Source organism: Cryptomeria japonica, chromosome 4 (genome assembly GCF_030272615.1).
Source record: "Cryptomeria japonica chromosome 4, Sugi_1.0, whole genome shotgun sequence".
Classification (NCBI taxonomy): domain Eukaryota; kingdom Viridiplantae; phylum Streptophyta; class Pinopsida; order Cupressales; family Cupressaceae; genus Cryptomeria; species Cryptomeria japonica.
The window spans coordinates 233,298,972-233,371,060 of NC_081408.1; positions in this window are offsets into that span (position 1 = coordinate 233,298,972).

The following is a 72,089-nucleotide window of genomic DNA, read 5'->3' on the forward strand; positions in this document are numbered from 1 at the left end:
GTGACAAGGTTCAGTGCAACGGGTGAAGCATTAACCCTAAGAATGATTTCATCAAATGAAGTCATCCAGTTAACCAAATCCTAGCGTGACAGTAGAGCAATGAAAATCACCCATATTGAGGATGTTAAAGTAAGATTTGCCTCTGCAGTGTTGGGTTATAGGGTTTATTAATCAAGTCAGATGAATACTGTGCCAAGCAGTACCATCCATGCTGGATATCGAATTATCAAAGAAGATGCAACCTATGATATATGTGAGATGATTCAAAGTCAATTTATGGTGAACATGGAAAGAATAAAGAAGGACAAGAAGAAATATTTCAAATATGGCTCGCTACTGGTATGTATATTTTTCTGTGCAAAACTTTTTCCTCAGTAAGGGTAATGTAGTATGGTCGGAGGAGAAACCTATCATAGTTCAAATAGGTGAAATGACTAGGGATCTAGGAAATAATTTTGGTGAAACAATATGGGGATACTTTAAGGAATTCCAAATTAGGATGCACAAGAGGGAAAGAACTCCGACCGGAATAGTACAGAAATACAAAGACAACATTTTTTTCCTTGTAGATACATATTAATGTATCATTCAAGCAATTAAACTAGGAAAAATTTTGGGTTCCACCTATGGGATATGAGGTTGCAGCAGATCTTGTTAAAATTCATGTTAATATGCTCTTGTCTAAACCGGTAGACTCGAAGGCAAAGAGATTTGGAACATGTGAGGAGGCAAGCTCCAAAATAAAATAGGAACTTCAGGTGCCAATCATAAAAAGAAAAGTAAGAAAAATGATTGATACCCTTGACAAGAACTATGGAAGTGTAGCATTTGGTGCCACCACCTCCACCGGTGTTACTAAGAAAACAAGGATCACACCTGGTAAAGATGAAGAATTAACAAGTGGAAAGAAAAAAGTGTCAAAGACAAAACCTAAGGGGGCTGCAGTAACTAAGCTTGCAACATACTCAAAGGAAAAGGATCTAGGTACTTCTGTGTCTTCACCAAGTAAAGATAGACCGGTAGGAGTGACTTACATCAGAAAGGAAAAGAGTGATTCAAAGTTTAATAAGGATGAGAAAGAAGGTGATGTCACTGACACCCCATCAAATGTGGAAATAAAGGAGGTTAGAAGAAGTGGAATGAACATAGCCCCAATAGTTGATGAGTTGGTGCATGGGATAAAATAATTTGGAGGTATGGTCAGTGTTGGAAGGAGATATTCCCTCAGTAATGAAGAAGACAAAAGGAAAATTGAGGAAGCCCTGATCTGGAACCTGCACAATTTTTGTAGGACTCCTAGTGAATTATATGGCATAATCCCATCAGATTTGCAAGATCAAATTGAAGGGAGATGGAAGACAACTCTAGCTACTGAAAAGGAACTCAGAATAAAAGCACTCATGGAAGTGCAACATGGCTTAGACCTTGATCAAGCTTCACTAGTGGTTGAAGCATGCATTAAACATTTCAAAATAAGGAATAGAACTAAGAGAGTAGCAGTAGGTGAAGTTGAAGCAGTGCATGCTAAAGGTGTTGCCTTGTGGAAGAAAATTATGGAACAACAAAAGGAAGCTAAAGAAGAAATTGAAAAGGAAACAAAATAGGACCAAGGTGCAACTGTCCCTGAGAAAGGAAAAGCTAAGGAAAAAGACTCCATTGAAGACTTTGATACTTTCATAGTTGAAGACATCATAGGAAATATTGTGTCAGACATCCCCAATCTGACAAAGGAAATTGAACAATCGATTCACACTACACTGGTGAAGGAAGCTGATCAAACTAAGCTTCCCGGTCCAGATAAAGTGATAGTTGAAGACATTCCTTATGAGGATACACCTCACAAAAACTTATTGACACCAAATCCTATTCTCTGAAGAAAGAAAAGAGGAAGAGAAGGAAACAAAAGAAGGAAAAGAGGAAGAGAAGAAAGAAAAGGAATGAAAAAAGGAAGAGAAGAAAGTAGAGGAAGGAAAAGAGGAATAGAAGAAAGTAGAGGATAAGAAAGCAATGATGGATACTCCTCCTACCTAGAGGAAGTTAGATTTGGAAATTGAAAGTGAGAAGAAGAAGGGAAGAATAATTACAGCAACTAGATCAGAAGTTGAGCCTGCAGAAAAGGAAGAAGGAATAAAGGAGGAAGAAGAAGGTGACTTAGTCATTGATATAAAGAAAATGACCCCCAAGCAATTGATGAAAGTCTCAGAAAAACTGAGAATCCAAGCTGAAAAGGCTAAACTGAGAGGAAAAAAAAAGAAGGCAAGAATCCTCACTTCTGCCAAGATAATTCTCTCTGACGTCATCCTGGACATTATAGTTGATGATACTACACCCATTATTGACTAGTTGGATACTCTTGTTAAAGCAATCAGTTTAGAAGCAACCAATCTGGAGAAGGTTGCAGTAAGGCAACATGAAACAAAGCGAGGAGATAACTTAATGGAGCAAATAATAGTTGGAAAAGTTGCTCTTTCCACTAGAACAGAAGAAGTGGGAAATATATTGCAGCAAGTTGGTCAATTACTGGTGAAATCTTTAAGTTTTTCTGCTTTAATCAAACACTTAGAAGATAAAAAAAATAAGACTCAAAAAGAAATTTAAGATCTAGCAAGCTCTTTTGATCCTCTTATCAGTTCAGCATCAACCTTTACTGAAAAAGTCAAAATGCTAAATCATGAAATCCGAAGGTTGAAAGATGAAGAAGACAAAAGAAGTCTTAGTTTGTTAGAGCTTCGGTGCTATTTAGCACCAATTGTTGATTTCATGCAACTAAACATTAAAGAAGTAGACCGCCTAATAAATGAACCTGACTATAAGATAGTGGATGATATGGAGGTCTTCATTGCAGTCTTGAATGGCCACTTCACCACCATGAAACAGGTTCAATATTCATGGGAATCTTCCTTGAAAGTGGATCAATAAAACTTCAAAGAGATTTTTTCTTTATTTTGATAAATCTTTTTGGGTAGTCTTTACCATTGATGGCAAAAGGGGGAATTTTGGAAATTCTGGAATCTTGTCTGCAACAGGGTCCAGAATCAGCATAGTTTTGTAACGGTTTGTAGTATTTACCATCAATGCCAAAGGGGGAGTTTGTTGGCATTTTGATACTATTTTGTATGACCGGTAAATGATATGGTTGTCATTGTTGGCAACATCATCTCCTTAGTCTTCATAGTCCATCGATAGTAAGTAGACTAGGTTACTGAGGTCAACCGACTGAGCAATAAGTAAATAGGATAAGTAGTGAGTAGACCAGCAAGAAGTGACTTGATCAGAAAGCAATGAGTAGATTGGCAAGATGCAAGTAGATGAGGTAGTGGTAATTAGATCAGCACAAAAGAGGTCCATCGGCTAAACAAAGAATAGGTCAGTATTCAGGAGGAAACTGGCTACACAGATTTTGATTGGTTCATCGGAAGAGTCTGTAACTGATAGACTGGTAACATTCAGTTACATTTAGCTAAATTAGGAGTCTTCTCCAGTCAACCAGCAGACTTATCAGCATGTTGGACTGTATTGATAGAGATTCCTGCAATGTTTTCAGAGATGTCATTTAAGGCATGATAATGGAATTTTGAAAGGAATGTTTTGGAGGGGAAGATAGCGACGGACTAAAGGGTCTATAAATACACATCTCATTCTTGAGATGGTTGTTATCAAGGTGAATGAAGATAATGTGAAAGTGGGCACCTGGGGAGTTTAAGAGATTGTAGAGCCGAATGACAGAGGACAGGTAGAGTGGTGACTCAAGTGATAGAGGACCGGAAGTATGATATCCAAGCATCAGCAAATTGGGAGAAGGCAGAGTTGAAAGTGCATTCAAGAAATCAGAGTTGTGTAGAACAGACACAACCAATGCAAACCTAGTGTGATTCTTCAATGTGATCTGATCAGGCTAGTAGCAATTTTAGCAAATCATCCATCTGTTTCTTTCTAACTACTACAACATAAATCCCTTAACTGGGTGGAATTTAACAGGTCCCACTGTAAAATACCCTTAACTAGGTGACATCTTAATTAATGTTCTTAAGTCCTTTAACCAGGCTACTCTTAATAGGGTAAAGGCACTAACCGGCCTTGAACAAAATCCCTTAATTGGGTGGCACCTAACAGTGTCTTTGTAATCTCCTAACAAGGATGGCTCTTAACTGGGTGTACTTTAGAAGAGTAAAAATTTTGTGAGTTTCTACCCACACCGTGGTTTTCTCCCTATTGGGTTTCCACGAGATAAATTTGTGTGTCATTGTGTATCTTTTCGTGTATGCGTAATCTTCTATAGTAAATGTTTAATTTGATGAATGGTAAATCAATTCAAACTTAAAGTAAAAGTTTCAATTGGTTAAAACATGTCAAGTGTCGATTCACCCCTCCCCTCTCAGCACTAGTTGGGCCTAACATAATATACATATCTTCTATAGCCACATTCATTGAATAACAAAATACAACAATTTAATTCAACATACAAGGTAATGAATAATGAACATGAACACAATTAAATATATAAGATCAATATATCCACTCATCAATATAAAAACCTATCAACTATACTCATTTCACTTGCAACAAGGTTACATCATGGATACATCATAATATCATCATGATTATATCCTTTGCCATGTAGGCATGTACATACATATTTACAATTGTTTAAAGTACAAAAACAACTTGATAGATATAATAAATCTGAATCTGACTCATTGAGCTAACCAAATCCAAGAGTAGCAATCTGGAACACGAATGAAGACAAACCATGCATAGACAGGTTCAAAATCCCCGATGGAAGAAGGAAACCACCACCTGACAATGTGGATCCCAAAGGTCCACCCCTCGTGCTAGGAGATAGACATAAGGACCTCAAGCATACAAACAAAGGATAAACAATACATGATCTGAACACACTTCCACTGGGTAAGATCATAATCAAGTTACACAAAGATATAACTCCGAACAGGAATACTTCAAAGGCTACAAACACAAAGACATGGCTCTAGTGCAGACAAGGGGAGAGTGTCATCACATAGCCTGATATGGGTTATCCTGGCAGGTCTCCATAGGCCCCAACCCCATCCTAGGTTATCCTGGCAGCCTCTCTCAACCCCTGACCCCCATTCAAGTCTCATGCAAAACCAACATACCTTTCAAGAGGACAAGGTAGTTGATAATGCCATTCCAGGCCTTCCCCCGTAATCTTGAGCCTAAACGATCACTCAAGCCATGAGCAGAGCACATTAATCTTGTTTAATATGTTTAACACCCAACCCCATAATACATTAATTAGGATATCACTTATTAAGCACCTCTCCCAATGGGTTATCCTAGAGATCACTTTAGGATCTTGGCCCCCATGGAGAGCCACTCCTCCTTATGACACTAAGCCTACTCAAAAGGGATACACAATAAGACATAAAGTGAACATTGGCCAATAACAACATAATGATATCCAACACAAAAGTATTAATGCACTAGGCCACAAAACCCTCTACATAGGAAAAACTCACAAGAGGTATTACAGATAACACATACAAGTCAACTCACTAACACATAACTATTGACGGACAAAAAACATAAATTGATCAACGAGCACTGACAAGTATGTAGGCATCATTAACTAAAGCATCCTCAAAAAGAAATTAATTAAACTTTATTTTCATTAAAGCCATAAACTTATTTTAATAAAACATTTAAAACACATATAACATGCACATTTCCATTTAAAAATATTATTCCAAAATAATCCTTCAAACAGATACTTTGACCAAAAATACCTAATAACCCAATACTTGAAAATTTCTATTATATTATTCTACAAAAGATATATATATGTGTGTGTGTATATGTATATGTATATGTATATGTATATATGCATATGTATATGTGTATGTGTATATATGTGTGTGTGTGTATACATATATATATGTATGTATGTATATATATATGTGTATGTATGTATATATATATGTATGTATATATGTATATGTATACATATACATACATATACATATATATACATATACATATATATGTATACATATACATATATACACATATACATATACATATATAAATACATATACATATGTGTATATATATATATGTGTGTATATGTGTATATATACATATGTATATGTATGTGTGTATGTATATTTACATATGTATATGTATATATACATATGTATGTGTGTATGTGTATGTGTATGTGTATACACACACACACATATATATATAAACATTTTAAAAAAATCAAATTAAAAATTAAATGGGAAAGGGGAGAAATAATTTCTAGCAACCATTATAACCTTAATGCTCTTTTAAAGAAATAAATAAATAATATTTATTTTGTTTTAAATTAAATTGGGGGTGGGGTGAGCTCCCCATGGTTGTGGAGGAGGCTCCCCTCCCCATAGTCGTGGAGAGAGACCCCACAGCTATAGGAAGGGCTCCCCATAGCTCATGGAGAGAGCCCCAACGATAGTGGGAAGGACTCCCCACAGCTGTGGATAAAGTCCTTCCACACATGGGTGAGGCTCCCCATGCTGTGGGTTGAGCCCCCACACCGTGGGTAATAAGCCCCACCAAAAAAATTAAATAACACCCCAAAATTTAAATACACAGAAAAATTAAATTTTCTCATAACATTATAAATTTAAAACTTCCAAATTTATTGAAAGAACGGAAATCAATTTCTTAATAGAACATTATAAATTTAATAAAATTTAGAAATAAAATAATTAATCTAAATCTTACAATCAATTAAACATTAACCAAAATTTACAAATTAAAATATTGCAAATACAAAGGCGGGATTAAAAATTCTCCAAATAACAGACAACAATTCCATAACAAGAATTAAATTTTTAAAGAAAATCTCCAGAATCCAATTTAGACACAGACAACGAAATACCAATGAAATCACAAAATAATTGATCTATAATTCCAGATCATAATTACAAACAAACACATAATCAAAGATTCCAAATACACACACAAAAATTATCAATCCAAAATTTCTAGAAAGGCATAAACCTCTAAAAGAATTTACACAAACAAATTGGGATTTAATCCGTACCTCTTTTCGCAATCCTGGAAGACAAATGCAAGGCAAGCTTTGACTCGCAAAATCCATAGCTTCATAATCCAAAATCTGGCAAATCACAAGCCAACACGAACCCCCAAAACTCCAAAATTTCTTCAAAACCCTTCTCTGTAAATTTTCCAAAACTTTTCCCCAAAAAGCCAGAGAAATAAGAACCCCTCTTTTGGAATTTTTCTAGAATTATAAATTATTTCATCCGAACTTCTTCACGAGGAATGGAAACTTCCCCAAAAAATCATAACTTCACAATCATTCCAAAATAACATTTCTAAAATTTTAATAAGTTAAACTTAAATTTCATTAAATTTATTTTATAATTAAATTTATTCCATCAAATAAATAACAACTTAATTAATAAAACAATAAAACTTTTATTTTAATTAAATAAAGTACTAATATTAATTAATTTATTAAAAGTATTAATATTTATTTATTTATTTATTATAAAGATATTAATACTTTATATATATATATAGTTTCCGGTGTGCCCAGCCAGTGCCAAAAAGCCAGTCCGAATGTCCGGGTGCAGGAGATAGCATTCCATATAACCCCATTCAATTATAGAAAACCATATATATACATATATACATACATACATACATATACATATATATATGTATATGTATATATATATATATATATGTATATGTATATATATGTATATGTATATATATATACATATACATATAGATATATACATATATGTTTATATATGTATATATATACATACACATATATATGTATATATACATATATACATATAGATATATGCATATATATATATATATATATATATACATATGTATGTATATATGTATATATACATACATATGTATGTATGTATATATATATATGTATATATGTATATATACATACATATGTATATATGTATACATATGTATATATATATACATATGTATGTATATATATGTATATATACATACATACATATATGTATATATATATACATATATACATATGTATATATATGTATGTATATATACATATATGTATGTATGTATATATATACATATGTATGTATATATATATGCTCACACATATATACATACATATATATATTTTATTTATTACTTACAAGTAATTAAATAAACTAACCAATACGAATAAAACTTTATAGAAAATAATAATTAAAATCTATCAACACAATAAAACTATAAACCCACAAGAACACAAACGATGACACATACACAACATACCAAGGACATCGGATTTTTTCTCAAGTGGCAATCTGATTAGGTTGTGTATATATGTATATATATATACATATATGTATGTATGTATATATATACATATGTATGTATATATATATGCTCACACATATATACATACATATATATATTTTATTTATTACTTACAAGTAATTAAATAAACTAACCAATACGAATAAAACTTTATAGAAAATAATAATTAAAATCTATCAACACAATAAAACTATAAACCCACAAGAACACAAACGATGACACATACACAACATACCAAGGACATCGGATTTTTTCTCAAGTGGCAATCTGATTAGGTTGACACTAAACACAAGACATTGCTCTATTATCGAGCAAAGCTAAGGGTTTTAAGTAACAAACCTTATTCTATCTCCCACAACTTCCATCAGGATTAAGTAGGCACACTCAAACCTGAGAACCAGGTGGAGTAGATGCCTTATACCTACAACCCTGCATCACCAAGACAAGCATATATATAAATGACATACATATACTCGCAATTACATGTACACTAGTGAAGAGGGATCGTGACATCCTGTGTCTCTTCGAATAGAGTGACAGAATACCATCCCCTCACACCCCATACAAAATCAAACACATAACATGGAATCTAACACATAATGCATCACATAAACCAAACAAATATGTTAGTACATGGATCAGAACACATAAATAAAATCTAACATCTAATCATACATAAAGATAAAGTGCATAACCAACAAATATCAAAACAAAACATCATAATATAGTATCATAATAAGAGTCATCACAACATAGAGTATCATCAAAACCATAAGTGAAATAGAAAGAGTCAACAAAACTCCAACCAGATAAAGAAATAGTGTTTGAACAAGGGAGGGGTATTACACATCACATATCTTTAAAAAGCCATAATCTCATCTGCTACATCATGTCCTATTGCATATTAATACAAGGCATAAGAGTACATAATCTCTTTTACATTTACAATGTCATCATGATACAATATGATATCTTAATACATATAAATCAGTTCCCTAAGCCATCCACATAATGAAGAATCATAGAATTCATATCCACGCATGCTAGCATCCAATGATGAACATCCCAATGGAAGAAGGCATCAAAGCACCTATCCATGTGGCACCAATAAGGAACCAGCCCCCATGCTAGGATATGACATGGGGTTCCAACTCACACTCAAAACCTAGGCTGACACCTAACATCCAAGGGACTCAACATGACATCCATAGAGTTAACACCAGAAATAATAATCAAATCACATCCTGAGGCTAAAACAAAAGCAATAATCTCCCAGAGGCATAAACAACAACCAAGGCATAAGTGTTGGTATTTTGGTATGGTTTTGTCATTGATGTCAACACCTACTGAAAACAACCACTTTGGTGATCCAGCAACATTCACCGACAAGCAAGTAACTATTGCACAGTTACTGGTATATGGTTCACCGGTACCGGGAATGATATGGAAGACACTTGGTAATGTCGAAGACATTGTGTGGACACTTTGTTTTGAAGAATTGATCATTGGTATATTCATATTTGCATATTTGCTTTTACCGGCAAATAGGTCCAGGGTTATCTAGGGTTACACTGGCAGGTTTATCTTTTCTAGATCAGCATGGCACGCTATGGAGATGATTTATTATTGATGTAAATGCATTAAGCTAACATGTTTAATCAGTTAATTGCATCGGATATTATATTGTATGTAAAATGTTTATTGTAATATCTTGTAGAGCCGACCTTAAAAAATTGGTCTTAGGTTATGGTATCAATGTAAGATCTTATTTGTAAGATCAAGTGTGGAATATGAAAAAGAATTGAGTGAAGGTATATGTGAGATTAAGTAGAGGTATACATGAAGACATCATTTGAAGGTGAAGCTAGGTTTTTGTATAAGCATATCAGCATTACATCGGTACTAAAACCAGCATATGAAGATGCTATTTTGTGCAGTACATTCTTATTGGATTTAACCATCCAACTATAGTCAATGTGACTCCCATTTCATGATTGAGCAGTGAGCTCTAGGTTGTTGGCCTTTCTGCATGTGCAGACCCCATTTATGTACACTTACTATTTGCAGTAGTATCATCTGATTGTGGGTAAGGTTTCCCACCGTGGTTTTTCCCCTTACAGGGTTTCCACATACAAATATTGGTGTTATGTGTTGTGGATGACTTTATGCTTATGTTTCATGCATTAATCTTTACCGATATAGCAATTTACTGTTAACACTGTCTACCGGCATACTTAACTAGTTTACCGGTATTAAGCATCAAGTTAGTTAATTGGTTTTTGGTTTGAATTTATTAGACAACTGATTCACCCCCCCCCCCCCCCCTCTCAGTTGTCTCTGGGACCTAACAATTGGTATCAGAGCTTAGTCCTCTTTTGCAGAAGTTTAACAACTTGAGGAGATCCAATGTCTACTAATTACTTTCGGAAGGATAGTCCTAAACTTGATGGAACCAACTATGCGATATGGAAGATCAAGATGGAGACACATCTAAATTGCATTGGTAAAGACATCTGGGAAGTTACAAAGAATGGTTATACTACTACTGTAGCTAGTCAAACTGCTCCAACTACCTTAGCTAAAGATGAAGAGAATGATTGCAAAGCAAGAGAAGCACTTTTGAGTGCATTATCATATCAACAAATCATGGGATTATCAGATAGGTCTACTGCTAAAGCTATTTGGGATCATTTGGAAACACTAAATGAAGGAGATTCTATAGTTAAGATTGCAAAACTTGAAAGCTTCTGAGTCAGGTATGAACATCTGAAAATGAAAGAAGATGAAAGGATTTCTGCTTTTATGGAAAGAGTAAATGAAATTGTTTTGGGTATTAAATGTTGTGGAGGAACCCTGAGTGAGGATGAAATTGTTTCCAAAATCTTAAGAGGATTGCCACTGGCATACAAAATGAAGGTTACTACTGTAAATGAGTTAAGAACAATGCCTAATACATTAGTAACTAGGGATACATTGATTGGAAAACTTTCAGCCTTTGACATTGAGGAATTTGGTCCTGTTGCTACTATAAAAACTGATTTGGTCTTTAAAGCATCAACATCATCTGCTCCATCATTTGACAAATCAGACTGGAGAGCCTTTTATGCAAGAGAACTTGAAGAAACTAGGAAGGAGAATGAAGAGCTTGAAGAAATTGAAGCCCTATTTGCAAGAAAAATGCCAAAAGGTCCAATTGGAAGTAAGTATGAAGGTAAAGAACCCTTTAAATGTTTTAACTGCAATAAGATTGGTCATATGGCTTCAAGATGCCCTGATAGACATGCTAGACTAAGAGAAGAAGCTAGAAGAACATACATATTTAAGAAGAACAAAGACAAATCCTGTTACATTGCTAATGAAGGTGTGACTGATGATTTTGATGAGGATCCAATAGACAATGGATGGGTTTTTGTTGCTATAACAGAGGATCAACTGGCACCTATTGCTCAATCGGTAGAACAAGCCCTAGCAGCTAAAGTTGAAGAAAAGGACGAATGGATCATTGACTCAGGATGCTCACATCACATGACTGGAGACAAAGGTAAATTCTTGAACTTTCAAGAATTCAATGGAGGTTTAGTAATATTTGGAGATGACAAAGCCTGTTCAATCAAAGGTAAGGGTTCAATATCTCTTGATGGTAAGCATAAAACTGACAATGTCTACTATGTTGAAGGATTAAAGCATAATCTTTTAAGTGGTGGTCAATTAGTTGAGAAAGGATTTCAGTTACAATTTAAAAATGGAAAATACAAAATCATGAATAGAACTAGTTTGGAAATTGCAACCGGTAATCAGACTAGAGGCAATATCTTTCATTTGAATAATAGTGAAAAGGCATGCTTAATTGCACATATAGATGCAAGTTAGTTATGGCATAAGAGACTATGTCATGTAAACTTTGATTGCATCGTAAAAATTAGTACTTCTAAGGCAGTTAGAGATCTACCTAAAATTGTAAAACCTCATAATACAATTTGTAAGGAATGTCAATTTGGAAAACAAGTTAGAGCTACTTTCAAAAGTATTCCAAAAAAATCCAATAATGCTCTTGATTTAATTCACACTAATTTATGTGGTCCAGCTAGAACTAAAAGCTTACAAGGTGATAGATATTTCATGCTAATTATTGATGATTATTCTAGAATGTGATGGGTTACTTTTCTCAGAGAAAAATCAGAAGCACTTGGGAAGTTCAAACTATTCAAAGCAATGGTTGAGAATGAAACTGGTAAGAAAATCAAATGTTTAAGATCAGATCAAGGAGGAGAATTCACATCTAAGGAATCTAATACATTCTATGAAGTGAATGGAATCAGAAGACAGTTATCAGCACCCTGGACACCACAACAGAATGGAGTTGTTGAAAGGAAAAATAGAACTATCTTGGATGTAGCAAGAAGTATGTTATCAGAAGAAAATCTACCACATGTGTATTGGAGAGAGGCAGTTAGCACTACTGTCTATACATTTAATAAAGTTCACATCAAAGGTGAAACCGGTAAGACCCCTCATGAACTATGGTTTGGTAATACTCCTACTCTTAAGTATTTCAGAATTTTTGGAAGTAAATGTTATATTAGAAGAGATGAGTATATTGGCAAATTTGATCCTAGAAGTGATGAAGGAATATTTCTTGGTTATTCATCTAAGAGAAAGGCATATAGATGTTTTAATAACAGATTGCAGAAAATTGTTGAGAGTACAAATGTAAAGATTGATGAACAATTCAGAGGAACTTCAAGGTATATAGACTCTGAACTGGCAACAAAAATTATGACAAATGAATCTACACTGAATCCACCGGTACATAATGAAGATCTAGTTACCTCGGTATCATCAGAGGATTCCACAGTAATTGAAGAACAACAACAAACTAAGACACCTCAGTATGTAAGATTGAATCATTTTGAAGATTAGATAATTAGAAAAAAAATTTAAAGGAGTTATGACAAGAGGAATATTGGCAAATGAAGAGGTATGTCTTATTTCTCAAATTGAACCATCATCTATCAATGAGGCATGTGAAGATAAATTTTGGATTAAAGTTATGGAAGAAGAATTAGGACAAATTGAGAAAAATAATACTTGGACATTAGTTCCCCGGCCTAAAGATAAAAATGTAATTGGAACCAAATGGGTATTTAGAAACAAACTTAATGAAGATGGTAAAGTTGTCAGAAATAAAACAAGACTAGTGTGTAAGGGATATTCTCAGAAAGAAGGAGTTGATTACAATGAAACCTTTGCATCGGTAGCCAGAATTGAGGCAGTCAAATTATTCTTGGCTTTTGCAGCTCACAAGGACTACAAAGTTTATCAAATGGATATTAAATGTGCATTTTTGAATGGAGATCTTGAAGAGGAAGTATATATTGAACAACTTGATGGATTTTCCTTGACAGATGACAATGATATGGTTTGTAGGTTAAGAAAAGCCCTGTATGGATTAAAACAAGCCCCAAGAGCTTGGTATGCAAGATTGGATAAGTATCTTTTAAAGATTGATTTTACTAAAGGAAATGCAGATAGCAATTTATATTACAAAATAACTAATGATGACATCTTGATTATTGAAGTATTTGTTGATGATATAATCTTTGGAGGAGAAGATGGATTATGTAAGGAATTTTCTATTAAAATGCAGCAAGAATTTGAAATGTCTATGATTGGAGAAATAAAATTCTTTTTAGGATTGCAGATTTTATAGACTGATAAAGGTATATTTTTGAGTCAATCCAAATACTTGAAAGAATTACTAAAGAAATTTGGAATGGAGAACTCTAAACCGGTAAGCACACCTATGACTACAAATGACAAATTATCTCAAAGGAATGAATCTACACCTGTTAATCCGACTAGATACAAATCTATGATAGGAGATTTACTATATTTGACACAAACCAGACCTGATATTATGAATGCAGTATGTATTGTTTCTAGATTTTAGAGTAATCCTAGGGAAAATCATGAATCAGCAGTAAAAAGGATTTTCTGGTACTTACAAGGCACAGCAAATCTTGGATTATGGTATCCTAGAGATGAAAATTTTGATCTATGTGCATACATAGATGCAAATTGGGCAGGAGATGTGGATGATAGAAAAAGCACCACTGGAGGAGCATTCTTTCTTGGAAAGAGATTAGTTTCTTGGTTGAGTAAGAAACAAAGTTGTACATCTTTATCAACAGCAGAATCAGAATATGTTGCAGCAACAACTAATTGTACACAGGTACTATGGCTTAAACAAATGTTGAAAGACATAAAGGTAAAATGCAAGGAACCCATTACTATATTTTGTGATAACACTACAACAATTGGTATATCTAAAAATCCGGTATTACATTCTAAAACAAAACATGTTGTAAGATTTGAGAAATACAAATCCACATAACCCAAAAGAAACCTGCATGCAAGAAACCTGTCACAGAGAAAGAGAGAGAACGAATACAAGGGTTTTGGCTCTGACAAAGAGAAAAGATGTATTATCAGAGAAAAATGAATCAAGAATATAATACAAGAGATCAATCCTTATAAAGGAGATCAACACCAAAAGGAAAACCTAACCCTAAGGTGTGAGCATTTAATAATTAAATATTAATTATTAAATGACTAATGTATGCATAAAGAGAAATCTTAAGAGGAGAGCAAAGTTAATTAATTACTTTACTCTAACACCCCCCCTTAAGATGAGCTACAATGCAGCTACAAACAATGCAGAAGAAAGCAAAGGAACTACAATGCAAAAGAGGGTCCCGGCAACAAGGCCTGATGAGGTACCCGAATACAAGAAAATCTCTATAAAGCGGAGTAAAGGAGAAAACCCAATGGGAAAAAACTCCTCTCCAAAAAGAGATAAAGAATCATGCTGAAAAGAAATCATGAAGGAAGGAAGGCCTCACTGAGACCCCCCAAGGACAACTTCCTTCACCCCAAGCATTGAGCGCAACTGAAGATAGTGCGGAGATGTCAAAGGTTTAGTGAAGATGTCAGCAACCTACTCCTCTGTAGGAATATACTCCAAGATGAGAGAACCATCCTGAATCAACTGTTTGATGAAGTGCATGTGGATTTCAATGTGCTTTGTCCGCTGAGGCTCCACTGGGTTGCGTGAAATGTGAATGGCACTCTGGTTGTCACACCAAAGAATAGTGGGACAATCTGGAGGAAACCCAAACTCTGTCATCGACTGCCGAAGCCATAAAACCTCCTGACTGGCTAACACTGCTGCTCGGTACTCAGCCTCTGTAGATGATAATGCAATAGCAGACTGCTTCTTGCAAGACCATGTAATAGGACCAGAACCAAGGCAAAAAACGAAGCCAGAAGTAGACTTCCGATCATTGACATCACCAGCCCAATCTGAGTCAGTGAAGCCAATGATGTGAGGGGATCCTGAAGAGTAGTGAATGCCATAATGTGTGGTGCCCCGAATATATCTCAAAATACGTTTGGCTGCTTGCCAATGGCTCTCATGAGGATCATGGGAGAACCGAGAGACAAGGCCAACTGCAAAGGAAAGATCAGGACAAGAATGTGTCAGGTACAACAGACTGCCAACCAACTGCCTGTATAAAGTGGGGTCTACTGAAGGAGTAGAGCAAGTGGAAGACAAAACAACACCTGACTGAAATGGTGTGGGGGCAGACTTGCAATCAAGCATGCCAAATCGCTGAAGCATATCAAGAGCATACTTCTCCTGAAAAATGGAAATCCCATCCGAAGACTGAATAACCTGTAGACCCAGAAAGAAGTGCAAGAGACCAAGATCTGTCATCTCAAACTACTCCATCAAAGCTCTCTGAACACTCTGAATCATGGAGGATGAGCTACCTGTAATGATGAGATCATCTACATATAGCACTAGAATCAAAAGATCACCCTCTTGACGCTGAATATAGACTGTGTGATCGGAATGACAGCGTGTGAAGTGCGAGGAAAGCAAGAAGGAGTCCATCTTCTCATACCAAGCCCTGGGGGCTTGTTTGAGACCATACAATGAACGTCGAAGTCTGCAAACCAAAGAAGTGTCTTGCACAAAACCCTGAGGCTTCTCCATATAGATCTCCTCATGTAGGTCTCCATGCAAGAAGGCACTCTTCACATCCATCTGAAACACTGTCCATCCCTGTGAAGCTACAAGTGAAAGTACCAGGCATATAGAATTCATCTTGGCGACAGGAGCAAAGGTCTCAGAGTAGTCAATACCCTCTACCTGAGAAAACCCCTTCGCAACAAGACGGGCCTTATACTTATCAATAGAACCATCTGCAGCATACTTGGTACGATACACCCACTTGCACCGAACCAACTTTCTTCCCTTAGGAAGAGGACAAAGATCCCAAGTATGATTCTTCATCAAAGAAGAATACTCCTCATCCATGGCCCTATCCCACTTTGGGTGTCCTGTCACCTTTGAAAACTTTTGAGGATCATCTGAAAGGGTATGACTCAAAAGACTAGAACCAGATGTTTGAGCACGAGTGCGATGAGTATCTAAAGGATCACCTGCCAAAGAACCAGCTGCATCAACAGTATCACGGGCCCACTTCGGCAAAGACGGAGCAACTGGTGGTGGTGGAGATGGTGGATCATGATCTAGATCATCCTCAAGAGATAAGTAATCCTCAAGAGATGAAGAGGAAGGAGTAGGCAATGAGGGAGAAGCTGGTGATGGAGAATCCATCTGAGGATAGCACTCATCAAACTGGACATCCCACCGAAACAAGACCTCTCTGGAATCAGGATCAAACAACCTGTATGCCTTAACATCCTCACAGTAGCCAACAAATATGAGTGGTCGGCTCTTCCTCTCCATGGCTATCCACTGAGCATCAGGAATAAATGCCCAAGCCTCACTACCAAAAACTCGGAATGTAGAAACATCAGGCTTGACATGGGTCCAAGCCTCCTCAGGAGTTATATGTCGTAATGCCTTATGGGGCATCCGGTTCTGAATATAATTGGCACAATTGACTGCCTCAGCCCAAAATGAAGAACTCATAGCTCGAGACTGTATCATACAATTTGCCATCTCCCGTAAGGTTCTGTTCTTTCTCTCAGCAACACCATTCTGTTGAGGGGTATAAGGAACTGTAAACTGATGCTGTAAACCATGCTCAGTGCAAAAATCTCTGAAAGCTTGATTTACATACTCCCCCCCATTATCTGTGCGTATCCTCCTGATAGAAAGTCCAGATTGCTTCTCCACAAATGTCTTAAACTTCCTGAAAGAGTCAAAGACATCAGACTTGTACTTAAGAAAGTACACCCATGTACGTCTGGAGAAGTCATCAATAAAAGTGAGTACATAACGGGCCCCTGAAAAAGGAGTCAGAAAGGACATAAGATCACTGTGTACCAACTCTAGGGCTGCCCTAGCACGAGAGGCTCGACCCTTAGGAAAAGGATCTTGATGATGTTTGCCAAGGACACAACCACGACATACACCATCTATACAAGAAATCTGTGGAAGCCCAATCACAAGTGCCTGTGTACTCATCTGCTGTAGATATCTGTAATTGACATGACCAAAACGCTCATGCCAAAGCCTGCTCACTGAATCTGCATGTGCTATAAGAGAGGAACCAACAGTGTCTGAACTCTCAAAGCCATCAAAACTATATAAGTGAGATGTAGAATCCACACTCCCAGTAGCCACAACCAAGTCAGGATCATGAAGATCTCGAATAACCACATCATGTGGAGAGAACTCAACTGTCTTACCAGAGCCAGAGTGGCAAATCTGATAAACAGATAGAAGGTTTGTCGAAATGTCAGGAACCAAAAGCACATCCTGAAGACAACCACCATCCAATGAAACAGTACCAGAACCCTGAACGGAAAGTTGTGCTGAGTCACCAACTGCAATATGTCGAGTGCCTGTAGGAGCAAGAGCGGTGACCAAATCCTGTGTGTGTGTCATATGGTGAGAGGCACCAGAATCTAGAATCCAAGTGGACACTGAGGACAATGCTCGTGCAGAAAGAGCATGACCTTTCCCTGTGGGCTGTGAAGGAGGTTGTGGTGCACTGATATTATGCTGCTGCATGGCTTCCTCCAAAGCCTCTAAACGTTTCCAACACCTGGAAATGGGATGTCCTTCCTTGCCACAAAAACTGCAAGGATCACCTGATTTCTTCTTAGTCTTGGAGGAAGACTCACTAGACTTTGAAGATTTGCCCTGTTTAGAATTGAATTGTGGTTTTGAATCAGACTTAGGTGGTGGCTTGGAGGGATTCTCACTAGCCTCTGAATCTTTCTTAGGCTTTAGTTTCTGCTTCTGTTTTCCTTTGGAGGACTGGGCTACCAATGCTTGGTTCTGTGAACCTGAAAGTGAATCCAACTGCTTAAGCTTAGCTTGCTCATGAGTCAGACGATCACAAAAGACCTTAAAAGAAGGCATGACATGTCGAGCACCCAAGGCATCCATGGTGGAATAGAAGGTCGAAGAGAAGATCTGAAATGGACCCCGAAGCTTGGAGAGAATCAGGAAAATGCACTCTGTATCAGTCTTAGTCTTACCACAACCCTGCAAGATAGATCTTTGCTGTTTGAACTTCATCAGAAAGTCCTCAATAGAAGGAAATGAATCAGGTACCAAGGAAGTTAACTCTGCCTCAAGCTGCAAAGCTCTGAACTCGTTGACAGTACCAAAAAGTCCCTCAAACTTGGTCCAAATGGCTCGAGGAGTGATACAACCTTCAAGATGAAACTGGAGACTGTCAGAAATGTGTAAGGCCATCAATCCCATAGCCTGATCCATATTGTTCCTGTGCTGCATAATCTCAAAAGGACGTGTCAACTGAGGCTGAACCTCATCCAAACAGGACCATAATCCTTTTGACTGGAGAAGAGTCATCGTGCGACCCTTCCAAGTGTGGTAATTATGTGGTGTGAGAGATTCAATAGGTCTGTCTGCCATCCTGTGAACTGTGCCTCAACTGCTCTGAATTTTTAATTATTATTAAGTGGTCTTTCAGAACTAGACAGAAGATGCAGAAGGGGGTTTGATTTTTTTTGTATTGGTGTTTGTAAATTCTGGTTTTCTGATGTAAATAACAGAAAATAAGAGAAAACACCCCCCCACAATGCAAAAAACTAATCCCCAGTACAAACTGAAAGCCAGAAAATGATAGAAAACAATAATGGGTTGAGACAAAATTTGGAGCACCTGAATATTTTTCTGATGAAATAGACTGTAGATCTAGAAAGAGCACAGAACCACCTTTCCGATGCCTATTCGCTTTCAAAAAACGGAGTCCGTATGCAAAAGATATGGCTCCTGGAGTGCAAAAAACTTGTTCTGACTTTGACTGGCAAAAAACACTACAAAACGGCAAAATCAGAAAAAAAAGTCCTGCATTAATTAGATCGGGCTCGGAACCAGCTTTCCAACGCCTATTCGTTTTCGAAAAACGGAGATCAGACGCCCAAGTTATGCCCGATTTTGTAAAACTGCTCCTAAAGGGACCCAGATGGGCCTTTAAGCCCTCAAGGGCTTAAAAAAAAATAAGCCCCTGGTCCTCTAGGCGACCAGGGGCGGGCGCAGGGGGCGGCGGCATGGGAGCAGCGCTGCTGGCGGCGGGTGGCGCGCAGGTGGCGCCCGGGCGGCGGGGTCTCGGCGGGCGGCGCGGCGGGCGGCGGCTGAGCGCGGGGCTGCGCGTGGGCGGGTTACCGCCAGCGGCGGTGGCCGCCGGGGTGGCCGCCGGGCTGGGCGGTGGCTGCGCCCAAAAAATTTTTAAAAACTGCATTTTTTTGATTTTTTTTAATTTTTTCGCCTCGGTTTTTGTGCCCTAGGGCCGTACGGCCTTGGGGCCAAAAAAAATTTGCCTCCTGGAGCAACTGTGTCCAAAGCAGACGAATTTTATATGGAAATAGGGGTTTTTGGGCGCTACGAGCTCAATGGTGAGGTCCGTTTGGGCTCAAAGTGCACCGAAAAAAAAAATACCCCCTATTCCAAAATAAAAAACAGAAGACAAACACAGATCTGATGCAACCAAAACCTGGATCTCAAAATCTTTCAAAAGTCTGAACAAGCTGCAGCAGATCCAGCTCTGATACCATGTAGGATTTGAGAAATACAAATCCACAGAACCCAAAAGAAACCTGCATGCAAGAAACCTGTCACAGAGAAAGAGAGAGAACGAATACAAGGGTTTTGGCTCTGACAAAGAGAAAAGATGTATTATCAGAGAAAAATGAATCAAGAATATAATACAAGAGATCAATCCTTATAAAGGAGATCAACACCAAAAGGAAAACCTAACCCTAAGGTGTGAGCATTTAATAATTAAATATTAATTATTAAATGACTAATGTATGCATAAAGAGAAATCTTAAGAGGAGAGCAAAGTTAATTAATTACTTTACTCTAACACATGTTTCTATCAAACTAAATTTTCTAAGGGAAAAAGTTGAAGAAAAAGAGATAAAACTAGTTTATATGAATACTAAAGAACAGCTTGCAGATATTTTCACAAAACCTTTGCCTAAGGAGACTTTTGAATATCTTAGAGATCAGCTTGGAGTCATACCACCACCGGTAGAAACTTAGACAGTTGATGATTATCATCAACCGACAGAATTAAAAGACAAATCTTTTATTCCGGTCTTTGATGAGAAAGCTACTTCTCAAGGGGAGTAGTTGGTATTTTGTATGAACTTGATTTTTGTAACTTTGGCATTTGATGTCAAAGGGGGAGAGATATCTATGGAAAAACACATTATCTTTTAAGGAGAGATTGGTATTGAAAATAAATCTTTGGATAAACACATGTTGCTCCCAGGAGGAGAAATTGAGATTGTTATTTTTTGGTATTTGGCATTTCTGTTTTGGCACTTTGATGGTTTTTCCATCTTGTGTTGCCATCAATGCAAAAGGGGGAGATTGTTGGTATTTTGGTATGGTTTTGTCATTGATGTCAACGCCTACTGAAAATAAGCACTTTGGAGATCCAGCAACATTCACCAGCAAGCAACTATTGCACAGTTACTGGTATATGGTTCACTGGCAGGATATAATGTTCACCAGTACCTGGAATGATATGGAAGACACTTGGTAATGTCGAAGACATTGTGTGGACACTTTGTTTTGAAGAATTGATCATTGGTATATTCATATTTTCATATTTGCTTTTACCGGCAAATAGGTCCAGGGTTATCTAGGGTTACACCGGCAGGTTTATCTTTTCCAGATCAGCATGGCACGCTATGGAGATGATTTATTATTGATGTAAATGCATTAAGTCGACATGTTTAATTGGTTAATTGCATCGGATATTATATTGTATGTAAAATGTTTATTGTAATATCTTATAGAGCCGACCTACTAAAATTGGTCCTAGGTTATGGTATAAATGTAAGATCTTATTTGTAAGATCAAGTGTGGAATGCGAAAAATAATTGAGTGAAGGTATATGTGAGATTAAGCAGAGATATACATGAAGACATCATTTGAAGGTGAAGCTAGGTTTTTGTATAAGCATATCAGCATTACATCGATACTGAATCCAGCATATGAAGATGCTATTTTGTGCAGTACATTCTTATTGGATTTAACCATCCAACTATAGTCAGTGTGACTCCCATTTCATGATTGAGTAATGAGCTCTAGGTTGTTGGCCTTTCTACATGTGCAGACCCCATTTATGTACACTTACTATCTGCAGTAGTATCATCTGATTGTGGGTAAGGTTTCCCACCATGGTTTTTCCCCTTACAGGGTTTCCACATACAAATATTGGTGTTATGTGTTGTGGATGACTTTATGTTTATGTTTCATGCATTAATCTTTACCGATATAGCAATTTACTGTTAACACTGTCTACCGGCATACTTAACTGGTTTACCAGTATTAAGCATCAAGTTAGTTAATTGGTTTTTGGTTTGAATTTATTAGACAACTAATTCACCCCCCCCCCCCTCTCAGTTGTCTCTGGGACCTAACAATAAGTAATCATGGACATATTATGTAGGGAAAGAGTGTCATCACATGCTATCCTCAAAATAGAAGGGGCCAAGCCACACCCTGATAGACATGTGGGACCATCTAAACCTTGGAGCCAATCAATGGAGTTCGGTTTGCCGCCCCAATGATATTCCCAAGATCATCTCGATTCAAAACTCCAGAGCTATGAGGTGGGATACCAAAAACCAATTCTTATCTTGCTTAAGATAATTTATGATTACCCAAACCCACTAATCAATTATTAAGGTTATCACTTGCAATTGCAAACTAAAACTCTTCATGTGGTTCCTCGGCAGGTCTATAACCTAAGAATCCTTACAAGGAACCTCTCAAAAGTATATTGCTCATGACCTCATTCCACATATGAAAGATGCCACTCCCCCTAACCATGGACCAAGACCTTATGGTGAAACATAAATCACAATGACATCATAAAAGCATCATGAAGGCTCAACTTGAAATGAATCCATAATCACAACATCACTGATACAATTGAGCACAATATGAACCATAAAACCAACATATAAAGAAAGATCCTTCACCATAAAAAGCATAACAAGAGAGATGAGTAAGGCATGCATTCCTCTTACTCAAACATAGCCAAATACATCCTTAATAGTGAGGCACAATCCTCACTAGAGCTCACATAATTTCATCCCTCAACAACAAGGCATCTTCACCTTGCTAGAGATAAACAACGCATATGCAAAACCCTCAACAGTAAGGCACAAACCATCTTACCAGAGCTCAAATAAAACATGAAATTATCAATATCAAATCAAAGACACCTCTGAGACCATCATGAAATCCATCAAATATATGCACCTCCTTCACATAGAAATACTCATAACTGCACAAAACTCAAAGGAACAACTCTATATGATATAATAAGGTTGAGGAGAGGGTTCAAACATCAAATAAAGATGGATTTAAGGACTCATCAAGTCCACAAGACAAGCAAAACAAAAGACAACATACAAAGGATACAAAAATTGCATTCACAGGAACATCTCTTTCTCCCAAATTCACCAATAATGCACACACACACAAAAAAAAAACCATTTCCCAACCATTATTTCAATTCTTTAAAGCACTATAATTTCCCCCTTTCAATCAATCTTTCAACAATCACAAGACAATTTTTTCAAATCGAAATGCAGAAATAGAGTTGAAGCTCCAACCTGGAAAAGTAGAGTAATGACAAAGACATTTGAAGTAGAGCAATCCAAAACCAGCAAATCCAATCACAAAAAATCAATAATCCAAGCTCCAACAAAATTATACTCCAAAAGCAAGCAAAATACTCCCTGAAGCTAGCTCGACAACATTCTCAGAAAACTGAATAAATAGAAAATTTTAGTCCAAACTATAGAAAAACGTCGCTTAATCAAAATATTCCTAGAAACTATACTATTTATCTACCTTGCATAGTTCCAAATAAATAGAATTAAATAGTATTATTTACATACCCCACACAAAATCAACCAATAGAAATAAAGGTTAGGTACAAGCTATATAATAAATTTGGCTATCCAAATAATAACGAGATAGTAATATTATAAACATTAGCAAATTAATAATAAATCAAACCTAATAAATAAATCAAATAATTAAAATCCAAAAATAAATGAAATCTACAATTAAATATAAAATCAAACCACCATAGGAAAAATAAAATTAAACAATAAATAAATAATAAATAGCCAATTAAACATTAATCAAGCCAACATAATTAGATAATAAAATTATCAAATAATCAACTATAATATTTGATGCACTACAAAAAGGATGTTAGAAACACAAGACAAGTAAAACGTGGGTGTTAGTAGTATCAATCATAAACAAAATAGAAATGAAACTACAATTCTAAGCATGCATATCAAGAGAGATATCAAACATGTTATAGAAAACACACAAAAACAAAGGAAAGACACTAAAGCCTCCCAAATGCTCTCCAAAATGCTCATAGCTTCTCCTCCCTTGTTCCTCTCCTCTCCAAGTTCCACATGAGTGTAGCCCTCATCTTTTTGCACTATTATGGATGTCTTATGGAGATTCAAGATTATGAATAATGATTAATTATGCAAATGCAAGCTAAAAATGAGAAAGTATCTAATTAATCTATGTTAATTTTTATCCAAAATAACAAACTAGATATGATTTGCTCATAAATTCTCTCTTAATTTATCTTTAGGTTAGATGTATACAAGATTTATGGATCTAGATTAAGAAAGAATGGGCTCTATTTATAGGAAAAACAGGGCAGTGGATGGTTGAGATTGAGTAATCTCAACAACGTCCAGGATTGATGGGTTTATGATCCATGTGAGGGCTTTCAACCCAATCCAAGGATGACAAATGTCAACATGAGATGGCTTGAGAGGAGAGGGAAGAAGCATTAAATGCTTGAGATGATATGAAGGTTACCTTAGGAGGTAAGGTTAGGCTTGAGTTGAATGAATAAAGCTTTTATCCAATGAATAATGCCTTTATCCAATGGACAAACTCTTGTACAAGAGTTAGTGGGAATAACCATGGTCAAAGCAATGAATGCTTGAAGAGACACATGAGTTAGATTGGGGTTAAGTTAGAGGGAAAGTCTCTAACCATGTGGGTGAGTTGATATTAACCATTAATGGTCATGTAAGAGCCATAAATGGTTATCTAAGAACCATTAATGGTTTGGAAGACTTTAGGGTTAGCTTGTTGGAGACATAAAGCCTTTAATGTTTTTCAAAGACTTTGAGGCTTTGAGAAGTGACTTCAAGTTGCTTAGGAATGTGACAATAATTAGGGGATGGGATTAGGCTAATTAGAAATGGTTTAGAAGAATCTAGAATGGGTTAGAAGAGTCTAGAATGGGTTAGAAGAGTCTAGTGGGTTTGGTGGGTGAGAGAAAATAGGATTTTAATTAAAATAAAATTCATTATTTCAACTAAATAGGTGCAACTTGCATTTGTAAGAGAATACAAGTGGGGGGGTAGTTTAGGGATTTAAATAAATATTTATTTATTTATTTAAAGGAGGAAAGGGGTTAAATTAAATAAATATGTTTTATTCATTTAATTGATTGTCAGAGTGTGGCTTAATGAATTAATTTAAATAAATTGAATAGTTTATTTAGTTAATAGAAGAAGAGGTTGAGGATGAAATTAATTAAATATTAATTTAATTAACTGATTATTGATGGTTAAATAATCAAATAAATACTAAATATTCATTTAATTAAGTGGACAGATTTATGTGACTACATTTGCCCCTCTTTGAGATGGTGCGGTTTATCACGTCATTTCAAAGAAAGAAAAATAGGTACGAGGGGTATGCCCCAGAAATGTTAATTTAGTGGGTGGTATGCCCCCTCGAGAGATGGGCCAAACAATTTCAAAAAATCAAGCAATTTCTCAAAAAAGAGAAAGAAGTTGGGGGGAGGTAGAATAGAAGAAATTAGAAATAATGGGGAAAGAATGGCTGAAAATAGAGAAAGTGCAAGCCAGTGAGTACCCTTAGGTCATGCAAGAGATACAGTGCAACTGTAGTGTTTTGTGCTTTTGATTGATACTATATAATTGATCAAAATTGGTTGGACAATCTGGTGCAATCGGTTTAATTGCCCCGGTTGAGTCAGAGCATGATAGTCGATGTCAGTTGTTTGCTTGGATAGGATAAAGTCTAAGTAAGTGAATCAAAGTGACCTATTGAGACTTAGACAATTGATGTAATTTCTTGATAAATTCAAGGTATCTAAAGCGAAATACTCATTGAGACTTAGACAATTGATGTAATTGTCTATGTTTATTGTGTTTGATTGGTTGATCAATTGATAGTGTTTGCATTGTAGGTTGTTTGCGGTGAATCATAGGAGCCCCGTTGAGACTAGGTCGTTGTAATAAATGTATGTTGTAGTCTAGGTCGTTGTAATGTATGTATGTTGTATGTTGTAATCGATTACCTGTTGAGACCCGAAGATACTTGATTGAAAAAGTATATGTTGATAGTCTAGGTGTGTGTGATTCGATGTGCCTGTGTATACAGAGTAACTGGCTTGATTGGGTTGATGGCAACTGATGAAGGGATTATTATGATGACCTAGATGGGGAGGGTGAGGGGGGAATTCAATGTTAGATAGAAGGTATAGAGGACCTAGGACTCATTCCTATGGAACAAGATAGAAAAAGGAGAGATTATCCATTGTCATTACTATGTATGAATGATATGCAGCAATATGGATGTATGGATGGATGGAATGCAATGGAATGCAAAATAAACAAATGAGATGAAATGATGATCTATAGATTATTCATAGTGCTTTATTTTCATCATTGAGCATGGTAGTATCATTCTTGGCCGAGGTAGCAAGAACCAAGTTTGAGCATTTCTCCTGTAAGCAAGTATTATAGACAAGGTAAAGTTACCCTCCATTCTGGTTCATGTGCAAATGGTCAAGGTATACGTTGTAGTCAGTAAGCCATAGTGATCCATGACTGTATTTTTGCATATGATCACATAGCTTAGTGAACTTCTCATGTAGACACCATTAGTACATGCCCCAGAACTTCATTGGAACAATCCATAGACAGCAAACAAAGAAAAGGATATCAAGAGAGATCTCGACTACTCTAATCACTTGTGTATATCTTTAAGTAGCATAGGAACCTAATATAAATAAATAATTGTCCAAGTGCTTATTAGCTAAATAGAATTTTCTTGTCAAATAAAAAGGTTACCATGTCTTGTCTGTGAGGAAGGATGCATCTTTGTGAAGATAGTTGTGTTGGCTTGATGATGATTGTAATGTATTCATCACTTGTTGTCATTGATTAAACACTCTCACACACACATATGATTATATTGACTACCGGTGTAACTTCAATTGTTTACACTATTAACCGGTATGTTAGAGGTTTAACTTTAACAGGTACTTTCTGTCAACCGGTATGTGCATAAGAGACAACCTATGGTTATACTAAGTTGACATCAAGATGAAGATCAAGATGGAGATCAAGCGAAGATTCAAGGACAATGGTTCATATATTTTATTCAAATTGGTATTGATTGTTCCAACTGGTATTTGGTTATTTTTGTCATGAGTTACCAGCACCAAATACTTGGCGGTAATCTTTGTGATGAGTTATGATCACTTGTCTAGACACACTGCACCTAGGAAATTGTGTTTTGATTTCCTTGGACCGACATAATATTTGAATGTCTATTTAAAGACATCTTAGTGAATCATTTGAGAGAGATGTTATGTTAATGATGGTATGCATCAAGAGTGAAAGTTTTTGTTGAAAAGCGATAAGTGTTAAGATGAAGAGTGTGTTGAAGAGCAGTGTTGAATGTACTTAGAAAGATCTGATCAAGAAAGTATTGTGATACTCAGAATAGATCAAACCATTCTTGTTGTTTTCTAACCATTACAACATAATCAAATCCCTTAACCGGGTAAGCTCTAACAAGCTTCAATGTAAAAATCCTCTAACAAGGTGATCCATTAGTTTGGATTCTTAAATCCTCCAGCAAGCTTACTCCTAATAGGGTACTACTCTTAACAAGGTATAAGCTTCTAATCAAGCTTTGGGATCTCTAACAAGATTCGCTCATAGCAGAGCACTTTGTAGACCTTAACTCGTCAGTTATCTATTACTGCAGATAGTTAACTTATGAGTTCCATCTCAAAGTGGTTTTTACCTATTTGGGTTTTCCACATATAAACACTTGTGTTATGGTGGATGATTTACTTTTTGTGGATGTTGTTATATCTTTTTGGATTGCATGCATTGTGTTTAAAAGATTTGTTAAGTTCATCTACCAGTTAGTGTTTTAAGTAGTGTTTTATTTGGTGTCACTTATTCACCCGCTCGTCTTAGTGCTTTTCAAGTCCATCAAGTTATGTGTAGATGATTTGATTGGTTGGTTGATTTGATAAGTGATCATCATTTGAGTAGCTCAAAAAATGTTTTGTTTGGTGTCTATTGCAATGCATATGTACAAGGAATAATATGTTTTGCAATGTTTTTGATTGATTTTTGATGTTTTATCATGTTTTTGGATTTTGTGAATATTTTTGAATGTTTTTGGTATTTTCTAAGTTTTTATAAATTTGTTTTGGTATTATGTCAAGATTGTTTTGAATGAGCGACTTAATGAGTCACAACTAATGTAGAATCCACTTCCATTAGTAGGTTAAGAGCATTGCCCCAAGTTAGATGTCGGTATGAAAGTGTGACGCAGGATACATGAAGTAACAACCCTGATTGCATGTCAATAAAAATCCATGGTATAAATGATGGGTGAATGGATTCAATGGATGTGATTACAACAAGTCTGATAGACAATGGAGTCGTAGCCCTTTACAAATGGCGCCTATATAAGATGAAGATGATCAAAGTGTCTGGTTTCAGGAATGACATCGCATGTATAAGACAAAGATGATCAAAGCGTCTGGTTTCAAGAACGATGTATCCTGTATAAGACTTGATCAGAACGTCGAGTTTCAGGAACGATATATCCTGTATAAGACTAAGATGATCAAAGCCTCTGGTTTCATAAATGATATATCCTGTATAAGACTGATCTATCTAGTTTTAGGAAAGATACATCCTGTATAAGACTTGATAGATGATAGTTGGAAGAATGATGATGATATGAAAATGAAGAAAGATTCCATGATGATGTGATAGATATGCATGCGGGGGATTTAATGATGAATGTGACTAGATGATGATAATGAGATGTATCTTGAAAATGAGATGTATGATAATGATAATGATGTGATACTAATGCAAGATTAAAATGATATGCAACTAAATGATCACTTTAATTCTATTGTTGTCTTGCTACGTGTTTGGTCCAATGTTGAAAAACCCTAAAGGTGAAATGCCCCCAGCGAGGTTAGGATTTTTCCCCTTGTTGTTGATACTACTTTGATATGGATATGTACACTGATCACCAAGCCATGGTGGGATACGATTTGGATAATTGATTCAGATAAACCAAGGATAGTGACTACACTAAGTATGTCCAAGATTGATAAGCATTTGTGAATTTATGGTGATGGTTCAGATGGGTGGATATGATATGTATAATATGATCTATGAAACATGTACTACCATCAATTGATAAAGATAAGGCTAACTTAGAACAAAATATAGTAGTCATATTGATCTATGTCATTTTTTTTATTTGTTCGATGATTCATAAGAATGTCTAGTTTCAAAGATTGAGTACCCTATATAAGACCAATCTATCTAGTTTTGAGTGTACCTATCCCTATTTAAGACATGTTGATGTTGATGTTGATAGATGGATTGATTATCAAGACTTGATGATTTATAGGAATGTCTAGTTTCAAAGAGTGAGTACCCCGTATAAGGCTGATCTATTTGGTTTCGATTGTACCTATCCCTGTATAAGACATGTTTGATGTTGATGTTGATTTTGAGTGATGACTTGATTAACAAGACATGTGATTAGTTTTATTGCATACTTTGAGAGTTTTCATGTTGTTGAATTAATTGATGGGCCATGTGTTCATGCTTTGAATTGATGTGATAAGGGATATGGATTAGAGGATATGGATGACGTGAAGCAAGATTGTAGATAGAACTAGATGATAGAATCTATGAATAGATAGGATAGATGGTATGGATTAGAGGATATGGATGAGGTGAAGCAAGATCGTAGATAATGATGAATTTAGAAAGGGTAATGGATATTGGAGGAAGGATAATGGGAGATATGGTAGAAAGAATAAACTGGATGAAATTTTCGCCCAAGCATAGAGGTTTCCATTTGAAAAAAGGCAATATGTAAGATTGTCACAACATTTCGCACTACCCAAATAAGTGTTCTTAAACTTTTCAAAGATAGAGACCCAACGCACACTTAGAACCTCCAGAAAATTCAACTAAACATTTCTAGCAAAAAGGATGTTAGAAACACAAGACAAGTCAAATGCTAGTGTTAGTAGTATCAATCATAAATGAAATAGAAATGAAACTACAATCCTAAGCATGCATATCAAGAGAGATATCAAACATGTTATAAAAAACACACAAAAAAGGAGGAAAGACACTAAACCCTCCCAAATGCTCTCCAAAATGCTCATAGTTGCTCCTCCCTTGTTCCTCTCCTCTCCAAGTTCCACGTGAGTGTAGCCCTCAGCTTTTTGCACTACTATGGATGTCTTATGGACATTCAATATTATGAATAATGAATAATTATGCAAATGCAAGCTAAATATGAGAAAGTGTCTAATTAATCTATGTTAATTTTTATCCAAAATAACAAACTAGATATGATTTGCTCATAAATGCTCTCTCAATTTTACTATAGGTTAGATGTATACAATATTTATGGATCTGGATTAAGAAGGAATGGGCTCTATTTATAGGAAAAATAGGGAAATAGATGGTTGAGATTGAGTAATATCAATAACAGCCAGGATTGATTGGTTTATGATCCATGTGAGGGCTTTCAACCCAGTCCCAGGATGACAAATGTCAACATGAGATGGCTTGAGAGGAGAGTGAAGAAGCATTAAATGCTTGAGATGACATGAAGGTTATCTTAGGAGGTAAGGTTAGGCTTGAGTTTAATGAATAAATCTTTTATCTAATGAATAATGCCTTTATCCAATGGACAAACTTTTGTGCAAGAGTTAGTGGGGATAACCATGGTCAAAGAAATGAATGCTTGAAGAGACACATGATTTAGATGGGGGTTAAGTTAGAGGGAAATTCTCTAACCATGTGGGTGAGTTGAGTCTAACCATTAATGGTCATCTAAGAGCCATAAATGGTTATCTAAGAACCATTAATGGTTTGGAAGATTTTAGGGGTTAGCTTGTTGGAGACATAAAGTCTTTAATGTTTTTCAAATACTTTGAGGCTTTGAGAAGGGACTTCAAGTTGCTTAGGAATGTGACAATAATTAGGGGATGGGATTAGGCTAATTAGGAATGGTTAAGAAGAATCTAGAATGGGTTAGAAGAGTCTAGAATGGGTTAGAAGAGTCTAGTGGGTTTGGTGGGTGAGAGAAAATAAGATTTTAATTAAAATAAAATTCATTATTTCAACTAAATAGGTGGAACTTGCATTTGTAAGAGATAACAAGTGGGGAGGGGGTAGTTTAGGGATTTAAATAAATATTTATTTATTTATTTAAAGGAGGAAAGGGGTTAAATTAAATAAATATGTTTTATTCATTTAATTGATTATTAGAGTGTGGCTTAATGAATTAATTTAAATAAATTAAATAATTTATTTAGTTAATAAAAGAAGCGTTTGAGGATGAAATTAAATTAATATTAATTTAATTAACTGATTGTTGATTGTTAAATAATCAAATAAATACTAAATATTTATTCAACTAAGTGGGCATATTTATGTGACTACAATATTAATACCTTATTAAGCCAATATTAATTAAATAATAATCATATACTCACATCACCTCAAACAATCCGACATGGGGTCGAATAACAACACAAGACTCTAGCCACCAACTTGCACTATGACACAAAACTGACAATATAAACAACTTAAGCCTAGAATGAAAAAGGGAAACATATGCCATCTCCAACAACTTGCCATTGGGATAAGACACGCTCAAACCTATGAGACTAGGTGGATTCAATGTCTGGTACCTACAATCCTACATTGACCACTAAACACAATACAACACTTGCATAGCATATATATACATCATAAATGATCAGGCAAGTGAAAAGAGAATCACAACACCTTATCATGCTCATAGTGAGTGATAGGGTATCATCCCTTTCACAAAAAATAGTATCAACTCATCTCAAGTTATCATAACCATGAAATAGGGGTTAGTACCATCATAACATCATAAGTCATATAGCCCACATATCAATGTCAACTACATATAATCCATCCATCAAGGTAATCCAGCATGTATCATCAACCATATAAATCATCAAGTACCATGAGTCATACCAAATACCCGACATCATCCATAAGTACTGATCAAAAAACCATAAATAAGTCTAAAAAGGTCTATCAAAGCATAAACAAAAGATAGATCAAGGAGGGATACTACACCCCCCTTCTTTGATTTGTCTACATATTTTATCCCAAGCTATTAGAGAAAGCTTCTTCTTCTCTGTCGCTCTATTCCAAAAGAAGTTTCTCAGTTTCTTGTTCAGTTTATCATTAATTCCTTTGGGTAGGGGGAGACAAGACATTTGATAAATTGGAACCGCTCATAGTATTTTTTTTAATATTGTAACTTTCCCTATAGAAGAGAGTCATTTACTCTTCCAAGAATCTAGTTTCTTGTCTATCTTGGTTAATATATGATGCCATAAGTTCTTCTTTCTTTGCACCTTGTCTAGGGGTAGTCCAAGGTATTTACTGGGTAATGCACCTTTCCTATACCCAAGATATTGCAAATTTCTAACTCTATTCTGGGAGTGGAATTAAAGAAAAAGATTTATGATTTCCTTTAGTTAACCGATTGCCTTGAATCTTTAGAGTAACTCGATATTTGCATAAAAAAAATTGGCTTCTTGTTTGTTAGCTTCTCCCACAAGCATGGTATCATTAGCAAATTGTTGATGAGTAATAGGTTCTATGCCATTAGTTACTTTAATGCCTTTAATGTGGTGATTGTCATGAGCTTTAGAGATGGTTCTCCCTAGGGCTTCTACCATAATGATGAATAGGAAAGGAGAGATAAGGTCTCCTTGTTTGAGGCCTCTAGAAATTTCAAATAATCCTTCTGGGGTCCCATTAATAAGTAATGAAATTCTAGGGTTGGAAATGCATTCATAGATTATGTTGATACATTGTTTAGAGACACCAAAAGCTTCCAAACATTTGCATATGAACCTCTAGTCTACTTTGTCATAGGCTTTCTTAATGTCCAATTTGATTAACATACTAGTATTTAGGTTTTGTTGAATGGAGTATTGGGAAAATGGTGTCTCACCCTTGCATTTACATGACGTTACTATTTATAGTAAGTTTTTCTTTCAACACGAAATAGTGCAAAATTTGCCCCAAAGATTTGGATTGGCTAGATAAGAATGCCAGTAAATTTTCATCGCAAGATCATAAGTATTTTTGAAGATATTAAAGAATCTATTTTGGAAGGGTTCGATGAAAGGTTTAAATTTAATTTTGAGGGCTTTATACCTTCTGAAATGCCCTAAAAAGTGGGTGTAAATGGTATAGTAGTTTACGAGGTGATAGAAAACTTCACGAGCTTTTTGACGCTTCAAACAATTTGTCAATCAAACACAGTTCACAATTTATGGCCTACGGAAGTTTGGACTCCTGAAATAGGAAATATAAAAATGCATTAGTCACATAAATGAGTTGTAAAGAGGAGAGATGCATGTTTTGACACATCATAGGCCATCTAGATTGGAGATAAGGTCAGATACACTTTGTTGGGTGGTTTTAGCTCATGGTTTTGTAATACTGTTTGATGGTTTCTTATATTGTATCTCCTATGTATGAGGTGCATGAGATAGAGGTTTTGTGTGAGATTATTATGGCTACTAAGTTACATCTAAATCTCTAATTAGTGGTACTCATGTGATGAGCTTACTTTGCAAGTATATCGTAATCTATTTTTGATTGTTGAATAATATATTGAGCTACTTTTGGAGTGTGGGGTTTTTCTCCTGAAAGGGTTTTCCCCATGTAAATCACTATGTTGTGGTATGCATGTTATTATTTCTATTTTGGGTAAGTGCACAAATATGGTGGTCAAAAGGGGGGGTATAAGTGGACACTTTTTTTCTGAAATTAGGTGAATCTGAACTTGGAGGCAATTTTTGAAAGTCATCCACTCAAGATATGAAGATAATCAAGGAACAAATATTGTAGTACTCTGAATCTAGTTTCCAAACTAATAAAAAATTTCAAAATTTTATAAGATTAAGGGGGTCAAATACTTTGCATACGAAAAACAAACCCTGATTTTGTCTGAAAAAAATAACGCATTGTCTGACATGCGCATCAAAAAAGTCATAGTTAGATTTAGTATTTTGAAAAATCCTTTGGCAGAAAGATAGTTAAGAGTGAGCACTAGAATATGTGTATTTTTTTGTAATTTTTTGTTGAGTATTTTTTTCTTTATGATTTTTGCAATCAAGCACATCCTGAAAATTAGGTACCTATTCGTGCGCAAAGCATAAGTTGCACTTAAAAAATCAAAAATACAAAAAAGAAATTAAATTGTAAAGAATCAAGTGCACTACAATAATATATAAAGTTTTTTAAATTTGGGTAAGTAGATCAAAAGTTATTAAAAAAATGGTACACATATGTCTGTGAGAACTATGGAGACACTGGTAAAAGAAATTCAATAACAATATATTATTATTGTTCAAATTTATAAAACAAAATATGGTTAGAAAGCTCAGAAGATGGGTGAAAATATGGTGGCAACTTTAGAAATACCCACTTGATGAACTGTAAATCTGATGATGACAAAGTTGAGAAACCAAGCTGATAAAATAAAACACATTAAAAAGGAGGGAAATGGAGGGAAATCAAACTTCCAAACTATAGATTTGTCATCCAGTCCTATTTCCAAGCCTAAACAATCAAAAGTGCATACGGGGTACCTATGGTATAAAAAGAACATACCGGGTACTTATGGTGTAAGAAGCGTGTACGGTCTATCTTTACTATAAACAACACATATGCACTACTTTTTTAAAAAAATTGGGAGTGTGTATAATATGATATTGTATATATAATGTGTATATACATATAATATATAATTTATATATAATATTTATATACATATATGTACATAATAATATATAATATATTAAGTTTATATAAACACATTTGTGTGTATGTATGTGTATTGTCTCCTTATCTCCCCCTCTCAAGCGCATACAAGGTGCCTCTCTTTCTCTCCCTCTCACTCTCTCTCTCTTTCTCTCTCTCTCCCTCCCTCTCCTTCTCCCTTCCTTCATACCCCATCTCTCTCTCTCTCTCTCTCTCTCTCTCTCTCTCTCTCTCTCTCTCTCTCTCTCTTGCTATCTCTCTCTCCCTCTCTCCCCTTCTCCCTTCCTCCATACCCCATCTCTCTCTCTCTCTCTCTCTCTCTCTCTCTCTCTCTCTCTCTCTCTCTCTCTCTCTCCCTCTCCCTCCCTCCCTCTCCCTCTCCCTCTCTCCCTCTCTCCCTTTTCCTTCACATTTTCTTTACTGTATACAAATAGCACATACCGGGTACTAATCGTATTAGTTTGTTGCCCTTCCATAACATTTTTAAGGCTTAGGAGTGTGTACATGCTAATTATGCATTCTAAGTAGGTATAGGGTGAAAAAAAATACCGTTGGGCTTGCCAACATTTTAGGGACTAACAACGCGCACGCAGTTATTAATATACTGCGCATGGGGTACTTAGACATAGTTTTATTTGCCCAAGAGCCTCAACGGCCTCAAAGGAAGTTTTTGAGGTCATTGAAGGCCCCACTGCAACTGTGTATGCACTTCTATCACTATTTTATACATAGACATAAGTGAATTTTTTGTTTTTGCATGATTTCAAATGATTGAATTGTTGTTCTTATTAGTTTTGTCAATATTATGATTGTTTAATAGTTTTGATTCAAAAAAATAATGATAAGATGCATATTTATGGTTATTTGTTTGTTTATGAACTTTTGTTTACATATATATGTAATTTGATTCTATTTAGGACAAGCGATATCAACCGTGGGAAAGAACAAACAAGGGACGATGGAACAACGAGAGGCTGAAAAGGAAAGACAAAGGCAGTGTATGAAGAAATTGCATGACATAAGAATAATGGGAGAAGAAGGTATGTCATCCTCAACATCTCAATGTGATTTACCAAATGAACATAATACACCTAATGCAATTGAAGAAGAGACATTTGATTTACCATATGAACTTAATGCAATTGAAGAAGATACCACATTGAATAATCAATTAAATGATGAACATACATCTGCTCTATTTGATGAATTGAATGTACACAATGCACTGATGTTAACACCTCCTAGAATCATTCGTAGGAAACCAAAGTATCTAATTGACATTGATGAGAATATATTGAAGCCAATGACTAATAAAATGAATAAACAAACTTGTAGGAGAATGGTTAAAAGAATATGGCAAAATTATTTTGAAAACCTAAATCAAACTGCAAGATGTCAATTAATTGTTCAATTGATTAAAATTTTGAATTTTAGAGAGACAATGAAAATTCTAGGCCTAAGATCATTTGAAAGTAATAGCGAAAGAACTATTGTGAGGAATCTATTTGATGCATATCAAGCTATTGGTTCAAAATCAAGTATTATAGATTCTAATGCTACTTGACGTGTCATTACATCAACCATAATGAGCAAGAAAATAAAAAAAGATCGTTTGATAAGTAAAACAAGTAAGTCATTAAGCGTTAGTAGAACAACATTAAGTAAAGAATTGCAGAGGCAAGAAAAAATAGAGGAACCTAACAATAATTCTCTTTGGACATTCTCGAGTAGACTACCATGCAAAGACAAGGTTGTTGTTGATGCACTAAGAACATTAATTGAATATTTTTGACACAACAACACAAGAGTTTTTCCCAACAAAAGAGATGTTGTTAGAAGGTGAATCGGGTCTGCAAATCATGAGCCACATGCCAAACACTATTTGGATATCACTCAAACAAAATTTTATGAAAGATTCCTTGAAAATTTTCCTCAAATAAATTTCTCAATGATGTTTTGAAATGGAAAAACCTTTTTATATTAAGATTAATCATGTACGCACCACGTGTTGTTGTGGGATGCATATTGAATTTTCCAGCACTATGATATTTTTCATCATTTTTGTTCTACTTTGCACACTAATGATGTTTTGCAGGAATGCAATATACAAGCACCTCCTAAGTCGGTAAGAGAATTTATTTCAAGTGTGCTATGTAATAGACATGATGATTGCATTTATTATAAGATGCCTTGTTTGGAAGGTTCTTGTGCTATATGTGGTGGTTTGCAACATTTACCAAGATGTGTACATTTGGAGAGCACAAATGAAATTGGTAGGAAACTAGTATCTTTTGGAAAATACAAGATGGTCACATATGGATTTAAAGATGGAAAAGATTTGAAGAGATGTGAGCTAGTGAAAAATGACATATGTGTAGCTGAATTTACGAAAATGTTTCAAGAGAAACTAGTTTATGAGTACATAATGCAGACACATAGAGCTTGATGGTTAGATGAGCAATTAAAGTTATGTAAGGACACATTTCCTCTTGGCACCATTGTCTCTATCATTGATTTTTCTGAAAATTATACATGACAACCTCAAAATGAAGTGCAATCTATGTATTATCATTCTACACAAGTTTCTATTTTTGTACACATAACATCCATGCATGCAGATGATAGCATAGAGGAGGATAGAGAGGTTGTAAGAGAGTATCACTTCTACATAAGTGATGATCGTACTCATTCATCGGAGTTTGTGCAAGGATGCTTTAAAGTTTTCTATGATAATTTATAGGAAAGAAACATACAATACAACCGACACTTAATATGGTCAGATAATTGCACCGCATAATTCAAGAATGCAAGGATGTTTTATTAGTTGACAAGGATGCATATCACAAGCAGTGTACAACATTTTTGGAATTTCACTGAGGTTGGACATGGTAAGGGAGAGAACGATGATGCAAGAGCATGTGTAAAAAGAGCCCTAGCTAGAGAAGAATTGAAGTACAAAGGTGGTGTTGATTTGATAGATGCAGAAACAATTATGCAATGGTGTAAGTCTATGATGGGTCTAGGTAATCCAGGTGCGTCAATGGTTTGTAGATATTTTTGGTTGATCACTGAATCTAACATTAAAAACTATCTAGATTGTTGTACAGTTGCAAGATCAAGTGACATGCACTCATTATGAGATCAAATGCAAGTTCACTAGTAATTTATACGAGACAGATGGTATGTGTTTTCTCTTCATGCATGTATTGTTTGTGGAAAGAATGTGAATCACAAGAGTGGTTTGACAAATGGTCTTGTAGACCATTGGTTCCTATTGGTACATATCAAATTCCTAAAGCACTACAATTGAACCAGATGGAGACATTAGTGGATTTTGAGCATGTATTCGACCTAGTGGATTCAGGTGATTTTTTGAGTTAATTTTTTTGCTAGTATTTTTTTTGGTTCATTTTGTTGTACATCACACTTTATTTTTGGTATTAATTATCACTTTATAAAATGCAGGTCATGTGTATGCAATTGTTGCAAAAGTGAAACAATGAAGAAGGAATGGATTACTATTTGTGTCGTTGTGTTGAGCCTAAAAGAAAATTGACAACCACAATCATTGACGGAGAGGGTATTTAGTACCCAATAGGGTCTGGTGTCGTGACATGAACATGGTTTAGGAGATACCCTATCAAGAATTATGATTTTTGGTTGTTCGAGGACTTTGAAACACATAGACATATTCTTCATTTCTCTAATCTTGTTGTTGCAACAAATATTCATTTGATGAAGTATCGTGGTAGACCTCATAACAAGATTTTATGAAAAGCTCATGAATCTAACCACGAGGCAATACTTGACACAATATGGGTTAGATTCCATCCTAAAGGCTCACTTGATTGATTATATGGTTCAGAGTAGAATTATTTTGATAATTTTGTATATATCATCAACAAATTGTTCTATATTCATTTTTTGTATATATAAATGCCCATGAGCTGATTTTTACATGTTTAGGGGCATAATTTTGTATATTTAAATTGAAATGAGATGATTTGTACATATTTAGATGCCAAATTTTGTATATTAAAATGGCGATGAGATTAATCGCACATTTGTCATGCCAACTTTTGTATAAAATCCCATGAGATGATTTGTAAGAAATTTTTTTGTATATTCAAATAGCTAAGAGTTGATTTGACCATATTTAAAGGCAAATTTTTGAATAATATGTGACAATGTTTTATGACTATTTTTTGTGTATGTTTTGTGACTATGTTTTGAGTTTATGTGATGTGATAAGGTCAATCATGAGAATTATTGATTCTTGTATAATCAAGGATAATTATTTGAGTCATTATCGGGTCATAAGAGTCATAGATTGAGTCTAGATACAATTTGAGAAAAAATTGTCAAAAATGTTGTCAAGCAACTTGTACATTGCACCGGTAGGGTATGACTCTCAACATTCTGGTGCTTTGGGATGTGACTCATGACGTTGGTATGTGTACATGACGAACCAAATCAATTCTAGCCTATCTTGCAACTTTGCATTGCATGCAACTGACGGTTTTTGCAGAGGCAAAAAAATGCTACCAATTGAAAATAGCTCCGATTCGTCAAAAATCAAGATAGGATATTGTAGAAGAGCCTCAAGTGACCCCACAGGTTCAAACAGATTATTCATATCTATCCTGGATTGGATGAAATAATCTATCAAATTTTGATAATTTTTTGGACTCAGGGCACTTGAGAGATCGCGTCGATAGGGTATGACTCTCGACGTTCCAATTCTTTGGGATGCATGAGAGGAGAATGCCTAGTATAAACCTTCCCACTTGGATGCACTCGTGATGTTGGTTTGTGCACACGATGAACCAAATCAATTCTAGCCTATCTTACAACTTTTCATTGCATGCAACTGATAATTTTTGCAGCAAGCAAAAAATGCTACCAATTGAAAATGGCTCCGATTCTTCAAAAACCAAGATATGCAATTGTAGAGGAGCCTCATGCAACCCCATGGGTTCAAACAGATCGATCATATTTGTCCTAGATTGGAAGAAACGGTATGTCAAAGTTTAATAATTGTTTGGACTCAGGGCACTTGAGAGATCGCATCGATAGGGTATGACTCTCGATGTTCTGGCACTTTGGGATGCATGAGAGGAGAATTCCTAGCATAAACCTTCCCACCCAGATGCACTTGTGATGTCGTTTTGTGCACGACAAACCAAATCAATTCTAGCCTATCTTGCAACTTTGTATTGCATGCAACTGACAGTTTTTGTAGCAGGCAAAAAATGATACCAATTGAAAATGGCTCTGAATCATCAAAAACCAAGATAGGCCATTGTAGAGGAGCCTCATGTGACCCCAAAGGTTCAAACGGATTGATCATATGTGTCCTAGATTGGAAGAAATAGTCTATCAAAGTTTAACATTTTTTGGACTCAAGGCACTTGAGAGATCATGTCGGTAGGGTATGACTCTCAATGTTCCAAGGATGCATAAGAGGAGCATGCCTAACATAAACCAAACCACCCAGATGCATTCATGAAATTGGTTTGTGTACACGATGAACCGAATCAATTCTAGCCTATCTTACAACTTTGCATTGCATGCAACTGACAGTTTTTGCAACAAGCAAAAAAATGCTACCAATTGAAAATATCTCCAAGTCATCAAAATAGAGAGGCCATTGTAGAGGAGTCTCATGCAACCCCACTGGTTCAAACGGATTGATCATATGTGTCCTGGATTGGAAGAAATAGTCTGTCAAAGTTTGACAATTTTTTGGACACAGGGCACTTGAGAGATCGCGTCGGTAGGGTATGACTCTCAATGTTTTGACGCTTTGGGATGCATGAGAGGAGAATGTCTAGCATAAACTTCCCACCCAAATGCGCTCATGACGTTAGTTTATGCACATGACAAACTGAATCAATTCTAACCTATCTTGCAACTTTGCATTGCATGCAACTGATGATTTTTGAAGCAGGGAAAAAAAAGCTACCAATAGAAAATGGCTTCAATTCGTCAAAAACCAAGATAGAGAATTGTAGAGGAGCCTCACGTGACCCCATAGGTTCAAATGGATTAGTCATATGTGTCTTGGATTGGAAGAAACAGTCCGTCAAAGTTTGAAAAAAAATTGGACTCAGGGCACTTGAGAGATCGAGCCAATAGGTATGACTCTCGACGTTCTGACGCTTTGGGATGCATGAGAGGAGCATGCCTAGCATAAACCTACCCACTTGGAAATGCTCATGATATTGGTTTGTTCACATGAGAACCAAAATTTGACCATTGCAAGTGTGATGGTGCTCTCGCACCACACACATATTGTTGTTTATATTCATATTGCCGATTACATAGGCAACTATACATTTTGATGCTCTACAAAAAGGATTAAAAAATTTGTTTGATGGCAACATACACAAGAGCACAAGAAACAAACATTAGTGTTAGCAACAAAAGATTATCCTAAACAAGCATATCAAGAGAGATATTAAGCATGAAATAGAAAGCATACAAACATAGAATAGATAAACTATAATCCTCCAAATGCTAATCAAGATGCTCATAGTTGCTCCTCCCTTGTTCCTCTCCTCTCCAAGTTCCACATGAGTGTAGCTCTTAGCTTTTAGCACTAGCCATGGATGTCATATGGAGATTCAAGATGGTTGAATATGATAAGCAAATGGTATGCAAGTGTAGATAGTGATGCTATGAAAAAGCTCTATGCTAATACCAGTATAACAACAATACTCTAATGTTTCCTTCTTTGTTTGAGGAGAAGGGTTCTATTTATAGAAAAAATGGGGAAATGAAGGGTTAAGATTCAGAAATATTAACAAGGGTTATGATTGAAAGATATTCAATCCATGTGAGACTTTCAACCCAATCCCATGTTGACAAGTGTCACCATGAGAAGGCTTGAGAGGAGATATAAGGAGCATTAAATGCTTGAGGAGACATGATGGTTACCCTAGGGGGTTGGGCTATGGTTAGGTCAATGGATATTCCTTTTATCCAAGGGATAAATGAATGTGCAAGGGTTAAATGGTTACCTTAGTCAAATAAATAAATGCTTTGAAGAGACCCATGAGTCAAAAGGATGGTTAAGTTAGAGGAAAGTCTCTAACCAAAGGTAAAAGGTGAGTTAACCATAAATGGTTATGTAAGAGTCTTTAATGGTTTGGAAGACTTTAGAGGTTAACCATTTGAAGACATAAAGCCTTTAATGGTTATTGAAGACTTTGGAGGTTTTTGAGAAGTGACTTCCTTTTATTTAGGAATGTGACAATGATTAGGATAGGATTAGGCTAATTAGAAGGAGTTAGAAGAATCTAGAATGGATTTAGGCATGCAAGTGGATTTTGTAGGAGAATGCAAGTGGGAGGAATTTTGGGATTTTCAATTAAAATAAAATCATTTATTTCAATTAAATGGTGTAATTTGCATTTGGGTAGATATTCAAATAAATATTAATTTATTTAAATGTGAATGTGAATTTTGGATTTTATTTAAATAAATCTTAATTTATTTACATAAAAAAAAGGAAGATAAAGCATTTAAATGCTTGAAGACTTTAAGGGAAACCATTAAAGGCTAAAGAAGACTCTAGAAAGAAGCCATTAAGTTTGAAGACTTTAAGGGAAACCATTAAAGGCTTAAGAAGACTCTAGAAGGAAGCCATTGAGTTTGAAGACTTTAAGGGAAGCCATTAAAGGTTTCAAGTGGGTGAAGATAAATAGGTTTTTAAATAAATTATTTATTTATTTAAAATATTTGTGCAACTTTCATTTGCAGGAAATACAAGTGGGTGGAGGATAAAGGTGATTTAAATAAATATAAATGTTAATTTATTTAAATGTGAGAGATGGGATTTTGGGGGATTTAAATAAATATTAATTTATTTAAATGTGAGAGAATATTTAATTAAATAAATATTATTTATTTATTTAATTAATGGTCTGAATTTGGTTAAGTAAATTAAATCAAATAAATTAAATAATTTATTTAATTAATAGGAGAAGAGGGTTAAGATGAATTAATCAAATATTAATTTAATTAATTATTGATTGATGGTTAAATAATCAAATAAATACTAAATATTCATTTAATTAAGTGGACATATTTATGTGACTACATTTGCCCCTCTTTGAGATAGTGCAGTTTCATCGTGTCGTTTCAAAGAAAGAAAAATAGGTGTGAAGAACTATGCCCCATAAATGTTAATTTGGTGGGTGGTATGCCCCCTCGAGAGATGGGCCGATTTTTTTTGAAAAATTGGGCGATCTCTCGAAAAAGAACGAGAAGTGGAGGGGAGGTAGACTAGAAGAAATTAGCAATAACGGTGAAAGAATGGAAGAAAATATAGTGAATACGGAGAAATGGCAAGCCAGTGAGCACCCATAGGTTATACAGGAGATATGGTGCAAATGTGGCATTGTGCTTTTGATTGATGCTATATAATTGATCAAAATGGCTGGACAATCTAGTGCAATTGGTTAAATTGCTCCAGTCGAGTCAAAGCGTGACAGTTGATGTCAGTTGTTCGCTTGGACAGGATAAAGTTTGAGTAAGTGAATCAAAGTGACCTGTTGGTGACTTAGACAATTGATGTAATTGTCCGATGAAGTCAAGGTATCTAAAGCAAAATACTTGTTGAGACTTAGACAATTGATGTAATTATCGGTTGGATTGTGTTGGATTGATTGAGCAATTGATAGTGTGTGTGTGGGATGGATGATTGTGGTGAATCATAGCAGCCCCGTTGAGACTGGGTCATTATGATAAATGTCTGATGTAGTCTAGGATTACCATGATCGATTACCTGTTGAGACTCAAAGATACTTGATCAGAGTATCTGTTGATAGTCTAGGTGTGCGTGAGTCGATGTACCTGTGCATATAGAGTAACTTGCTTGATTGGGTTGATGGGAAATGATGTAGGGTATGTGATGTTGATTATCAAGATGGGGAGGGTGAGGGGGGGTTTGATGTTAGATAGAAGAAATGGAGGACCTATAACTCATTCCTATGGAAGAAGAGGAAAATAGAGTATCCATTGTCATTACTATGTATGCATGATATGCATCTATTATGAATGTATGGATGGATGGAATGTAATGGAATGCAATATATACAGATGAGATAGAATGGTGATCCATAGTGCTTTTATTTTTCATCATTGAGCTTTAAAATGTTGTAAGAAAATGCAAGAAACTTGACATAATGATTCAAGATGACTTGAGTATTCCTTACATAGATTTTGATATAGCAAGTTAATACAAGCAACTTGATATAATGGATCAAGTTGAGCTGAGTATTGCTTGTAGAACAGACAAGGATTATCTCCTTTCATGCATGACTTGGAACGTCCTCCTTGATCTTTTGTCTATCATATCCTGAGACAAGTTCATACCCTAGTAAGATAAACCATTATTGAGCTTGGATGAGGAAGTAGGAACCAAAGATGGATCATTGTACCTACAAGCAAACAACATATACAAAGAATAAAGAATATGGATCCTTGGCAATGGTTCATGCTCATATGGTCGAGGTATATGTTGTAGTCAGCAAGCCATAGTGATCTATGACTGTATTTTGCGTATGATCATGTAACTTAGTGAACTTCACATGTAGACACCATTAGTACATGCCCCAGAACTTCATCGAAATAATTCGTAGAAGACATATAAACAAAAAATGATACTTAGGAACCATCCTGGCCACTCTAATCACTTGTGGATATCCCGGAGTAGTGTAGGAACCTGATATATATATATATATATATATATATATATGAATGAATGACCTACAAATCAACCAAGTATTTGATAGCTTAAATATAATTTTCTTGTCAAAGAAAACAGTACCATGTCTTTGTTTTGGTAAGGAAGGATGCATCCTTGTTAAGACAGTTTGTGTGTTGATGTTGATTGTTTGGTCGATTTGATAAGTGATCATCGTGTGAGTATTTTTCAATGTTTGTTTGGTATCTGCACAGATGAGTATGTACAAGGTGTTGCCATGTTTTTGATTGATTTTTTATGCATTCTTATGTTTTTAGATTTTGTGATTTTGAATGTTTTTGGTATTTTTGATGATTGTTTTGAATGTTTTTGAATTTTGTGAGACAATTTTGAATGAAAAACCCAATGAATCACAAGTAATGCAGAATCCACTTCCATCAATAGGTTAACGGTGTTGCCCCTAGTGTAGGCATGACTATAAAAAGCAGGATGCAAGATGCATGAAGTACTATCTTTGATTGCAGATCAATAAAAAGCCATGGTTTTGGGATTGATGGATGTGTGTGTGTAATGAATGTGATCGCAACAAGTCTGAAAGACAATGGAGCCATAGCCATTATGAGTGGCACCTATTTGCCAGGTTTTCACCATTGCAATTACCCAAGGTGCCATCGAAGTGGTTGTTCACCGTTTGGATGCATGATTTTTCTTTACTATTTTTTGATGATTTTGTATTTTCTTCAGGACATTTTTCTGAATGTTTTTGGTGTTTTTCTGGTATGTATGGGAGCTTGATGCTCTATACATCTTTTAGGTATAAAACCTTTTGAGGTGCATGTTATTGATCAGATCTGCTAGCGGTTCTCCTTCTGAAGTAGCCAACTGATATGCCCCGAACCCAAATATAGCAGTGATAACATATGGACCCAGCCAATTTGATTCAAACTTTCTCTGATGTTCTCTGTTTGGTTGGTTACAAGGATTCTATCAGAGAACAAGATCACCTACCTCAAATGTATGAGGTCTAACCTGATGATTATAGCTTCTGCTCATGCGTTGCTGATAGGCTTTGAGGTGATTGTATGCAGCTTGTCATTTTTCATCAAGTAGTTCCAAGTCTTGAAGATGTGATACTCTATATGCTTCATCATCTATGATATTATGCAAGGAAACCCATAGTGATGGTATCTCAACCTCAATAGGTAAGATAGCCTCTGCACCATAGACCAGTGAGTAAGGAGTTGCACCTATAGGGGTTTGAATGCTAGTCTAATATGCCCATAGTGCTGGATTTAATTAAACATGCCAATCACGGTCGGCATCATTGACTATCTTCTTTAGGATTATTAATATGTTCTTGTTTGATGCTTCATCCTAACCATTGCCTTGTGGATAATAGGGAGTGGAAAAGCAGTGTTGGATGTGAAACTTCTCACAGAGTTCACGGACATCCTAATTTTTGAAAGGAAGCCCGTTATCTGTGATGATGGACATGGGTACACCATAATAGCAGATGATGTAATTTAGAATGAATGAGGCGATCTTCTTACTGGTAACTTGGGTAAGTGGAATAGCTTCGATCCACTTTGTGAAGTATTTGGTGGCGGTAATAATGAATTTATGGTCATTGGATGAAGATGGATGGATTTTACCCACAAGGTCCAGTCCCCATTGACAAAAAGGCCATGGTGTTGTGATTGGTTGTAGTTCCTATGCTAGTGCATGTATCAGGTCTCCATGAACTTGGCATTTCGTGCATTTTTTGACAAAGTAGTAGGAGTCTTTTTCCATGAACGGCCAATAGTATCCGGTGTGCATGAGTTTCTTGGTTAATGAAGGAAGACTTGCAAGAATTTCACAGATTCCTTCATGTAACTCTTTCAAGGCCTTTGTTATCTCATCTTGTTCCAAACATTGAAGGAGAGTACCATCAAGACTACATCGGTATAGGGTTTCAGTAATAATGGTATATCAAGTGGTTTGGCGAATGAAGGTTTTACATTGGTTATTCGATTGGTTAGGAGGAAGTGTGTGATCACCGAGGTAGGTGTAGAACTCACCATACCATGGGGATCAGAACCAACAAGGTGACATATCATCTCATATTTGAGGATATCATAAGCAAGAATCCAAAGCTATTCTACCAAGAACTCATAGTGTGTTGAATTCTATGGAAGATCTAGGAGAGATGTGATGGTAGCCATAGTGTCAGCAGCTCGATTCTGATCTCTAGGTATCTTCTCAAAGATGATAGTTGTAAATGATGCCTTTAGACTGTCCACCATTTGCTTGTACGACATGAGTTTGTCATCCTTGGTTTGATATTCATCTGTGACTTGTCGGATGACTAGTTGGGAGTCTCCATATATGTGTAGCTCTTTCAATTTCCATTGTATGGCTAATTTGAGTCCTGTGATCAAGGCCTCATATTTTGCTATGTTGTTTGTACATGGAAAAGTTAGCCTATAAGACTTCAAGATGTTGTCACCTTGAGGTGTGATAAACAAAATGCCTGCCCCTGAGCCATGCCTAGTATATGAACCATCAAAGTATAGTTTCCATGGTTGTGCTTATGTGATCATGAATAGCTCTTCATCTAGAAAATTGGAAATGAGAGGATGGTCTCCTATGAGGGTTGTATCGGCCAACTAATCTGCAATAACTTGACCCTTAATAGCCTTACGGTCCACATACTCAATGTCAAATTCACTTAGAATCATCACCCATTTGGCCAAGCGATCAGTCAATGCTGCTTTACTGAGTAAGTACTTTAGTGGATCGATCTTTGCAATGAGTTGTACTTTATGTGTCGACAGATAGTGCCTTAGTTTAGTGGCCACCAAGATTACTGCTAGGCAAGCTCGCTCAATAGGTGTGCAATTGAGTTCATAGCCAACCAGTGTGCGAGAGATGTAGTAAACAACACACTCTTTGCCTTCTACATTGTGTTGAGCTAGTAATACTCCCAATGTTGTATTTGTTGCTGAAATATAGAGCAATAGAGGCTTATTCAGATCTGGTGGGATCAACAATGGTGTATTCATGAGATAATCTTTTAGCATCTAGAATGCTTGCTAGCATCTAGAATCCCACTGAAAGCAGATATTTTGTGTAATAGATGTGTAAAGGATGGCACTTATCTACCAATTGTGCAATGAATCTTTGGATGGACTGTAGCCACCCTTGTAATGTCCTTAGTTGACTGATGTTCTTTGGTGGTGGCATGTCCATGATTGCCTTGACCTTTGCTGGATTGACCTCAATGCATTTGCTTGAGACATTGTATCCTAGAAGCTTCCCTAAGGTTACTCCAAAGACACATTTCTTTGGGTTGAGTCAAACATGATATTGTTCTAGTCTATCAAAGATTTTCTCTAATATTTCCAGATGACCTTCTCTTGTGAGTGATTTTGCCTGTAAGTCATCAACGTAATCCTCCATTGTGGTATGCATCATATCATGGAAGATAGTGGTCATTTCTCTTTGATAGGTCACTCTTGCATTCTTTAGACTGAAAGGCATTATATTCTAGCAGTATGTTCCCCATGGACATGTGAAGGTTGTCTTATGTTGATCCTCTGGTGTGATCTTTATCTGGTTGTACCCTAAAAAGCCATCCATGAGTGAAAGCATGGCATGCCCTGCTGTTAGGTCCACTATGATGTTGATGTTTGGTAGGGGGAAGTAATCTTTAGGACATGCCTTGTTTAGATCTCTGAAGTCAGTATAGATATGGATGCCCCCATTCGGTTTGCCGATAGGCACAATATTGGAGATCCAATCTATAGAATCAATTGGTCTAATGAAACCAACATCTAGGAGTTTCTTAAGTTCTGCTTTAACTAATACCGCAATGCATCTTGCGAAGCTTCTGCTTGACAAGCTTAGCTCCTTTTGTTACTATGAGGTGATGCATGACTAAATCAAGATCAAGACTAGGCATGTTTGCATATGACCATGCAAAGTTGATCTAACGCTTCTGAAAGAATTTGACAAACTTGGGTTATTCCTCTGGAGTTAAAAGAGATGCCAGATGTATGTGGTGAGGATTTTTAGGAGTCCCCACATTGTATTCTTGTGTTTCCTCAATCAGAATCCTTGATCGTTCCTCCTATGTACTAGAGGGGAGAATGTCAAACCTTTCATCCTTAGGCACCTCAGAGAGGTTTTCACCATTGGATAACCTCTTTCTTTTTACTTTTGTAGGATCAAACAGTGCCATTGTATGGTTTTCATTGGAAGATCCATATTTTATTGTTATATTTTTGCAGCTGAAAGGTTTGGCATCTACCCCAAAGTATGCTATGCTATTAAGCTTTATGGCGAATCCATTTTTGTGATCCCCACTTGGTATGTTATCCCATAGTTCCAAAAATTCAATGATCACCTCATCATTTTGGAAGTGGTCAAGGCATGGGGGATTAGATTGGTTCGATTCAATGAGTTCAGGATGGATAATGGGCATTACCTCATCTATTAAGTTAAGTTCATGAGATTTTTCAGTGAGGGTCAAGACATTGTGGTGAAGTTCATTGATGGTACTCTCCCTGTCATAATCGGGTGTAGGATGTGACGTAGGGTCTGTGGAAGATGTTTCCAGTTTAGGAACCCAGGAGGTTTTAATCTATGCTTCTCCGTAAATAGGGATTTCTTTGTGAGGTGGAGGGGCTGACACATCTTCCTCATCTAAAGTATTTAAATATACTGAATCAAATTCCCACTCATGTGAGTTGGTCTCTGAGTTGCTTTCCAATATCCAATTGCAATACCATACTGGGATATCTTTTAAGTTAAACATTGCAGGTGTGATCGGCTGATGTACCATTGTAGATGAAATGATCGGTGTTGCAAGAAGAATTATGGGGATTAGTAAATTTGATATAGGGAGTATCGGCATTGTTGTCTCTGCTGCTTCTATTGGAATTTCTAGTGTTGTTGATACTACTGGGAATTCTGATATAGTTGTTGCTACTAATGGTGCTTTTGATGTTATTGATGTTGTTGATGGGGTTGTTGGTTTGTTTGGTGGGATGCCTGGTGCGGTGAATGGTCTTGCGGGGATTTTTAGCCTCACTGGGGTAGTTGTGATGGTGTGTAGTGTTGCTGATATGATCAAAGGTGACCTCTTTATGTTTGTGGTAGGCTGATATAGAGGTTTTTTGGGTTTCCCTTTGAATCTAAACTTAGGCAGGCTCTCCTTTTGAAAGCCTAGTCATGTGTTATCCTTAGGCTTTAATTCCAGCTATAGCGGCTCATTTCGTCCTTGCTTGCAAGGTCCTAAAGCACTTTGACCATCATAACCCATTCTTTGCATAATGAGAAGGCCCTTTCCATATTGATCTATGGGAAGCTTAGCTTGTGGGATGTTTGTGGTTATAGGATCTTTATAGATCCATTCTGCTAAGTCCTCATCTCTGGTCTCTTCTTCTTGACTCTTTCCAAGGATTAAAGGTGTCAAAGTGGATGTTGGTTTAACCAGTGGTGTTTGAAGTAATCATTGAGGTTTACCATGAGTTCTTGGAGAAGTGAGCATTTGTCTAGCACAAAAGAGTTGGCTTAGATTGTACTCTCTAGGACCTTCCTCTGCTATTTTCATTTTGAGCTTTTCTTGTGTGGGTATAGGGGTGTTTGAACTAGAAAGAGAGGTTGGACTAACGTATGATGTTAATGAGATGGCTTATCTATTGTTGGGAATGTTAATCTCTGGTTGATGATTGATATTGTGACAATATGCAAAGGGATTTGCATCTCCCAGGATTGTGATTTCTACACCATTATGAGGGAACTTGATACATTGATGGTGGGTGGATGGAACGGCTTGCATGGTGTGTATCCAAGGTCTTCCTAACAACAAATTATATGGCAAAGGAAGGTCCAAAACCTAACATATGATGTGCTTCACCACTGGGCCCACTCAGATCTATAGCACCACTGCTCTTTTGGATGAATGCTCTACATCATCATAGGCTTTGATTGTTATCTTCTTATCGAGATCCACTAATTCAATTGTATATCCTAATGCTATGACCAATTATAGTGTACAAATATTTAGGCCTACTCCATTCTTGATCAAGACTCACTTGATCCTATGCTAGTTGATAAACCCTTCAATGTGGAGTGAGGCATTATGAGGTTGTTGGAAGGATGTGTTGTCACTTTCAGAAAAAGTGAGACAAGGTGATGACCTTAGATTTCCAACCATGGCTTGAAACTGATCTGTATTTAAGTTTACAGGGACCGATGCCTCTTGGAGAGCTTGATCCAAGATTGTTTTATGAGATGGAGATAGGCGCAATAGCTCTAAGATAGATATCAGGGTGGGTGTTTTATCTAATTGATCCACAAGGTTATACTACTTTGGGATAGATGTGGTGCCTTGTGGAGCTACTTTTATGGTAATCTTGTCGTGACATGTAACAACATTGCAATTGGAACTGGGATTTTTTATGGTAATAGTTGCAATTTGTTCATTGGCATCATACAGGTGATTCACAATGTAATTATACACGGCTCATGTATAATCAGTGGTATCTGTGTTTCTCCCTGAAGTGGAAGGACCTCTTTGATCTTGTGATGGAAGTGGATTTTTGAACATTAGATGTTCATTGTTTGTTGTCTATGGGTTATGTACTTCAATTTTGATATCACCTCGATCAATAAGATCTTGAATAAGATCTTTCAATCTATGACAATTGCTTGTCTTATGTCCTTTTCCTTGATGGAAATCGCAATGTTCAGTATCCCTCCACCATGAAGGTTTAACTTGAGGTTCGTAATTTGATGTTTTGGGTAAGGTCACCAGATTTTGAGAAACCAATTGGCATAACAATGTTTCAATGGGTTCTTCTAAGGGAGTTTATGTTTGCTTTGGTTTAAAATTTTGTTGACGTTGTCTGGGTTCCTCTTGAGATGTTGCATCCTTGATTTGGAAGAGCAACTATGTTATTCTTGGGTGGGTGTTGTCCCGCAAATCGGACCACAAGTTGTGCACTTTTGATAGTTCTAGCATCCACAACCCCGTCATTGATGACATTTTTATTTTTGTTCCAGAAGTTCAGCTTGTCACTATTGAAGTGTGGGCGAGGGCCATCCTTTGGCTCATTGTAGATTATGATCAGCCCTTTTTTTTATGAGAGACCGCTCACAATTTAAACCTTTGGTGATGATGTCATTGAAAGAATCTATATCTTTTACATCTAGGTGTAATTCCATTTCATCGTTTAAGTTGGAAATAAATATTTCCACTAATTCTTGTTCGGGTAATTGAAGGGAACGTCTACTAGACATTTGATGCCATCGTTGTAGAAAGACTGAAAATAGATCGCCTGGTTTTTGTTTAGTGTTACATAGATCATCCATTATGATATCACGTTCAATGTTGTGTGAGTAATGTGCCAGGAACTTCTAGACTAGTTCTTTGAAGGTCCTAATGCCACCTGGTAGTCAGGAAAACCATGATGTGGTTGTTCCTCCCAAACTCTAGGGAAAGAGTCGCATTAGGTATGTATCCTCATATGCCACTTCTAGGCATGCTAAATGGAATTCTCTAACATGATCACAAGGATCTCCTTTTCCTCTATACTTTACAAACTTGGGTGTTTCAAACCCTCAAGGAAAAGGTGGCATTTGAAGATTCCTATCAAAGGGATAGGGACAAATATCATTAAGTGAAAACTGATTAGTTTTCACACCACTATGAAGTTGCTGGGCAAGATTTTTGACTTGTTGTCACAACATGTCTATGTCATTTGGAGGAGGAGGAGGTGGGGGATCACCTTGATGAAGGTTGCATCTGATGTGCTCTCATCCTCTTTCATCCTCATTATGACTTTGGCATTCTAATGCTTGTCTTAGTTGTGCAATATCAAAGTCAGAAGGTAGTTTGGCTCCTTCTTGAGAAAGTCTCAAAAAGTGAGCATCAACATCACTCCTGAGTATTTCATCAAAAAGTAGATTAAAGAGAGGGTTGTGTTATGCCCTTTCTATTGCCGTAGGAGTAGGAGTACTTGGATTTTCATCATTTATTTTTCCTCCAAGGGCTTCTTGGAATTCATTGATGTTTTCCTCCTCTTCTTCCTTAATTTCCATTTTTCTAGTTCTTGATCTAGTGTGAGCCATTTTGTTCAGAAGTTTTTGTTGAAGTTAGGTGAAAATAATGATGAGTTGTTGATGAAATGAGAGATTTATGTTTGTTGGGGTATTTTGTATATGAATCTCTAGCACTAAAGGTAGATATTACCAAAGTCCCTTCTTGAATTTATTTGTTGTGTTTGATTGACAAAGTTTGGTGTGATAAGGTTTAGAGGGATCTGAGATGTGTTACAAATTCAACTACCTAGTAATGAGAGGATTCACTCATAGACTAGTTTTAACCTGTGTAGAAATGCCTCTTTAGGATGAGTTTATCCTAGATGTCGAGACACTCTAAAAAGTGATGTATTGTGTTTGATTCAAGCAATATCTAAGAAGAACCTAGGAAAAAAACCTCTTGATGTTTTGAGAGTTGAAATGGATTGATGATGTGTGAATGGGGTAATGGATGAAATGTTTAACTTCAATAGAAACTTCATGTTACATAATGAACAAACTCTTTGTCTTCCCTTTTGGGGATTGGTGGTTCTTCTCGAGCTACGTTGCATGTGATACAAATGTCTGGAAAGAAGTCAGGGTTGATCTTGCTTCCTTTGTTTTTGTGATAACTCAAAGCTCGATATTACATAAAATCTCAGCGATTTAATGACTCTTGATAAAATTCATTTGATTTCTCTTGAAGATAAAGACGCATGTGGCGTAAGAAGGCTCTATGAGAGACAAAGGTTTGTCTATTAAGATAGAATAATTTCCTCCTTTCGATTAAAACCTTTGAGCTCAATGGTCTTCTCTTCAAGTTGACATGTTGATGAAGATTTTTCTTTCTTAAGATGTGAAGAATGGTCATATAGTTTGATACTCTTTCTCTTTGTTTTTGATCTTTTGTTGGTATTTTAAAAAAAGATGTTTGTGTTGGATGAATACTTGTTTTTGGAACTGATTTTTTATGTTTCTTTGACAAGAAAACAAAGCAAGCACACAAACACAAGAATGTTGCCTCAAAAGGCACAAGTAAGTGTGGGTCTAGATCAACCCAATCCTTGGACTTTTATGACCCTTTCCTTCAAATGTATTTTAGGTTTTTTCCAAAGCCTAAATTCAACTCAATTTGTACTGGTCTGACATAAAATGAAGACACTTCAAACACTTTTTATACCTAAGGTCAAATAGCCAATTGCAATAATTTCAGCCCACATCTTGATATTTCTTCGACTTTGGTACTACATACCTTATGAATCTCGTTGTGGCAGGTAAGGATGTGATATACTAAGTCTTGCATGAGCATAACAAATAGATGATCCCTATGATGGGGGAGTCACTACTTTTATCGGGCTACAAGTAACCTTTCAAAAAGCTATGTTTCTACTCAAGGAAATATGTATGGTGAGTATCTTGGGAGCAAAACCTTCTATGCTCTTGAACTGAACTTCTCACAAATATCCTCAATCAATAGAATGGGTGGGCTACTACTTAAAGGTGTTTAGTAATTTTCAATCTTTTTGGACATAAGTTCATTCTGCAGTGACTCACTTAAGAGCCTTGTAACTTGTGGTGGGGCACATTTGTCCTTTCACCAAGTTACACTATAGGAATAGCTATACCCAAGGCTATAGCTTTCGCTCACACCTGATTTCTATAGTGGCTCGAAGGATTTACCATGCAAGGTCATTCCCAAGAGTGACATGTCTCTTGGCAGGCCTCTCTTAAAAAGATAAACTTGAGTGTTACTAACACTTTTCTCTTGCACCTAGGACCATGAAAGCCAAGGGAGAGGATAGTGTGTGTTAGAAGTAGGACCACTCGACAAAACTCTTTGCACAAGTGTGCCAAACACAAAAGACACTTGTTTTTTTTAACTTGTCATTGCAATGGTGATCTAACTATTTGGACATGTGGCTCCAACAACCATGGTGTTATTTTTATCCTTCAAAAGGCAATATGTTGAGTAAACTAGGAAAAATGAAATCCTGATCAACTTAATGAAAAGCACATTTGCTTGAAGTAAATCGCTATGCAAAACAAAACAAGATGATTGTTCTTTTTAGCCCATATTGCAAGATGTGAATGTTTGTTTTAGACAAGATTGCAAAAATGATAGTTCATTTTAATCCAAGATAGAAATGTGGTTGTTCTTTTTAAACTCAAAAAAAAAAATAACAAGTTGATTGTTTGTTTTAGCCCATATTGCAAGATGTGAATGTGTGTTTTAGCCAAGATTGCAAAATGTGAATGTTTGTTTTAGACCAAGATAGCAAAGTGTGAATATTCATTTTAGCCAAGATTGCAAGATGTGAATGTTCGTTTTAGACCAAGATAGCAAAGTGTGAATGACTATCCTAGGATTGATCAATTTTTCCAATTTAGAACATGTTAAGGAAAAATTTGCAAATTTGACACTTTCAACACCTGCAACAATATGTTAGAAAGGTGCTCCTTATGTCACGTACAAGATGTAAACCCAAAATTAAATTAATCATATTAAAACAAATCACACTAACAAACAAATTAGATCTAAATTAATAAAACTAATTTAAATCTAATCAAAAACTAAATTAGAACTAAATGAAAGACTAATTTAGAAAAATCTTAATTTAAAGACTACTTAAAAATAAAAAATAAATAAATCTAATTTTAAATAAAAACTATTTTAAGAAACTTCAAAAAAAATCTATTCTAAAAGACTAATTAAAAAAATAAAATTTAAACAACTAATTTAAAAATCTATTCTAAAAAAGAAACCATTCAATTAAAAAAAAACATTCTAAACGACTAACTAAAAAGGCTTATTCAAAAAAAAAACTAATTTAAAAGCAAAAATCTATTCTTTCACATTGGGTTCACCAAATGATGCTCTGCAAAAAGGATTAGAAAATCTATTTGATGGCAACACACACAAGAGCACAAGAAACAAATGTTAGTGTTAGCAACAAAAGATTATCCTAAACAAGCATATCAAGAGAGATATTAAGCATGAAATAGAAAGCATACAAACATAGAATAGATAAACTATACTCCTCCAAATGCTAATCAAGATGCTCATAGTTGCTCCTCCCTTATTCCTCTCCTCTACAAGTTCCACATGAGTGTAGCTCTTGGCTTTTAGCGCTAGCCATGGATGCTATATGGAGATTCAAGATGGTTGAATATGATAAGAAAATGCTATGCAAGTGTAGATAGTGATGCTATGAAAAATCTCTATGCTAATACCAGTATAACAACCATACTCTAATGCTTCCTATTTTGTTTGAGGAGAAGGGTTCTATTTATAGAAGAAATGGGGAAATGAAGGGTTCAGATTGAGAAATCTTAACAAGGGTTAGGATTGAAAGATATTCAATCCATGTGAGACTTTCAACCCAATCCCATGTTGACAAGTGTCACCATGAGGAGGCTTGAGAGGAGATATAAGGAGCACTAAATGCTTGAGGGGACATGATGGTTACCCTAAGGGGTTGGGTTAGGGTTAGGTCAATGGATATTCCTTTTATCCAAGGGATAAATGAATTTGAAAGGGTTAAATAGTTACCTTAGTCAAAGAAAGAAATGCTTTGAAGAGACCCATGAGTCAAAAGGATGGTTAAGTTAGAGGAAAGTCTCTAACCAAAGGTAAAAGGTGAGTTAACCATAAATGGTTATGTAAGAGCCTTTAATGGTTTGGAAGACTTTAGAGGTTAACAATTTGAAGACATAAAGCCTTTAATGGTTATTGAAGACTTTGGAGGTTTTTGAGAAGTGACTTCCTTTTATTTAGGAATGTGACAATGATTAGGATAGGATTAGGCTAATTATAAGGAGTTAGAAGAATCTAGAAGGGATTTAGGCATGCAAGTGGATTTTGTAGGAGAATGCAAGTGGGAGGAATTTTGGGATTTTCAATTAAAATAAAATCATTTATTTCAATTAAATGGTGTAATTTGCATTTGGGTAGATATTCAAATAAATATTAATTTATTTAAATGTGAATGTGAATTTTGGATTTTATTTAAATAAATCTTAATTTATTTACATGAAAAAAAGGAAGATAAATCATTTAAATGCTTGAAGACTCTAAGGGAAACCATTAAAGGCTAAAGAAGACTCTAGAAAGAAGCCATTAAGTTTGAAGACTTTAAGGGAAACCATTAAAGGCTTAAGAAGACTCTAGAAGGAAGCCATTGAGTTTGAAGACTTTAAGGGAAGCCATTAAAGGCTTGAGAAGACTCTAGAAGGAAGCCATTAATTTTGAAGACTTTAAGGGAAGCCATTAAAGGTTTCAAGTGGGTGAGGATAAATAGGATTTTAAATAAATAATTTATTTATTTAAAATAGTTGTGCAACTTGCATTTGTAGGAAAATGCATGTGGGTGGAGGATAAAGGTGATTTAAATAAATGTTAATTTATTTAAATATGAGAGATGGGATTTTGGGAGATTTAAATAAATATAAATATTAATTTATTTAAATGTGAGAGAAGACTTAATTAAACAAATATGATTTATTTATTTAATTAATGGTCTGAATTTGGTTAAGTGAATTAAATCAAATAAATTGAATAATTTAATTAATTAATAAGAGAAGAGGGTTAAGATGAATTAATTAAATATTAATTTAATTAATTAATGATTCATGGTTAAATAATCAAATAAATACTAAATATTCTTTTAATTAAGTGGACAAATTTATGTGTCTCTAGTAATTATTTTTTCATAATGAACAAGAATGTGGTTTTTAATGTTATTAGATAGATATAAGTTGAAAAATGAATCTAAATTTTGAATGCCTCAAGAATATCAGGGGTCTTGTGGAAAATGCTTTACATTCAATCAATCGTATATATTTGAAATACTAGTGAAGGCATATGAGTATGTAGTCAAAGAAGCTCCACTAACTTGTCAATGTATATTTTACAAAGGGTTGGAGATAGGACATCCTTGTTTGACCCCAATTGTTCTCCTCATCAAGTTGAAGATATTGTAAGCATGAATCTACCCAATAAAGTTCAAAAAGCCTACAAGCAATGCTAATGAGAGTATCCAAAATATCGACATCGTGTTTTTGTTAGAAAAGCAAGTGTCTCCCAATTGAGTCAAAGTCCTTTGAAAAGTCTATAAACAACAAAAGACTATGGAAGAGTGGCGGTGAGCCTTCTCAACAATAGCCTAGAGTATAAATATGTGGTCAATGGTTTGATAATCTCCCTTGAAGCTAGCTTTCCCACAAGCTCAAACATTACCTTTATCAAGGTACTCATAAAAAAATTGCATGTCTAACATTGTGGCAAAAATTTTGACAAATGTATGACCAATCATTATAGTCATATAGTTGCTAGGATTGGAGAGATTCCTAGAGCCATGAATAGAATGAATTTATGTTGAAGAAGGGCTTGAGGGAGTAAGATTTTGTGAGTTGGTGTGATTCAAGGGTTGGAAGACCTCAAGATAGATTTGGGCAAGGTGAGAATTACCTATGAGATGTATGTCAATTGTTGTATAGGACTAGGGAGTAGGAGTGAGTCTTTGGGGTGTTGAAGCAACTTGAGGGGCTAGTGGGCTAGTGAGGGCTTGGGGTTTGTTCCCTATTGAATAGGTGAGTTGGGAGAAAGATCTCCCTAATTGATTGAGATTGGTGGATGCTCTGCATCAAAATGCTCCAATGTTGACCTTACCTAATTCTTTGTTTCTCATTGAAGCTTACACAAATGCTACTGAGGATGTCATGGGAGCCATCTTTTTACAAGATGGTAAAATAGTATGCTACTTTTCAGAGGTTTTATTTTCAACAATGAGGGACTATCTAGCTTATGATATAACTTTATGTATTAGTCTATGCAATGAGAAAGCATATAAAAAATAGTATGAGAAAGACTCAAATTATGGGGAATACAAACAACAAGAAAATACATGATCATTGAGGGAAAATCTAAGACAAGTTGACAAATATAAGATAGCAACCATGTAGATCATACAGCAATGATAAGTAGTGTTTATATGTTTATGGTGAAAATAGATAAAACAATATTGAAAGACTAAATGAATTCAACCACAAAACCCTAGCCTAACAACAACAAAGATCCACCATAACATATGAAGATTACCTAAGACAATGAAAATCAAATGAAATCACAAAGATTATACCATCACATGTCCAATAGGGTTTGGATCTTCATTCTTCCTATCTCCATTGATCTTGCTTGATATATTTTCTCTCAGATTTTATGTGTGCACAAGAGCTCAACGAAGAACGGAAATGTGGTTGCAAGTAGGCTTGATCGCATATGAAAGATCGAATGCTAGGATGCTTGATTAAAATGTATATGTCCAGGGGTTGAATGTATAGTTGAGAGAGATTTGATAATGAAGGAAGCATCTCCTTATATAGAAGACGCTATAAGAAATGGAGGGATAATATTGAGAGGTGTAAAAGATAAATGGTCGGCTATGATTAGAGGGTAGGTAGAGAAAATAAGAAAATAATAAGAGGGTAGGTAGTGTATGAATTAAGAGATGAATGACATGTGTCATAGGTAGAAAAGGCTAATAAATTAATTAAATAAATAAAGATTTATTTAATTAATATAAGAAGTGGGATCAATTAAATAAATAAGATATTTATTTAATTTAGGAAAAGGATAATTTAAATAAATAAAGGTATTTATTTAAATGAGAAATAAGGCTAGAAGAGGATAAATGAATTAATTAAATAAATAAGGATTTATTTAATTAATAGAAGAATTAGGCTAAAGTAATTAAATAAATAAAGATATTTATTTAATTAGACTCGACAATTTTAGGTGTCTACAAGTAGAATGGCTAAATAATAGTCCATATGAATCACCAAGTAATAGCAGCATATAGTCATAATAATCCTCATACAGAGCAAACATGGAGTCAAAGAACATTGTCCAATGTACAGTTATAGCAGGATAATAACTTTATATCCATCTATTCTATTGACACATTATCACTATTATCATGGGTTTGAGACAATATAAAATGATCAAAATATATAGTTATTAGCAGTCATAAACTGTCTTAGAGGATTGACAAAGAAAAACATAGGTGTTCTCCTCATAAAACATAGAGATATGAAGCAATAATGAGATGTGAGGTAACAGTTATAAAATTTGGATGGACTCAAAGAGACATTTACAAATACAACCTACCATTTATAATACCTAATTGAAAAAATGGATGCAATGCAAGTCCTTGTATCAATAATATCTAGCAGATAGTAAAAAACTAGAACAATAAATTCCATATAAAAGTGGTTAGACTTAAAATGATAAGGAAAATTTAAAAATGCTAAAGAAAATGTCAAGTAATAAAAAAACTTACAAGGATGAGGCATATTCATAACTTTTGCAGTCCCACCATGGATATCAACACTAGAAGCAACTCATACTATTAGTGTAAATACAAGACAATATGGGAGTTCATTATACCCAACAACTTGTGGTGTTGTTGTTTGTGTTGGCTCTGTTGGACCCTACAATTAAGATTCAATATACATTATTCAATAAGATTAACTGTGCAACATAATGAAATATTGAAAAGTGTGTTATCTTATTGAGCTTCGATTGGTTTCGAGAATATTTTAATACTCTACTTAATAGGGCTAGCCATGTGAAGGTGGAAGCTCATTTGGCCCCTCTCCCCCCCCCCCAACATCACTCTAAATTCCACGTTAACATATAACATTCATTATTTTTTTCTACTATTAATAAAATATAACATTCATTCATTAATATCACAACATTCATTAACACATAACATTGATTAACATTAATTAACATGCAACATTCATCTATATTAATTAACACATATCATTCATAACCATTCTTTAGCACATAATTACATTCATTAACACATAAAAATCAGTCATTATCAAATAAGGTAGATTACAATCATTTGTTTTTTTGTTTTTTCTTTGAAGCTATGAAAAAACTAAGTGGGGCATCATTTTCTTCATCATTTCCCCCCTCTTCAGTTGTTCTTCCCTCTGCTTGTGATCTCAATGTATACCTAGTCCTATACTGAGGATGAGGACACTGAAGCAAAGGGAGGTCCTCTACAATAACAAATAAATGGGTTAAATTCAAAATATTTTTCATTATTGTTACAAGTATTTCATTAATTTAGAGAACATAACCGTTGTGCTCTTTACCTAGTGGGGCCACATCATTTTCTCTAGCCTCAACCTCAACACCACCCTCTAGATCCTCTGGAGTTGAAATACTAAAGGTTACATTAATGTTGAACACCAATTGCAATTAAATTTGTTTAAAGGAATAAAAGTGGTCCTCTTTACCTGATTGGGGAACATCACATTCCTGATGTTGTGTACCTGGATCATGCTCTACTTGGTCACCATAGACTACATGCTCTAAAATATTAACAAAAAAAGTTAGATTAATTACTACTCTAATTACAAATTAAGATGTTTAATTGTGTTAATAATTACATAAATAAATTTGAATAGCAAATAAATACCTCCACTACTGGGATGCACATTCGGACCTTCATGTGCAAGTGGTGTTTCACGATTAGCAGGCTACATTCCAATGTCATGCACATTGTTATCATTGCTTGCTTATTTAAAACAAATATAGTCACTTTATGTTGGAACTCAACATCAATTAGATTATTGGTAAAGTATTCAATTTGAAACAATTTTTATTTAGCTTATTTACCTGTGTGTATAGCCTTGTTGGTGGGCAATTCTCTTGTCATCTTCTATGGGCACTAAATTGAATTCAGAGCCCTGCATTTTTGCTTGGTATCGAGAATTTTGCTTGCATTGTTTGATCAAAAAAAATCATTTGCAATTTATGAATATTTTGATGCGCTATTTCATTTACAGTTACTTACAATTCATGTGGCAAGTTTCATATAACCACTAGAGCTGAGTTTGTGTTTCCCGTGTTTTTCTTGTCTTGCCTTGGTTGCCTTTGACATGTCACTCAGTCTATGAAAAATTTAAAATATGTTAGATTATATAAATATAAAGAGTAATTAATTAGTACATAATTACATTCTTAATAGTATCCCATACCTTCTTTTGGTGTTTGGTGGTGTATTTCCTTTTTTCCTTTCAATTCTCTCCTTGGCATTCAAAATCGAATCCTTCCACTCGCTCTCTAGAAACATGGGGGATGATCATACTTTACATTCTTCTCTAAATGGGTCTTGTATTGGTCCCTCACATACTTTAGATATGTGCCCGCTTTTTCAAGGAGCCTAGTTTTGTCAAATTTGTCATTTCCAAACCACTCAACCATATGGTTTGTCAATTCATCTTTTAACCTTTTTTCTTGGTCATTCCACCTTTTAAAGCAAAAACAAACTTGTTATATTCATAAATGAACTGAAGATACATTTATTATAGTTCAAGAAATGGATCAAAGGAAAACTATTCTAGCAATGATATGAAATCAAAATAGTGGATTAGGGTTAGTTCACATATGATGTTCCACCTTTTACATATGGTGGGCCCAAATATCTGCAATGCAATGTCATTAAGATTTTAATAAAAAATATCATTTCTTGCAAAAAATTCATGGGATCATTAGTCCAAAATGAGTGATCGGAAAGTAAATTACAATTAGACTAGATATAATAATAATTTTAAAGTACTTGGAACCTTATGTATCTTTAAGGGAATCATTCTTCATCGCTCACCACCAATGTGGCCTACAATGTTCCCGTACTAGAAATACGAGAAGATCTAGAAAATGATGGTATATTATCAGCAGTAGTCACCTCTGGCACATCCTCATGTGCATCTCCTGCTGCAGAAAATGAATCCACTATGAAATGCCCCCAAGAAAGAACGCTTGAAGGGAAATAGACACATAACAAAAGATAGAAAAAAAGAGGGATCTACCAATAGTGGGTAGGCCAATATGACGTGCAGTAGAGGATGTTTGCATGTTGCATGTTGCTGACATTGTAGTTGGCAATATAGGTGGGGCTAACCTTTGATGAGGCATCGATGGTATTTGCATAGGAACATTGACAGCACCTAAAAAATAATACATTAAATATATTAAATATTAAATATATGAAAAGTGCAAGAAATGTAAACAAGGATGAACCTTTATTATGAACATTGATAGTATCAAGTATGATTTATTTTGGGTACTCAAAGTGATAAGTCAAGCAAGTGATAAGCCAAGAAAATTGTCATCACCTGAACTACCTGCAATACCCTAATCATGGCCACCAGGTTGATGAGGATGCATAAATTGTTGTAAAAACAACACATACATATTTTAGTTAATGGCATAAAAGAGTATAAAATATAAACCATTTTTGAACTTTTTTTATAATTAAAGCTTTCATTACTACTTACTTGCAAGTTTTTTGTTGTCGGAATCAATTTTTGCACCCTCTCTTGTATCTCATCAGTATGAGGCTCCACGGATGCAAAAGCAACAATCTCTCTACTAATTTTTTAATAGACTTTTTTATCAATTCTATAGGGTTTGTGGAATTTGCAAGGTCATCATCTCTTAATCTTGTTGAGTCCACATCCCTAGAGAGGTGCTCAGGTTCTGCAGCTCCCTTTCCCTTTCCCTGAACATCCATTTGTGACAAGAATATCATTAATAATTGCAAAATTACTCTAAAACACTCAAAAAAATAATATAATAATGTAACAACTTGCTTCTATCTAATTTGTACAATTACAATGAGGTTTACCTGCTCGATAGAAGTGTTGTGACCTACATCCCTATCTATGCTATGTGATGGATCCATGTCACCCTGCGACAAAGAAAAAATATAAAAACATTAGCGAAATGAAACCAATAGACTTAGCAACAAAACTTCATAACAAAATGGTATATTGGAGTCATTAATTGGAGGTTGGTTAATTTAAATGGTATATAGTTGTTACTATTTATCAAGTTGCCATTAGTTTTATATCCAAAGTCACTCTATATACTCTAGTCGGTTACTACTACCAAAATATTCAGTCGGTAAGCATAGTGCAGTCAGTTATAGAAGAAAGTAGTCATAGAGCCTAGTATTCACCGAGCTATCTACCAAGTAACATTCCATGTCTACCAAGCAGCAATAATAATACACCGAGTTGATATACACTGAGTGAAACGTGTTACCAGATTCATTGAACCTAGACACACATGGGAAAACATGTTACAAGATCGAGGAACAACGAATCGTTATCACATTGGAAATTGCACTTAAAGATTTTGTATGATTTCAAGGTCATCTATCTGATGAAATATTTTGCATGGTTATTCATTTGATAAATCATGTTTGTAAGATCGAAGCAATGAACCTGATCACCAACATAAGATATCTATTTATATAGCATGAATTGAGGATCAAAAAAGATGAGATAAATGTGTGTGAAGAAAGACACATGTGACAGATAAGGAAGCACTGAGTAATGTGACTGTCAGAGACACAGAGGTCACCGAGAAGCATTTTAGAGAACAATCAAGGAACAGAGTAAACAAAAGGGTTTACTGAGTTACTTTATGGGTTACCGAGGTATGCTATAAGCAAGGTAATCTCATTTTGAGCACATAGAATCTGCTATAACATTCCAAATGTAAAGTTGCAAATATTTGTAAATATTTTATTGTAATATTTTGAAGTTGTAAGAGAAACCTTTAATAGGGTAAAAGACTCTAACAAAGTCTATAAATTGTAAAGCCTTTAACCAGGTGTAGCATTTAGAATAAGTGTTGTAAAATCCTTTAGCAAGGTAGATCGAACGATCTTGATACTCCTAACAGGGTAAGCTATCAGAAATAGCTGAACATGTAGCTCTAACCGAGCAACCTTTATTATTGCAGTAGTGAAGTTGTGGGTGCCATCCCCATCGCAGTTTTTCTCTCTAACCAAGAGTTTCTGCATAACCAAAATATATGTGTTATGGAGTGAATCATGTATGATTGTTATTTATTTGTTTTAGCTTTATGTTATGTTACAGCAGCTTTTGGTTTATGCATAACAGTAAAGATATTGTTGAAGAAAGGATTTGAAGTACTGATTCACCCCTCCCCTCTCAGTACATTAGCTTTCCATATTGGGCCTAACAATAGTACATACCACCCCCATGATAGTAACTTTGTTTGTATCTATATGATTCAAATTGTAATCGATTAGCAGCTCTTCCCCTACACTTATTGATTTTATTGCACATATGAATACATGATTTCCCTCGCACGCCTCAAATATGCAATTGGGTTGTTTATTAGTTGACCTAGGTCACATACTATTTATAAAACCTGCAATATTCCCTATTGATTTTGGTCTTCCATCAATGTATACAGCCACTCGTTTACTTTGATCATTATCTTTCTATTGTATATAATTTGTTGACAGTGCATACCTACGCATACTTTTTTTTATATCGAACAATCTTCATCCAAATATTGTAATTGTAACAAGGTTCGACAAACTCCATCAATTCAGCAACTTTGTTGTAACAGACCTTTATGTCGTCCATGGAAAATAGGCCCAAACCATGTAACGACGAAGGTGTTATGTAATATATCCTATCGTTAACACAAAAATTGATGTTTATTGGAGGAAGTTCCTTGGGCAACCATTGTTTCTGTAGATGTTTGTACCTCAAGGGTACCTCATTCTCGCCTTTGGTCTCATCATCATAAGAACATGACCCCCCTTAAGCAAGGAAAAATTTCATACATTTATTGAATTTTCTTCTAATCTTTTGACCTCTAGTTGATCTCCCTATTGTAGACATACTACATGTCTCACTTTCATTTTCTATTCCTGCATTTCCCTCACTCAAGGAAGACACATCTAACAAATACCTATTTGGTGGTACCTGCACTCCATCAAATGAGAGAGCTAATTGGTAATGAGAGAGATATTTTGCAAATGAGGGTAATGTTGATGAAGAAATCAGCCCTAAAGTTGATGTTAAGATTAAAATTTGAATAAGTCCAACTAGGGCCTCAAGTGTTGATAACTGTATTAGATTTGCTGCTAATGTCAAGGTTTGAAAAACTGAGGAAGTTTGTTTTCCAAGTAATTTTTAAAAAATAAAGTGTTTCTATAGGGTGTATTGACTTATACCTGTCGATCCATGAGACTGTGCAGGATCCTCGTCAAAGGGGTTCAGGTTCTTGCATGTGCAATTCAATTATCTTATGTTAGTTAAAAATTACATAGTACATAACATGAACTTTGTAGACAAAAAGAGTATTAAATAAAAAAAATATGTTTTCATCATAATCATTGTAAATTTTTTAATTCCTTACCTTTACTTTATGTAGACTATGCAGGATCCTCAACTAAAGGGTTGATAATGTCTATAGTCAATGACCTATTCCCACAAAGGGTGACAGCATCACACAAAATATATACATGAAATCAACACCATCAATTGAGCATCATAAGAATTACATTTGTAAGTTGATAAACAATAAATACATATGTACCATAAGCATCACATATGTATCGTCATATATGTAATTGAGAATCATAAGCATCACATATGTGTCATCATAAACATGTAATCCATCACATGTATCATAAATCACCATCCATCACATTGGTAATAAACAATCCACACTTAATAAATAAACACAAAGTTCAAAAAATGTCACATGTATCATCATAAACATGTAATCCATCATATATGTATTTTAAATCAACATCCATCACATAGCTAATAAGCAATCCAAATTCCATAAATAAATACAAAGTTTTAAAAAATGTCACATAAATAGTCACTCTCCCTATCTCCATCTCCTCGGGGTGGCATAGTTCTACTATTAGGACCTGCTAGAGGTGGAACATGAATTAAAAACATTAAAAGGTGCATCATGAATTAATTATGTAATGACATTAGAATTCAAAACATAATGAATTAATTATGTAACCATATAAGTCAAATAAATTTCTATCAAGAAGTCAATATTAAATAGATAATATATTAATTACATACCTCATACATTTCATTCATGTCATTGATCTTCTTCTTCATCCAACTCATCATCATGACCATCATGATCATCATCACCATCATCATCATCATCATCATCATCATCACCACCGCTACCATCATCATCTTCTTCATCATCACCCTTACCATCACCATCATCATCACCATCACCATCACCATCACCATCATCATCATCATCATCATCATCAACAGCAGTAGCTTCTTCTTCTTTATCATCATTGAGTAACTGTCGATCGTGATCATCATCTACATCATCTTCTACTTCTTCGGTATCTTCTTCTTCCATCACATTATACTTTATCGGCCTTCCTCCTGGATCATGTCTAACAACAAATGACCAACCCGGTTTATGTGGAACCTCTGAGTAAAATACCTGCTCACCATGGCTTGGAAGAATATAGGGCTCATCCCCAACTAGTTCAAACGACCTTGTATTAACCATTGTAAAGCCATTATCATGTTCAATAATAGTTCTATCGTGATCTTTTTTATTCAATCGTAGCCTATACCATTTGACGACAAACAAAACTAATTTGAAGGAATTAAAGTCACACTCAAGTATATCATCCAAAATGCCATAGTATCAATTTTGAGACTCTTGAGGATGTATGTCATTTCTCGATGAAATATTTGTCACCTCAAAGACTGCAGTTATCCCAGAATCACAACTTTTCTTCATGTCAACCAACTTTTGATGCAAAATTTATGACCATTGCCGCACATAGTGTTGTGGTGTTTGACCTGCAATATGTCAAACATGTAAAAATTATTGCATCATGAGTTGATAAACATATGGGTGATTAATAAATTTATACGCACCAGTTTATCTCTTAAACCATATGTAAATCAATTTCCCTTTGTGTAACATTGGAATCTCCATTACGATGAGCTTCTTTAACCAATGAAGCCACACCTTCCCATGTTAATGTGCAACCAGAATGTTGACAATGTTCAATCCATACCATCATCCAATCAAGATTATTTTCAATATACAAATGTAGTGCATCCCACTCTCGACCAACTAGACAAAAAATAAATAGATGTCTTACAACCAATTTATTTTGAAGATTAAGAATTAATTAACTACAATAACATCTTATAATTACCTCTCACTTTCCTCAATCTACCTTTCCCCATCAATTACTCCCCTTCAAATTTGTTAAAGGGGTCGGGATCCCAAATGCGATCCATGTGGATTTTTGCTGCAAACTTTGGAAGATATTCAGAAATGTACACCATAGTCTAGTATACCATATATCCCTCCACCATAGAATCCTCAGGGTGTGCTCTTTGTCAAACCAAAGCCTTCAAAAATTTCAAGTGCCTCTCAACCATCCATATTGACCTAGTGTGTACAAGTCTACACAATTCAATCTCCTCAACTTTGTGTATGAGGTAGTGTTCTTGTGCATTGAAAAAAGATGAAGCTAGACACTTTTGCATTTCACACATTAGATGAGGAATTTTTCTCTTCCAATATTTTATATCTTCTTTATGGATTTCTTTACATGACAACCACCTACAAGATATTCAAAACACAAAAATATATATTACATAACAAGTAAAACAAATCGCAAATATAATATCTATACAATGAACTAAACAAATATCACTACTAACCTCATGTATTTTCCAAGATCATATATGACTTGCTTGACATTATTGTCGAAGTGGTCTGGGAGAGATAGAGGTAGAACATACTGCAACAATTATAAAATTATATTTTCTTTTTTTTCTAACATAATACAATGAAAAGTACATGCACAATATACAAATATATAGTAAATACACAAGAACATGAATTACCTTAATGAAGGTATGCCAATCATGCATTTTCATCCCTGGCCCAAATTCACTTTTCTTTGATATGAGAGTGTTTATGTTCACAAAAAATCTTGTGATAAATCAAATTTTTCATATGACTTCTTTTATAGCATTGCTTTGTTGGTCCATTAATAACCAAGGAAGGTCACTTATATTAATCCGATCTCCATGGCTATTTGATTGAATGACATTTTTCATTGCATGATTGGATTCTTGAATGTCACTACAAATTTTGACATTTTTTCTTTGTCACGCCTTCCATCCAATATTTTCCATAATGTCTCTATTATATTCTTTCCAATATTCTTAGTATCAAACAAATGCACAATTTGTATCTACTCGTAGTAGGGCAACCTACTAATTTGTCGGGGATAACTTTTTAGTCCCTTAGGAAGGTGGTCATTAATTCCTTGATGACCTTCATGATCATCAATCACATCATCAGTAAACAAAACACAATAGAAAAGATATTTTATGACATAAACCATAGATGCCATGGCAGTACCTTGATGATTAATTTTATTATATTCCAACTTCCACAGGTGAGGTGTCATTCTTCATGGCTTTGATGTATTCTCTTCTTTCCCATTGAAAAGATGTTTTTCAGTATTTTGATACTTATGATTTTTGTGGAGAAAGTGCCTATACTCATCAAACACCTTCTTTCCTAAACTTTTTGAATGACGAGATTTCATCTTTGGACCACAAACTACACATGCAAATTTTCCCTTTGTTTGAAGACCTACAAGATAATGTATAATTGGATTAAATATGTTAATTTTTTTAATTATAATTATCATGCGCAACTTGAACACTATAACATACCACAAAAATGTGTTAGCCTTGGGGCATCGTGTATTGTCCATATAAACATCGCATGGAATTGAAATTGTATGTGTCCTATTAGTCTAGAGATGTCATACATAGTGACACCATTCCATAACTCTAGAAACTCGTAGATAAGAGGCTCAATATATACATTCATATCTTTAACTTGGTACTTACCTAATCGAATGAACAAAAACATTACATAATGATTATGACCATTTTACTGTAATATTTATAATTAAATGTAGACGACTATTAAATGTTAAAATACCTAGAACAATCATTGCCAACATTATGTTCTCCCTATTTATTGACATCAATGGAGGAATGTTATTGTTGATAACAAAAACAAGCCACACTGAGTAAACAGATCTTAGCTCTCCAAATGGATTGACATTGTTCGCTGCCAATGAAAGCCTGAGATTACGAGGTTCTTCTTTAAAGTGTGGCCACTTTTCCTCTATGTCCATAAATGTTGAACCATCCACAATAATTTGAATAATGTCATCTTGACTTCTATTACATGCATGGTAATCCATAAATTGTGTCAAGCTAGTGCACTTGAATAATCGTTGCATACGTGGAATAATGGGAATATAAGGAAGAACCTTGTGAGGCACCTTTTTTGTTATTTGATCTATTCGATATCTATTGATATGACATTCAGGGCATTCGGTTCGAGAGTCATGTTGTTTGTAATATATAATATGATCACTGGGACAAGAATCTATTGCTTGATACTCCATTCCAATATCTTTCATAATGGTAGATAATTCTTGGTATGAGCGAGGTAGAATATTTGATGGTGGTAACAAAAACTCACCTATCAATCTACAGAAAAAAAATATATAATTTATTAATATAAAGAATATTAATGGTACATGATTCACCATTTATTAACTATAATGACATATATGACATACCTTAACATACGTGAGATTGTTATGTTGGATAAACCATTCATAACCTTCAAGTTCACCAACAACAATACAGCGGACAGAAGAGTTGTCTAGGAGCCTTCGTAAAGGGCCTAAGATGCCTTCTCAAGTAAAGGTAAATCATGAACAACATCAAGGTCATCTTCATCATCATGATCAGTTGCGTCAGTACTAAATGTATCATGGATCAATGTATTTGTACCATCATCTTCAATTGTGTTTTGAGGCTCATGATCGTCATCTTCCATGGGATCATTATCTTCAGCTTTGATATTCACACCTCCATGTTCCTCCACTTCGAAAACCATATTCTTCAAGTTGTGTTGATCCATATCATGTGCTCTGGGGTGCTCGACCTATATAAAATTGATAAACATAAATAAACCATGATCGTCATCTCATCATCAAGTGGTTTCTTATGTATATAAATTGTTAAAATGATATAATGAAAAACTTGTCAATGGATGAAATCATGTCCCCCTTCAATGTGACCATGTAGCCTACAATGTTTCTTAGTTGTTTTGATTAGAAGTCTTCTAGTCTTTAACCCCTTAAAAATTTTGTAGGGACAATAACATTTTCCGCAACCTTTTCTTTTCAAGTTAGACCACAATCTAGCAATTGTCTCCTTATTTTGTTGTTCGATCATATTGTCTAACATGGTCTTTCTTCACAAGTAAAAAAATCGGCCTATAGAAAAAGTTATATAGAAGTTGAAATGTTAGTTATGAAATCATGTTTCAATATAATATACCAAATTAAATTACTTTAACATATAAATTATACAAATTGAACCAAAACCATTTAACTCTTCTTTTTCATCTCAAAACATATCTAATGGCTTTGTCGTGATTTAGAGTAGGTTATATGCTAATGGATTTGTGGAATGCAATCCTTGTATCATATCTTAAGTTGACTAATGCCTAATTAGGGTAATCCATGAGTGTCTAATGTGAATTCATTATCAATGTTGTGAAGTCATCGATAGTATGGTGATAGTCATCCTTATAGGATCCTCTCAATACTATCCAAATCAGTCTAAAAGGAAAGTAACTATCTATTCCCATGCTCATGCATACTTACATGACTAATTCTGCCCTTGTGTATCCTAAACATTGGAGAGACCTTATTTGACTTGCCTAATCAATGTGGTTGTTATCCTAAAATGAAATACTGAGTTCTACACTTGCCTCTGCATCAAAATTCTCACATCATGTTTCTTCAACAAAACACACTATTCTGATCCCAATCTTACTCAATACCCTCAATGGAGGGGCATGTATAATGGTTTCAACATACAAAGTCAATGATCATACAGTCCATTCTTCTAGACACCCTTGGATACATTACTTGTCTTCTAGGCTTGGGAAAACTAATATGAATTGAGCCAACACAATGAGGATAGGGTCAAGTATCATGGCAACTAGTCATAATACATGAAGAAGGGTTTCACACCTAAGTTTTGGCTCTCAAAAATGCCACACTTCCAAAATTGTCAATCTCAAGACTTCTCCTATTGGGTCAACACTCATTGATGGCCACAAGGCCAAATCAATGCATCTAGGCTTCAAAATCCTTGCTCTAGGCTTGGAGGACCCTACACAAGGTCTATGAACACTCACTTGGTATTACAATAGAAAGAGCCTTCC